Raw genomic sequence first — 72,089 nt, forward strand, 5'->3', positions numbered from 1 at the left:
CAATCCAATCTACCCCCTGGTCAGACCATTCCCCATACCTGGTCACATGCTCAACACTCCACCCGCGGCCCCGCTCGTTCAACTGGACCCTAAATGACTCACTGCTCTCCTATCCTGACATCGCCCTAAAACTGAAAAACCACATTGGCGAATATTTCTCTCTGAACAAGCAATCAGCTTCTTCACCAGTTTCCCTATGGGAGGCACACAAAGCAGTACTCAGAGGCTTCTGTATCCAAGAGGCCTCTCGTAAGAAAAAAGATAGAAACGCGAAGATAGCGGATTTGGAGAGCAGGGTGTCAACCTTGGAGTCCCAGATGAAAACTGCACCCCTACCTGCTACATATCGGGATCTTCTCCATGCACGGACGGAACTAGATCTACACCTCTCCGAGAAGGCTGACCGAGCTATACGCTGGTCACAACAACACTTCTATGCCCTTAACAATAAAAACAATTCTAACCTCGCTCGTCGTTTGAAATGCCAACCCTTACCTAGACCCCCCATACGCCTCCGCACCTCCACAGGTGTCACAACCAACCCACAGCAAATTGTCTGTTTATTTCAACAGAAACTTAGACAGCTATATAGTGCCCCAGCTGCCACAGACACAGACACCCTGAAGAACTTTTTAGACTCGGTTCCCCTTCCAGCCCTTAGCCCCGACATGATCCAACTCCTTGATCAAGCTATAACTCCTAGCGAAATTGAGATAGCCATTAAAAATTTGAAAACTAACAAAAAACCAGGCCCCGACGGGTTCACGGCCCTTTATTATAAGAAATACGCCCCGCTACTGATCCCCCACCTCGTCAATTACTTTAATTCCCTAAGAGACGGAAACAAACCAGGTGCGGCCTCATTAATGGCTGCAATCTCTATGATACCTAAGCCCAACACAGATCACTTACTCTGGTCCAATTATAGGCCGATATCTCTAGTTAATATTGATCTTAAAATATTGGCTAAAATCCTGTCCCAAAGATTGAACTCAGGCTTAGGAGCGTTAATCCATAAAGACCAAGTAGGCTTTGTTCCGCGTCGACAGGCCTCTGACAACATACGGAGGATTTCCCACCTACTACATCTCTGCAAGCACCGTAATATATCAAGTATGCTACTGTCATTAGACATTAAAAAAGCCTTCGACTCTGTATCGTGGCCCTATCTGTTTGCGGTGCTGCAGAGATGGAAGTTTCCCGACAATTTCCTCTCCTGGATTCACGCACTCTATAGTTCCCCTTCCGCCTATGTGCGCTATAGTGGCTTTTCCTCTACGCTTTTTCCAATTAGCAGAGGCACCCGACAGGGTTGCCCACTCTCACCCCTGCTGTTTCTCCTGGCGCTCGAACCACTAGCCATCCAATTACGCCTCAACTCCAACATACAAGGGGTGGAGGTGGCGGCGGTCCCACACAAGCTACTCATGTTTGCAGACGACATCCTGCTCCTTTTATCGTCCCCCCAGAAGTCTTTATCGGCCCTTCTCCAAACCTTACAAAACTTCGGAGCATTATCCGGCCTACAAATAAACACCACCAAATCCTACGCCATGAATATATCCCTCCCACAATCAACTATAACAAATCTCCAAAACGACTTTCCTTTCCAGTGGGTTACTAAACACTTGGACTATTTGGGAGTGAAACTGACGGCTAACCTAGACTCTCTCTACACCGCCAACTATCCCCCCATGTTTCGAAAACTTCGCCTTTTGCTTCAGTCTTGGGAAAAATTGCATCTTTCATGGTTAGGCCGTGTGAGAGCCCTAAAAATGTCTATCATTCCCAAGCTACTTTACTTATTTCGAGTCTTACCAATCCCTATCCCATCGCACTTCCTTAAAATGGCCCAAAGAGCAATAGATGCTTTTGTTTGGAGAGGAGGCCTCCCCAGGGTTAACAAAGCTACTCTCTACCGACATCGCCTAAAAGGAGGTTTGGGAGTTCCCAACCTCTCCAAATACTACCGCGCAGCTCAATTAGGCCAACTGACCCTGTATCATGCCTACACCGAACCCCCATTATGGCTTTCTCTAGAAGCCGCAGAACTACAACCCGACACTCTAGACACAATACTATGGATTCTCCCAACCCAACGTAAACATATTTCAAACCCCATAATAAAGCATTCCCTTGCAATCTGGGACTCCCACAAGTACTCCTCACAACTAATCTCACCCTTTTTGCCTCTCGCCCCAATTTGGGGTAATGTTCTATTTCCCCCAGGTATGGGTCCCCTAAGATACTTCTGTAAGTGGGTTGAAGCGGGGATAACTAAAGTCCACCACCTCTTTAATGTAGACGGGATTATCCCATTCCCAACCCTTAGAGAAAAATATGGTTTCCCCCCCGGAGAGGTATTTCGTTATTTACAACTTAAGAACTTTATCAGCTCTTTACTGAAGAATTCTGATCCCCCATACTCTTTCACTCCATTTGAACAAAGATGCCGTCAAAACCCCCACGCCCCAGGTACTATATCTCTCCTCTATTCGCAAATCAACTCCCCCTCACATAGAAATTGTCTAAAATATACATCTCGATGGGAGTCCGATATTGGATCTACCCTGACTGATTCCGAATGGTCCCAAATTTGGTCCTCCTCAACTGGAGGAATCCTAAATACCCTTATGTTAGAAACTAATTATAAAGTATTAACCCGTTGGTACCTGACCCCAGCAAGAGTAGCTAAGGCAGTGGCCAACTACCCCTCAAACTGCTTCAGAGGATGCAACTCTACTGGAGATATGTTCCATACCTGGTGGCTATGCCCGATGGTTAGGAGACTGTGGATCAGAGTCTACCATTTAGTTTTCTCGGTCACAAATATAAACCTCAGAAAGAACCCCTGGGAGGCTCTGCTCAATAAACGCATCCCCAACATTCCCAAACACACCCAGGCTCTTATATCATTTATATTTCTAGCAACCAAGCAAACAATAGCTTTGGCCTGGAAAAAAACAACTATAGATTTTTCCGCAGCTAAGTCTCGCCTCTCTTGGTATATGATTAATGAGAAACTGTCGGCCATTCTCATGGACAAAGTCGGTAAATTTGAAAGAATATGGCTTCCCTGGGCGGAATATACCAACCACACTCCCCTTGCGGTACCTGTACTTTATCTAACCAACCCTGAACTGTCTGATTCAGAATAACCCTTCATAATTACTGTACACAACGCAATCTCACCCTCGGGCTTCCCCCCCCCCCCCTCTCCCTTTTTTTTTCTTTTCCCCCATTCGTGCCTTACTCCATCTCCCCCCTACCCCTTGTAGTTGTTTGATTAAGAACTACGTGTTATTTGCTTACACGCTTTTTATGCACACGTTGATTTACAGTTTGTAATGATACCTGAGTTATTGCATCATTTGTAAACTTGAAAATGTTTCAATAAAAACTTATTGTTGAAAAAAAAAAGGGTGAGTATAACCAATTTTTATTATTATTAACATTACTATTGATGCTGCATATTGCTGCATATGCAGCATCAATAGTATAGGAGTAATCCCGCAGCGGAAATCGCAAAACAAACCGCGATAAATCTGCAGGGATAACCGCAGCGGGTTTGCCCTGCAGATTTATCAAATCCGCTGCGGGAGAACCCGAAGAGGTCACCCGCAAAGTGTGAACATGGCCTCATAGCTCTCAAAATGTGGAGACGCAAAAACTATTTTTTGCAATAAAAAGCGTCCTTTAGTGTGTGACGGCTGCCAATCATAACAATCCGCTAAAAAACCCGCTATAAAAGTAAATCAAACCCCCTTTCATCACCCCCTTAGGGAAAAATAATAAAATAAAAAAAATGTATTTATTTCCATTTTCCCATTAGGGTTGGGGCTAAAGTTAGGGTTGGGGCTAAAGTTAGGGTTAGGGCCACAGTTAGGTTTGGGGCTAAAGTTAGGGTTAGGGCTAAAGTTAGGGTTGGGGCTAAAGTTAGGGTTGGGGCTAAAGTTAGGGTTAGGGCTACACTTAGCGTTGGGGCTACACTTAGGGTTAGGGTTTGGATTACATTTACCATTGGGATTAGAGTTAGGGGTGTGTCAGGGTTAGGGGTGTGGCTAGGTTTATGGTTGGGATTAGGGGTGTGGGGTTAGGAATGTGGTTGGGATTAGGGGTGGGGTTAGGGTTGGGATTAGGGTTAGGTGTGTGTTTGGATTAGGGTTTCAGTTTTAATTGGGAGTTTCCACTGTTTAGGCACATCAGGGGCTCTCCATACGCGACATGGCGTCCGATCTCAATTCCAGCCAATTCTGCGTTGAAAAAGTAAAACAGTGCTCCTTCCCTTCCGAGCTCTCCCGTGAGCCCAAACAGGGGTTTACCCCAACATATGAGGTATCAGCATAATCAGGACAAATTGGACAACAACTTTTGGGGTCTAATTTCCCTGGTTACCCTTGGGAAAATAAATATTTGGGGGGCTAAAAAATCATTTTTGTGGGGAAAAAAATCATTTTTTATTTTCACGGCTCTGTGTTATAAACTGTAGTGAAACACTAGGGGGTTCAAAGTTCTCACAATACACCTAGATAAGTTCATTGGGGGGGGGTCTAATTTCCAATATGCGGTCACTTGTGGGGGTTTCTACTGTTTAGGTACATCAGGGGCTCTGCAAATGCAACGTGATGCCTGCAGGCCAATCCATCTAAGTCTGCATTCCAAACGGCGCTCCTTCCCTTCCGAGCTCTGCCATGCACCCAAACGGTGGTTCCCCCCACATATGGGGTATCAGCGTACTCAGGACAAATTGGACAACAACTTTTGGGGTCCAATGTCTCCAGTTCCCTTGGGAAAATACAAAAGTGGGGACTAAAAAATATTTTTTGTGGAAAAAAATGATTTTTTATTTTCACGGCTCTGCGTTATAAACTGTAGTGAAACACTTGGGGGTTGAAAGTTCTCACAATACATATAGCTAAGTTCATTGGGGGGGTCTAGTTTCCAATATGGGGTCACTTGTGGGGGGTTTCTACTGTTTAGATACATCAGGGGATCTGCAAACGCAATGTGACTCCTGCAGACCATTCTTATTTAACCCCTTACCGACATTGGACGTACTATACCATCCGATGTCGGATCCCCTGCTTTGATGCAGGGCTCCGCGGTGAGCCCGCATCAAAGCCGGGACATGTCAGCTGTTTTGAACAGCTGACATGTGCCCGCAATAGCGGCGGGTGAAATCGCGATTCACCCGCCGCTATTAACTACTTAAATGCCGCTGTCAAACACAGACAGCGGCATTTAACTACTGCATCCGTCCGGAAATGACGTCATCGCCGACCTCCGTCACATGATCGGGGGTCGGCGATGTGTCAGGAAGGTAACCATAGAGGTCCTTGAGACCTCTATGGTTACTGATCCTCGGTAGCTGTGAGCGCCACCCTGTGGTCGGCGCTCACAGCACACCTGTATTTCTGCTACATAGCAGCGATCTGATGATCGCTGTTATGTAGCAGAGCCGATCGCGTTGTGCCTGCTTCTAGCCTCCCATGGAGGCTATTGAAGCATGGCAAAAGTTAAAAAAAAAATATAAAAGTTTAAATCACCCCCCTTTCGCCCCAATCAAAATAAATCAATTAAAAAAAAAATCAAACCTACACATATTTGGTATCGCCGTGTTCAGAATCGCCTGATCTATCAATAAAAAAAAGCATTAACCTGATCGCTAAATGGCGTAATGAGACAAAATCGAAATGCCAGAAATACGTTTTTTTGGTCGCCGCGATATTGCATTAAAATGCAATAACGGGCGATCAAAAGAACGTATCTGCACCAAAATGCTATCATTAAAAACGCCAGCTCGGCACGCAAAAAATAAGCCCTCACCTGACCCCAGATCACGAAAAATGGAGACGCTACGAGTATCGGAAAATGGCGCAATTTTTTTTTTTTTGCAAAGTTTGGAAATTTTTTTCACCACTTAGGTGAAAAATAACCTAGTCATGTTAGGTGTCTATGAACTCGTACTGACCTGGAGAATCATAATGGGAGGTCAGTTTTAGGATTTAGTGAACCTAGCAAAAAAGCCAAACAAAAAACAAGTGTGGGATTGCACCTTTTTTGCAATTTCACTGCACTTGGAATTTTTTTCCCGTTTTCTAGTACACGACATGGTAAAACCAATGATGTCGTTCAAAAGTACAACTCGTCCCGCAAAAAATAAGCCCTCACATGGCCAAATTGACGGAAAAATAAAAAAGTTATGGCTCTGGGAAGGAGGGGGAGCGAAAAACGAACACGGAAAAACGAAAAATCCCACGGTCATGAAGGGGTTAAGTCTGCATTCCAAACGGCGCTCCTTCCCTTCTGAGTTCCGCCATGTGCCCAAACGGTGGTTCCCCCCCACATATGGGGTATCAGCGTACTCAGGACAAATTGGACAACTTTTGGGGTCCAATTTCACCTGTTACCCTTGGGAAAATACAAAACTGGGGGCTAAAAAATAATTTTTGTGGAAACAAATCATTTTTTGTTTTCACGGGTCTGCGTTAGAAACTGTAGTAACAGAAGAAATTGGACCCCAAAAGAGAACTTTGAACCCCTGAGTGTTTCACTACAGTTTATAACGCAGAGCCGTGAAAATAAAAAGCTCTGCCATGCGCCCAAACAGTGGTTTACCCCCACATATGGGGTATCAGTGTACTCAGGACAAATTGCACAACAACTTTTGGTGTTCAATTTCTTCTGTTACCCTTGGGAAAATAAAAACTTGAGGGCGAAAAGATCATTTTTGTGAAAAAATATGATTTTTTAATTTTACAGCTCTACATTATAAACTTCTGTGAAGCACTTGGTGGGTCAAAGTGCTCACCACACATCTAGATAAGTTCCTTAGAGGTTATACTTTCCAAAATGGTGTCACTTGTGGGGAGTTTCAATGTTTAGGCAGGGGCTCTCCAAACGCGACATGGCGTCCTATCTCAATTCCAGTCAATTTTGCATTGAAAAGTCAAATGGCGCTCCTTCCCTTCGGAGCTCTACCATGCGCCCAAACAGTGGTTTACCCCCACATATAGGGTATCACCATACTCAGATCAAATTGTACAACAACTTTTGTGGTCCAATTTCTCCTGTTACGCTTGATAAAGTAAAACAAATTGGAGCTGAAGTACATTTTTTGTGAAAAAAGTTAAATGTTCATTTTTTTTTAAACATTCCAAAAATTCCTGTGAAATACCTGAAGGGTTAATAAACTTCTTGAATGTGGTTTTGAGCACCTAGAGGGGTGCAGTTTTTAGAATGGTGTCACACTTGGGTATTTTCCATCATATAGACCCCTCAAAGTGACTTCAAATGTGATGTCCCTATAAAAAAAATGGTGTTGTAAAAATGAGAAATTGCTGGTCAAATTTAACCGTTATAACTCCCTAACAAAAAAACTATTGGGGTTCCAAAATTGTGCTGATGTAAAGTAGACATGTGGGAAATGTTACTTATTAAGTATTTTGTGTGACATATCTCTGTGATTTAAGGGCAAAAAAATTAAAAGTTGGAAAATTGTGAAATTTTCACCAAATTTCCTTTTTTTCACAAATAAGCGCAGATAATATAAAAAAAATTAACACTATCATGAAGTACAATATGTCACGAGAAAATAATCTCTGAATCATCAGGATCCGTTGAAGCGTTCCAGAGTTATAACCTCATAAAGGGACAGTGGTCAGAATTGTAAAAATTGGCCTGGTCATTAACGTGCAATCCACCTTTGGGGGTAAAGGGGTTAAACGCATTTGCTGTCATTGTTACAGTAGCTATGTCACTTACAAAATATCTTGTAACTGATGTTGGAAACGCTATTTCCTCCTTTGCCTGGCGGGAAGTGCTGGTCTCTGGTTTCTTGGTTCTGCCGTGATCTTTTTCTATCACAGCTTTGTAAAATTCTGGGTAGCAGCGTTGTAAATCTCTTTAGATTGGAAGTTCTAGAAGGAGCATTTTTATCACTTCCTGAGTATGCTCTGATTTTGGCATCACGGCATTTGTTTTCTTCTGGGTCACTTATACACTGTCACACAAAATGTTTTATCTTGAGTCACTGTGAAATGCTCAAATATAGCTGACTTCATAAGATGCTTCTTAGACATTTTGTAAATTCGCTCAAAATAATTTTGTCCTGTAAAAAAATAAGGTATATTGTAATTCTTTCAAGAATATGGAATCGTGCACTGTATAATTTAGGATAGCAATAAAACAACCTTTGCATAAATAATAGGACAGATGATAAGTATAAAGTTTGTAAAATATGTTGTTAGATAGCTTTACTCTGAACTTTCAATGTCAGGCTTGTCTCTTTACAGCTCATTAAATGCTTCATATCATATTTCTTCACAGTCTATGAAGAGGGGAGGAAGGAGGGAGCATGTTTGAGCTGAATCATATTCCAGAACACACACAAATATATGTATATGTCCTCATCGATCCTGTTACTGTATTTCAGAATTTGTGATGCTAGAAAACAGTTTTTCCCCTTATATTTTACATATATACATGTATATATATATATATATATATATATATATAATATATATATAGTGTATATAAGTCATCAGAGCAGCTAATTGCTCCAAATGTCATCTGAGTGGAAAAACAAACTAAAACATCAAGCATACAGAGACAACATATACTGGACTATTGAATTATGCACAGTTTATAGAAAGTTTAGATGCGCTTTAGGAAGTACTTACTCTATTTAATCCTGCTTTCCTGTTCACTCCAGAGGTTTTGAGATGAATGCATGCATTCCTTCCCTGTGTTTGTTATTTTTTCCCCTTATCTGTAGAGGAGGAGCTTCACTGCTTATCATGAATATAAACTGCAGCATAGATTTATCTCAGCTAAAAGTCTGGACCTTAGATCAGGAATAGGACAGACATTTATAGGATGTTTCATAACTTTCCCAAATTTTTATTTTTTTGTTTTTATGAAGTAAAACTTTAGTTAAAGGGAACCTGTCACCACGTTTTTGGAAGATGGGATAAAAATAGCGTTAAATAGGGGCAGAGGTGGGCGTTACATTAGTGTGTGTGTTATGCGTTTATTACCCACCTAAGTTGCCGAAATAACTTTGCAAAGTCTCCGTTTTCGCCTGTCAATCAGGCTGGTCAGGTCACATGGGCGTGGTGTCTTCCCCCAGATTTGGCGTAGTTTTCCGTTGGTGGCGTAGTGGTGTGCGCATGCCCAAAGTCCGGAATCCTCTTCCAGGGGATTTAAAATAGCGCGGTGTTCGTTATTGCATTGGTGATCGGTGGGCGCGGCCATCTTCCTTTGGCCGCGCGTGCGCAGAAGCGGCGCTCTGCTGGCAGCGGCTTCAGGAAAATGGCCGCGGGATGCCGCGCGTGCGCAGATGGATATCGCGGCGGCCATTTTCCTGAAGCCGCGGCCAGCAGAGCGCCGCTTCTGCGCACGCGCGGCCAAAGGAAGATGGCCGCGCCCACCGATCACCAATGCAATAACGAACACCGCGCTATTTTAAATCCCCTGGAAGAGGATTCCGGACTTTGGGCATGCGCACACCACTACGCCACCAACGGAAAACTACGCCAAATCTGGGGGAAGACAACGCCCATGCGACCTGACCAGCCTGATTGACAGGCGAAAACGGAGACTTTGCAAAGTTATTTCGGCAACTTAGGTGGGTAATAAACGCATAACACACACACTAATGTAACGCCCACCTCTGCCCCTATTTAACGCTATTTTTATCCCATCTTCCAAAAACGTGGTGACAGGTTCCCTTTAATTACAAATTAAAAGTTTAGAATTTTTTTCTTCATCAGTTAATTTTTTACAGATTTTTAAAGTTTTGAAAAAGTGTGGATTTTGGCCTAGTATGGATTTACGTTTTTTATCATATCCCGGGCTAGAATTAAGATATAGAGGTGGGAGAGGCATCATTTTTCTCAGAACGGAACCGGCTTTCATTTGATATGTCACAAGACTTTGTTTCTTTATATTTTGTTTTGGAGAAATCAAATTAAAAATTTTGATGCGCAATTCTGAAAAAAACGTATGTTTTAAAATTGGGAAAACATGCATGTGTGTTACTTGTGTCCTTGCTTATCTTTGTTCAGGGATTCAACTTGGGATCTATCACATTTGTATTTTTTTTTAAGCCTTGAATCCCTGTGATGGGTTCTGCTTCCTGTAACCGATGTTCTCACAAACTCTCCTCTTCGTAGTCCTGGTTTGTACAATACATGAACTGGATGTTAAGAATATTTTGCTCCCTCCATTAGAGGAGTTGCCTGGGTGATAAGATTTGGTGTGAATACGGCCTCTGGAGACCCGAGCTGCCGGCCTGTCATCTGCTCTGCAGTCACTGTCTACCCCTGGTCATTCTCAGCCCTAACAAAGCTTCTCCTCTGTCCTCTCCTGCTTGTATGTGGTAACATAATAAAATAATACAGGAACAATCATGGATTATTTGGTAAATATAGACCCCACACTTCTACACCACAGGCTGAACAGACCTGAAATCAAGATTTTTGAACTGACACTGTAATAGTTTTATTTTTTAAAATATGATCCCATCACGATCCCAGCTTGTATTTTGGTACAGATGTGGATAGGAGCATAACAGGCACATGTGCAGTTTTTGAAATTTTTAAATTAAACGTTTTTTTTCGGAAATGCATTTTATAGTTTTGCGCTTGCGTTCGCATAGGTAAAATATTATCAAAGATACTCTTGTGACATATCTGGTGAAAGCCTGTACAGTTTTGAATAGAATGGTGTTTATTTTGTTTCTCTATCTCTTTTCTAGCCTGAGTTATGGGGAGAAATGTAAAGGCAGGCAACACCGAAATTCGCACTTTTTCCGAACTTTGAAAATCAATAAAAAAATTTAAAAAAAATATTTAGAATTTTTTCTTCTTCACATTTTGCAATCTCTGACACCCTATTACCAAATAACAAAATCTCAAAAGAATTAAAAATATAGTGGTAAAAATCATTGGTTCACTTGATATGGAATGACCCATGAAAAAAATATTCCCCACAAACTGCATTGAAATAGTGTACCCAATTTATTATATATTTTAGGAGTCGGAGTCGGTCCATTTTATTCCGACTCCAACTCCACCAAATGGATACCGACTCCACGACTCTGACTCCACAGTCCTGCTAGAGCCACTATATATACACAGACACCTAGATATATACACTGTATATACAGGGACACCTAGATATATACACTGTTTATACCCAGACACACAGATATATCCACTGTATATCCTCAGACACTTAGATATATACACTATATATACTCAGACACTCATATATACACTGTATATACAGTACACAGACACACAGATATATACACTGTATATACGCAGACACCTATAGTTACATAGTTACATAGCTATTAAGGTTGAAGGAAGACTGTAAGTCCATCTAGTTCAACCCATAGCCTAACCTAACATGCCCTAACATGTTGATCCAGGGGAAGGCAAAAAAACCCCATGTGGCAAAGAGTAACTCCACCATGGGGAAAAAAATTCCTTCCCGACTCCACGTACGGCAATCAGACTAGTTCCCTGGGTCAACGCCTTATCAAGGAATCTAGTGTATATACCCTGTAACATTATACTTTTCCAGAAAGGTATCCAGTCCCCTCTTAAATTTAATTAATGAATCACTCATTACAACATCATACGGCAGAGAGTTCCATAGTCTCACTGCTCTTACAGTAAAGAATCCGCATCTGTTATAATGCTTAAACCTTCTTTCCTCCAGACGTAGAGGATGCCCCCTTGTCCCTGTCTCAGGTCTATGATTAAAAAGATCATCAGAAAGGTCTTTGTACTGTCCCCTCATATATTTATACATTAAAATAAGATCACCCCTTAGTCTTCGTTTTTCCAAACTAAATAGCCCCAAGTGTAATAACCTATCTTGGTATTGCAGACCCCCCAGTCCTCTAATAACCTTGGTCGCTCTTCTCTGCACCCGCTCCAGTTCAGCTATGTCTTTCTTATACACCGGAGACCAGAACTGTGCACAGTATTCTAAGTGTGGTCGAACTAGTGACTTGTATAGAGGTAAAATTATGTTCTCCTCATGAGCATCTATGCCTCTTTTAATACATCCCATTATTTTATTTGCCTTTGTAGCAGCTGCCTGACACTGGCCACTGAATATGAGTTTGTCATCCACCCATACACCCAGGTCTTTTTCATTGACGGTTTTGCCCAAAGTTTTAGAATTAAGCACATAGTTATACATCTTATTACTTCTACCCAAGTGCATGACCTTACATTTATCCCCATTAAAGCTCATTTGCCATTTATCAGCCCAAGCTTCTAGTTTACATAAATCATCCTGTAATATAAAATTGTCCTCCTCTGTATTGATTACCCTGCAGAGTTTAGTGTCATCTGCAAATATTGAAATTCTACTCTGAACACCCCCTACAAGGTCATTAATAAATATGTTAAAAAGAAGAGGGCCCAATACTGACCCCTGTGGTACCCCACTGCTAACCGTGACCCAGTCCGAGTGTGCTCCATTAATAACCACCCTTTGTTTCCTATCCCTGAGCCAGCTCTCAACCCACTTACACATATTTTCCCCTATCCCCATTACTCTCATTTTATGTAACAACCTTTTATGTGGCACCGTATCAAAAGCTTTGGAAAAGTCCATATATACTACATCCACTGGGTTCCCTTGGTCCAGTCCGGAACTTACCTCTTCATAGAAGCTGATCAAATTAGTCTGACATGAACGGTCCCTAGTAAACCCGTGCTGATACTGGGTCATGAGGTTATTCCTCTTCAGATACTCCAGTATAGCATCCCTTAGAATGCCCTCTAGGATTTTGCCCACAGTAGAGGTTAAGCTTACTGGCCTATAATTACCGAGTTCAGTTTTTGCCCCTTTTTTGAATATTGGCACCACATTTGCTATACGCCAGTCCTGTGGTACAGACCCTGATATTATGGACTCTTTAAAGATTAAAAATAATGGTCTATCAATGACTGTACTTAGTTCCTGCAGTACTCGGGGGTGTATCCCATCCGGGCCCAGAGATTTGTCAATTTTAGTTATTTTTAGACGCCGCTGTACTTCCTGCTGGGTTAAGCTGGTGACATTTAATGGGGAATTTTTATCACTAGTCATTTTGTCTGCCATGGGATTTTCTTTTGTAAATACTGATGAAAAAAAGTCATTTAGCATATTGGCTTTTTCCTCATCCTCATCCACCATTTCACCCAGACTATTTTTAAGGGGGCCAACACTGTCATTTTTTAGTTTCTTACTATTTATATAGTTAAAGAATATTTTGGGATTATTTTTACTCTCTCTGGCAATGAGTCTCTCTGTCTCAATCTTTGCTGCCTTGATTTGCTTTTTACAGAATTTATTTAATTTTCTGTATTTATTTAATGCCTCCTCACTACCTACTTCCTTTAATTCTCTAAATGCTTTCTTTTTGTCCCTTATTGCGCCCCTTACAGCTCTATTTAGCCATATTGGTTTCCTCCTATTTCTAGTATGTTTATTCCCATACGGTATATACTGTGCACAGGTCCTATCCAGGATGCTAATAAATGTCTCCCATTTTCTTTGTGTATTTTTGTGTCTCAGGATATCGTCCCAGTTAATTGCACCAAGATCCTCTCTCATCCGTTGGAAATTTGCCCTCCTGAAGTTTAGTGTCCTTGTCACCCCCCTACTACCCATCTTATTAAAGGTTACATGAAAACTTATTATTTTGTGATCACTATTCCCCAAGTGACCCCCAACCCTTATATTTGATATGCGGTCTGGCCTGTTGGTTAATATTAGGTCTAGCAGTGCCCCCCTCCTTGTTGGGTCCTGAACCAGTTGTGAAAGGTAATTGTCTCTCATAGTTGTCAAAAACCGATTACCTTTGCTGGAACTGCAGGTTTCTGTTCCCCAATCTATTTCAGGGTAGTTGAAGTCCCCCATAATAATGACTTCTCCTTGAGTCGCAGCTTCATCTATTTGCTTTACGAGGATATTCTCCATTGCTTCCATTAGTTTTGGAGATTTATAACAAACCCCTATCAGTAATTTATTATTTTTTCCCCCTCCCCTTATCTCCACCCACAGGGACTCTACATTTTCATTAAATTCACCTATATTATCACCTAGATACTGTATACACATTGTATATACTCAGACACTTAGATATATACACTGTACATATGCAGACACCTGGATATATACACTGTTTATACCCAGACACACAGATATATCCACTGTATATCCTCAGACACTTAGATATATACACTATATATACTCAGACACTCATATATACACTGTATATACTCAGACACTCATATATACACTGTATATACAGTACACAGACACAGATATATACACTGTATATACGCAGACACCTAGATACTGTATACACATTGTATATACTCAGACACTTAGATATATACACTGTACATATGCAGACACCTAGATATATACACTGTATATACTCAGACACTCAGATATATACACTAAACAAATGTCACAATTTAGCAGTCGCAATAATTTTCATTAGTCCGCTGTTGCACAGTGTCAGCAAGGTAATCTAAAAATAATTTTGTTTTATAAAAATATTTAATTTTTATAATAATAATACTTTTTTAGGTTTGGTTGGTAGGTCTTTTTTTTTTCTAAATCCGTAAAACCGACTCAATAGTCTGACAACATTATTTCCAGATACCATATGTGAATCAGAAATGCATCCAAGCATCTTCTCCTTGGTGTTCCTGTTTAGTTTTAGCTCTTTCCCATCCATTTCAGCTTTTTTCTCATGTGCCCAGACCTGTTTGTTGGGTCCAGCAGAAAATATTCGGCTTTCCCATTGACTTGCAATGGATTTGTTATTTGGTACGAATACACAGATATTAAAAAATACTCATGCTGATTTTCCCGAATACGAATATTTCACTATACGCTCATCACTATTTACTATATGACAAGTTTACAAAAACTACGAGTTTGCTACAAAAATCTCTCCAGAATTTATAGACAAATTGTACTCCACTATAACACACAATGTAAATAGGGATTTCATGTAACCTTACAACATGAGAAATAAACAACCTAGAGGATGTCTCTGCAATAGGTAATCCTGACAAAGGAACAAAATGAGCTTGTTTGCTGAATACTTCATCTACCACCCAGATAGCAGTTTTCCCACCGGACAGAGGCAAATCCGTAATTAAATCCATGGACAAATGAGTCCATGGTCTTTCTGGAATTGGCAATGGAGCCAGTTGCCTGACCGGCTATGACTGACTTCAATGCATGCGCAGACTTCACAAACAGATACAAAATCTTGAACATCATTATGCATGGATGGCGAACAAAAAAGTCTAGCAATGGCTTTCTCAACACACCCGCAACCTTAGGTATACAGGCACAAATAATTTGGACCCTGGAGTAGCGGAAGGAGCCAACCATTGGACTTTACGAATTTCGATTTTGAAGGTTTCCATAGAAACTACAATACTCTGAGAAATGATGGAGGTTCTGGAGGAGAAACTGAATTGAGACTAAGAGATAATGCATCAGCTTTCACATTCTAAGACTCTGGCCTGAATGTAATCGAAAAATTAAACCCAGAGAAAAACAAGGACCATCTGGCCTGTCTACGAGTTACCATTTTAGCTGATTCAATGTAAGATATATTCTTGTGATGAGTGATAGAACAGTAACAGAATGAAACACCCCCTCTAAAAAAATGCTTCCATTGCTCAAAAGCCAATTTGACAGCAAGTAACTCAAACTTCCCAACATCATAAATTCTTTTCGCCAGCAAAAAATGTTTAGGAAAAAAAACACATGGATGCAGGTTAGTCAGAGTTCTGAGCCTCTGCGATAAAACTGCCGTACCGCTGAAGCATCCACCTCCACAATTAACGGTTCTTGGAGATCAGGTTGGATCAGAATGGGAGCAGATATGAAACACTTTTAATTTTTCAAAAGCCCTGATAGCACCTGGCAACCAAACCTTTAAATTCCCCCCCTTACGTGTAAGGTCAGTGAGAGGTTTAGAGAATAACACTTGATAAATTTCCTATAATAGTTGTCAAGTCCCAGAAAACTCTGCAAAGCCTTAAGATCATGAGGTTCAACCCAAACAATTATGGCCTGCACCTTCCTAGGGTCCATCTTAAACCCTTGTGCTGACAAGATAAACCTCAAAAATGAAATTTCCTGAACAGAAAAAAAAACAGATTTCTCTTAATTTCGCAAACAAAGAGTTCTCTTTCAATCTCTCTATCACAGCACGGACATGTTCCTGGTGAGTCCAGGAAGGAGATAAGGTCAAAGCCAGGAGGGTACATCATAAACAGAAGAAAGAGACAAAGGCTTAGGGTACCGTCACACATTGAAATTTCCATCGCTACGACGTTACGATTCGTGACGTTCTAGCGATATCGTTACGATATCGCTGTGTCTGACACGCTACTGCGATCAGACACCCTGCTGAGAATCGTACGTCGTAGCACATCGTTTGGAACTTTCTTTCGTCGCTTGATCACCCGCTGACATCGCTGGATCGTTGTGTGTGACAGCGATCCAGCGATGTCTTCGCTTGTAACCAGGGTAAACATCGGGTAACTAAGCGCAGGGCCCCGCTTAGTAACCCGATGTTTACCCTGGTTACAAGCGTAAACGTAAAAAAACAAACCGTACATACTCACCCGTCGGTGTCCTTCAGGTCCCTTGCCGTCTGCTTCCTGCTCTGAGTGCCGGCCGGAAAGTGAGAGCAGAGCGCAGCGGTGCTGTGATCTGCTCTCACTGTACGGCTGCACTCAGAGCAGGAAGCAGACGGCAAGGGACCTGACGGACACCGACGGGTGAGTATGTACTGTTTGTTTTTTTACGTTTACGCTGGTAACCAGGGTAAACATCGGGTTACTAAGCGCGGCCCTGCGCTTAGTTACCCGATGTTTACCCTGGTTACCCGGGGACTTCGGCATCGCTCCAGCGCCGTGATTGCAATGTGTGACCGCAGTCTACGACGCTGGAGCGATGATTATACGACGCTGCGACGTCACGAATCGTGCCGTCGCAGCGATGAAAATTTCAATGTGTGACGGTACCCTTAGTTAGATAATGTTCCAAGGTCAGAATAACAGATAGCAGATCAGATCAAAAGGAGTTAAACAGACGGATGGTCAGAATGAGGTCCAAGGTCAGGTATCGAAAGATCTATGTATACTAATAGATCTGGGAATACTAATAAAGCACAGACTGTTCATGACTCAACAGTGTGATGCAGCAGCAAAAAAAGGCAAACACAGTTCTAGGATGTATTAAGAGAAGCATAGAGTCTAGATCACGTAAAGTAATTATCCTGTTGTGAATTCTGCTCTTGGGTTCCCTCCGGTGGTTGTTGGTGGTAATGCAGTTGTCCCTGGGTTGTAATGCTGCTCAGGTGTCCCTGCTTATTGCTTTCTCACTGGGTATTTAGGTGTGCAGGATCCTTTAGTCCTTGCCAGTTGTCCATTGTTTTTAGAGGTTTCACATCTCTGTCTGGTTCCTCCTGCCCTGCTGCCCAAATCAGCAAAGATAAGTTCCTGTTTTTGTTTCTGCAACCCACATGCTGTGGGCTTTACAGTTTAGTGCTATTCAATGTTTTTTCTTGTCCAGCTTAGACTGTGTAAGGATTTATTCAGTCAAGTTGGATTCTCAGGAGATGCAGATATACATTCCATGTCTTTAGTTAGATGTGGAATTTTTGTATTTTCTGCTGTGGATATTTTTTAGTGTTTTAATACTGACCGCTTAGTATTCTGTCCTATCCTTTTCTGTTTAGCTAGAGTGGCCTCCTTTGCTAAATCCTGTTTTCAGTCTGCGTGTGTTTTTCCTCTCCTCTCACAGTCAATATTTGTGGGGGGCTGCCTATCCTTTGGGGTTTTTCTCTGAGGCAAGATAGTATTCCCATTTCTATCTATAGGGGTATTTAGTCCTCCGGCTGTGTCGAGGTGTCTAGGATTGTTAGGTACATCCCACGGCTACTTCTAGTTGCGGTGATAAGTTCAGGGTTTGCGGTCAGTACAGATTCCACCTTCTCCAGAGAAAGTTTCATGCTGCTCCAAGGTCACAGGATCATAACAGTACAACTGGCCAATAATGAGTTAAATGCATCTCAGAAGAAGGGAAGGAAGGTGTTGAGCCATTTTTTTTCTGTAGTCTGCTTTGTCTTTCCTTCCCTCTTTACCTCTGGGTGGCTGAGGAGTTTTTTGCTAGCATGAATGTTCAGGGATTAGCTTCTCGTGTAGACCAGCTTGCTTCTAGGGTACAGGGTATTTCTGATTATATTGTTCAGACTCCGGTTTAAGAACCTAAAATTCCTACTCCTGATTTGTTTTTCAGTGACAGGTCCAAGTTTTTGAGTTTTAAAAACAACTGTAAACTGTTTTTTGCTCTAAAACCTCGATCCTCTGGTGATTCCATTCAGCAGGTTAAAATTGTCATCTCCCTGCTGCGTGGCGATCCTCAGGATTGGGCATTTTCCCTGGAATCGGGGAATCCGGCCTTGCTTAATATAGACGCCTTTTTCCAGGCTCTAGGATTATTATATTATGAACCAAATTCTGTGGATCAAGCGGAGAAGACCTTGTTGGCCCTGTCTCAGGGTCAAGAAGCGGCAGAATTGTACTGTCAGAAATTTAGAAAATGGTCTGTGTTGACTAAATGGAATGATGATGCTTTGGCGGCAATTTTCAGAAAGGGTCTTTCTGAATCCGTTAAAGATGTTATGGCGGGGTTTCCCACGCCTGTCGATCTGAGTGATTCTATGTCTCTGGCCATTCAGATTGATCGGCGCTTGCGGGAGCGCAGATCTGTGCGCGCTGTGGCGTTGTCCTCAGAGCAGATGCCTGAGCCAATGCAGTGTGATAGGATTCTGTCTAGAACGGAACAACAAGGATTCAGACGTCAGAATAGGTTGTGTTTTTATTGTGGCGATGCTTCTCATGTCATTTCGGTCTGCCCTAAACGTACAAAGAGGATCGCTAGTTCATTTACCATCAGTACTGTCCAACCTAAATTTCTGTTATCTGTGTCCTTGATCTGCTCATTGTCATCAGTTTCTGTCATGGCGTTTGTGGATTCAGGAGCCGCCTTGAACGTAATGGACTTTGAGTTTGCCAGGCGTTGTGGTTTTCCCTTGCAGTCTTTGCAGAACCCTATTCCTTTAAGGAGCATTGATGCTACACCCTTGGCTAAAAATAAGCCTCAGTTTTGGACACAGGTGACCATGTGCATGGCGCCAGCCCATCAGGAAGGTTGTCAATTTCTGGTGTTGCATAATTTGCATGATGCTATCGTGCTGGGTTTTCCATGGTTGCAGGTACATAATCCTGTGTTGGATTGGAAGTCTATGTCTGTGATTAGTTGGGGTTGTCAGGGGGTTCATAATGACGTCCCTTTGATGTCAATCTCCTCTTCTTCCTCTTCTGAAATTCCAGAGTTTTTGTCTGATTTTCAGGATGTATTCGATGAGCCCAAGTCCAGTGCCCTTCCACCGCATAGGGACTGTGATTGTGCGATTGACTTGATTCCAGGCTGTAAGTTTCCTAAGGGTCGACTTTTCAACCTATCTGTGCCTGAACATACCGCCATGTGGAGTTATGTTAAGGAGTCTTTGGAGAAAGGGCATATTCGGCCATCTTCTTCACCGTTGGGAGCGGGATTTTTTTTTGTTGCTAAGAAGGATGGTTCCTTGAGACCCTGTATTGATTATCGCCTCTTGAATAAGATCACGGTCAAGTTTCAATACCCTTTGCCTCTGCTTTCCAATTTGTTTGCTAGGATTAAGGGGGCTAGTTGGTTTACGAAGAATGACCTTCGGGGGGCATATAATCTTGTTCGTATTAAGCAGGGTGATGAATGGAAAACTGCGTTTAATACGCCCAAAGGTCATTTTGAATACCTTGTGATGCCATTCGGGCTCTCTAATGCTCCTTCTGTTTTTCAGTCCTTCATGCACGATATCTTCCGGACTTATCTTGATAAATTCATTATTGTATATTTGGATAACATTTAAATTTTTTCCGATGATTGGGAGTCTCGTGAAACAGGTCAGGATGGTATTTCAAATCCTTCGTGATAATGCTTTGTTTGTGAAGGGGTCTAAGTGTCTCTTTGGAGTTCAGAAGGTTTCTTTTTTTGGCTTCATTTTTTCTCCCTCATCTATAGAGATGGATCTGGTTAAGGTTCAGGCCATTCATGATTGGATTCAACCCACATCTGTGAAGAGCCTTCAGAAATTTTTGGGCTTTGCTAATTTTTATCGCCGTTTCATTGCTAACTTCTCCAGTGTGGTTAAACCCTTGACCGATTTGACGAAGAAAGGCGCTGATGTGACGAATTGGTCCTCTGCGGCTGTCTCTGCCTTTCAGGAGCTTAAGCGCCGATTTACTTCTGCCCCGGTGTTGCGTCAACCAGATGTTTCTCTTCCGTTTCAGGTTGAGGTTGATGCTTCTGAGATTGGGGCAGGGGCCGTTTTGTCTCAGAGGGATTCTGTTGGTTCCTTGTTGAAACCGTGTGCCTTCCTTTCCCGTAAGTTTTCGCCTGCTGAACGCAATTATGATGTCGGCAATCGGGAGTTGTTGGCTATGAAGTGGGCATTTGAGGAGTGGCAACATTGGCTTGAGGGAGCTAAGCACCGTATAGTGGTCTTGACCGATCATAAGAATCTGATTTACCTTGAGTCTGCCAGACGGCTGAATCCTAGGCAGGCTCGATGGTCCTTGTTTTTTTCCCGTTTCGATTTCGTGGTCTCGTATCTTCCGGGTTCTAAGAATATTAAGGCTGATGCCCTCTCTAGGAGTTTTTTGCCTGATTCTCCTGAGGTTCTTGAACTGGTCAGCATTTTGAAAGAAGGGGTGGTCCTTTCTGCCATTTCCCCTGATTTACGACGGGTTCTTCAGGAATTTCAGGCTGACAAACCTGACCGCTGTCCAGTGGGGAAACTGTTTGTTCCTGATAGATGGACTAGTAGAGTGATTTCTGAGGTTCATTGTTCTGTGTTGGCCGGCCATCCTGGTATTTTTGGTACCAGACATTTGGTTGGTAGCTCCTTTTGGTGGCCTTCTTTGTCACGTGATGTGCGTTCTTTTGTGCAGTCCTGTGGGACTTGTGCGCGGGCCAAGCCTTGTTGTTCCCGTGCTAGTGGGTTGCTTTTGCCATTGCCGGTCCCTGAGAGGCCCTGGACGCATATTTCTATGGATTTTATTTCTGATCTTCCGGTTTCCCAGAGGATGTCGGTTATCTGGGTTGTTCGTGACCGGTTCTCTAAGATGGTTCATTTGGTGCCTTTGCCTAAATTGGCTTCCTCTTCTGATTTGGTTCCGTTGTTTTTCCAGCATGTGTTTCGTTTGCATGGTATTCCAGAGAATATTGTGTCCGACAGAGGTTCCCAGTTTGTTTCTAGGTTTTGGCGAGCCTTTTGTGCTAGGCTGGGCATTGATTTGTCTTTTTCTTCTGCATTCCATCCTCAGACAAATGGCCAGACCGAGCGAACTAATCAGACTTTGGAAACTTATTTGAGATGCTTTGTGTCTGCTGATCAGGATGATTGGGTGGCTTTCTTGCCGTTGGCCGAGTTTGCCCTTAATAATCGGGCTAGTTCGGCTACCTTGGTTTCGCCCTTCTTTTGTAATTTTGGTTTTCATCCTCGTTTTTCTTCGGGGCAGGTTGAGCCTTCTGACTGTCCTGGTGTGGATTCTGTGGTTGACAGGTTGCAGCAGATTTGGGCTCATGTGGTGGACAATTTGGTGTTGTCTCAGGAGGAGGCGCAACGTTTTGCTAACCGTCGTCGGTGTGTTGGTCCCGGCTTCTGGTTGGGGATCTGGTCTGCTTGTCTTCCCGTCATGTTCCTATGAAGGTTTCTTCCCCTAAGTTTAAGCCTCGGTTTATTGGTCCTTATAGGATTTCTGAGATTATTAATCCGGTGTCTTTTCGATTGGCCCTTCCGGCCTCTTTTGCTATCCATAATGTCTTCCATAGATCCTTATTGCGGAAATGTGTGGTGCCCGTTGTTCCTTCTGTTGATCCTCCGGCCCCTGTGTTGGTTGGTGGGGAGTTGGAGTATGTGGTTGAGAAGATTTTGGATTCTCGCTTTTCGAGGCGGAAGCTTCAGTACCTTGTCAAATGGAAGGGTTATGGCCAGGAGGATAATTCTTGGGTTTTTGCTTCTGATGTCCATGCTGCTGATTTGGTCCGTGCCTTTCATCTGGCTCGTCCTAATCGGCCTGGGGGTTCTGGTGAGGGTTTGGTGACCCCTCCTTAAGGGGGGGTACTGTTGTGAATTCTGCTCTTGGGTTCCCTCCGGTGGTTGTTGGTGGTAATGCAGTTGTCCCTGGGTTGTAATGCTGCTCAGGTGTCCCTGCTTATTGCTTTCTCACTGGGTATTAAGGTGTGCAGGATCCTTTAGTCCTTGCCAGTTGTCCATTGTTTTTGGAGGTTTCACATCTCTGTCTGGTTCCTTCTGCCCTGCTGCCCAAATCAGCAAAGATAAGTTCTGTTTTTTGTTTCTGCAACCCACATGCTGTGGGCTTTACAGTTTAGTGCTATTCAATGTTTTTTCTTGTCCAGCTTAGACTGTGTAAGGATTTATTCAGTCAAGTTGGATTCTCAGGAGATGCAGATATACATTCCATGTCTTTAGTTAGATGTGGAATTTTTGTATTTTCTGCTGTGGATATTTTTTAGTGTTTTAATACTGACCGCTTAGTATTCTGTCCTATCCTTTTCTGTTTAGCTAGAGTGGCCTCCTTTGCTAAATCCTGTTTTCAGTCTGCGTGTGTTTTTCCTCTCCTCTCACAGTCAATATTTGTGAGGGGCTGCCTATCCTTTGGGGTTTTTCTCTGAGGCAAGATAGTATTCCCATTTCTATCTATAGGGGTATTTAGTCCTCCGGCTGTGTCGAGGTGTCTAGGATTGTTAGGTACATCCCATGGCTACTTCTAGTTGCGGTGATAAGTTCAGGGTTTGCGGTCAGTACAGGTTCCACCTTCTCCAGAGAAAGTTTCATGCTGCTCCAAGGTCACCGGATCATAACATTATCCCCCTCTACTCTTCCTTGGTCAGGCTTCATCTGGAATACTGTGCCCAGTTCTTGGCACCACATTTTTAAAAAAGACATTGAAAAACTGGAGCAAGGTCAGAGAAATATCTGTAAGGATGTCACACTGTTGAGGAATCATCCTTATTCTCATTTTCAAATGGAACCACTAGAAACAATGGAGTGAGACAAAGGGAGAAGATACAGATTACATATTACAAAAAACTTTTTTTTTTTCAAATGACAAACGAAACTTTAATTTTGTGCTCAATTTTTTTTGAGCAACCAGCTACTGGCTACAAACAATTGTGCAATTTTCCCAAACAGGGAAATTATAATAATAATAATTTTTATTTATATAGCGCCAACATATTCCGCAGCGCTTTACAACTTATAGAGGGGACTTTTACAGACAATAGACATTACAGCATAACAGAAATCACAGTTCAAAACAGATACCAGGAGGAATGAGGGCCCTGCTCGCAAGCTTACAAACTATGAGGAAAAGGGGAGACACGAGAGGTGGATGGTAACAATTGCTTTAGTTATTTGGACCAGCCATAGTGTAAGGCTCAGGTGTTCATGTAAAGCTGCATGAACCAGTTAACAGCCTAAGTATGTAGCAGTACAGACACAGAGGCTATTGACTGCATAAAGTGAATGAGAACACGATGCGAGGAACCTGATAATTTTTTTTTTTCGTTAATAGGCCACACAGGGATAGTTAGGTTAATGCGTTGAGGCGGTAGGCCAGTCTGAACAAATGCGTTTTTAGGGCACGCTTAAAACTGTGGGGATTGGGGATTAATCGTATTAACCTAGGTAGTGCATTCCAAAGAATCGGCGCAGCACGTGTAAAGTCTTGGAGACGGGAATGGGAGGTTCTGATTATTGAGAATGCTAACCTGAGGTCATTAGCGGAGCGGAGGGCACGGGTAGGGTGGTAGACTGAGACCAGAGAGGAGATGTAGGGTGGTGCTGAGCCATGGAGTGCTTTGTGGATGAGGGTAGTAGTTTTGTACTGGATTTTGGAGTGGATGGGTAGCCAGTGTAATGACTGGCACAAGGTAGAGGCATCGGTGTAACGGTTGGTGAGGAATATGATCCTGGTAGCAGCATTCAGGACAGATTGGAGCGGGGAGAGTTTGGTAAGAGGGAGGCCGATTAGTAGAGAGTTACAATAGTCCAGACGAGAATGAATAAGTGAGACAGTAAGAGTTTTTGCAGAGTCGAAAGTAAGAAAAGGGCGATTTCTAGAAATGTTTTTGAGATGCAGATAAGAGCGAGCCAGTAATCGGATGTGGGGGGTGAATGAAAGCTCGGAATCAAGGATGACTCCAAGGCAGCGGGCATGTTGCTTTGGAGTAATGGTGGAACCGCACACGGAGATGGCAATGTCAGGCAAAGGTAGGTTAGTAGAGGGAGAGAACACGAGGAGTTCAGTTTTTGATAGGTTCAGTTTCAGATAGAGGGAGGACATTATGTTAGAGACAGCGGTAAGACAATCACTGGTGTTTTCTAAGAAGGTCGGAGTGAAAGCAGGAGAAGAGATGTATAATTGGGTGTCGTCAGCATAGAGATGGTACTGGAAACCAAATCTACTGATTGTTTGTCCAATAGGGGCAGTATACAAAGAGAAGAGGAGGGGGCCTAGGACTGATCCTTGAGGAACCCCAACAGTAAGGGGAAGGTGAGAGGAGGAGGAACCAGCAAAACATACAGTGAAGGATCGGTCAGAGAGATAGGAGGAGAACCAAGAGAGAACGGTGTCCTTGATGCCGATGGAGCGGAACATAGTGAGGAGGAGCTGATGATCCACAGTGTCGAATGCTGCGGAGAGATCCAATAGAATTAGCATGGAGTAGTGACCATTAGATTTAGCTGTTAGTAGGTCATTAGAGACTTTCGTGAGGGCAATTTCAGTAGAGTGTAAAGAGCGGAAGCCAGATTGAAGAGGGTCGAGAAGAGAGTTATCTGAGAGATAGCAGGTAAGACGGGACTGGACCAGGCGTTCCAGGAGTTTAGAGATGAAGGGAAGATTAGAGACAAGTCTATAGTTAGCGGCACAGTTTTGGTCGAGGGAGGGTTTTTTAAGTAATGGATGTATGATGGCATGCTTAAATGAGGAGGGAAAAATACCGGAAGTGAGGGAAAGGTTGAATATTTTTGTTATGTGAGAGGTGACAGCCAGGGAAAGGAACTGGAGGAGATGTGACGGAATGGGGTCACGGGTGCAAGTGGTCGGGCGAGAAGATGCAAGGAGCCTGCTTACTTCTTCAGTAACTGGTTTAAAGTCAGAGAGTGAACTAGATGCAGTGGGGGAGGGAGGACAGTGCCTGGTATGAAGAGATTGGGAGATGATTTCCTGTCGAATGTGGTCAATTTTTTCTTTGAAGTAATTGGCCAGATCGTCAGCGCGGAGATCTGTGGTTGGGGCCTGCTCTCTTGGGTTGAGTAGGGACTGGAAAGTGTCGAAGAGACGTTTAGGGTTATTGGACAGTGAGGTGATGAGGGTGTTGAAATAGGTTTGTTTGGAGAGGTGAAGGTCAGAGTTGTATGTTTTTAGCATGAACTTATAATGGATGAAATCTTCGGGTAGATTAGATTTTCTCCACAGACGTTCGGCGCACCTGGAGCACCGCTGCAGGAAATGTGTTTGCAGTGTGTGCCACGGTTCTTGCCGTCTGTGCTGAGTTGTTCTATGTATAGGAGGTGCAGCTTCATCCAGGGCACTTTGCAGGGTTTCATTGTAATGCTTCAGAGCAGAATCAGGACATGAGATGGAGGAGATTGGGGCCAATGAGGACTGCAAGTTCTTCATAAGTTTCTGGGTGTTAATGGCCTGTATGTTTCTATAAGTGTGGAAAGTGGTGGTGACCTGAGCGGGATGGCAGTTCTTGATAGAGAATGAAAGAAGGTTGTGGTCAGAGAGCGGGAGAGGGGTGTTTGTGAAATCATCCACTGAGCAAAGTCGGGAGAAGACCAAGTCAAGGGAGTTTCCATCTTCATGCGTTGGAGAGTTAGTATGCTGCGAGAGGCCGAAAGAGGAGGTTAGATAAAAGGTGAGAAGCAGACGGGGAGGGGGGAGAAGCAATGGGGATGTTGAAATCACCCATGATAAGGGTGGGGGTGTCACAAGATAGAAAGTATGGAAGCCAGGTGGCAAAATGATCCAGGAACTGATGAGAGGGGCCAGGAGGACGATACACCACCGCCACTCGCATGGAGAAGGGGACGTAGAGTCTGACAGCATGGACCTCAAAGGAAGGGAATACAAGTGAGGGTACTTGGAGGATAACTTGGAAGGTACATTTGGGTGAAAGGAGCAGCCCAACGCCTCCACCTGCTCTGTTGTCTGATCTTAGGGTATGAGAAAAGTGTAGTCCACCATATGAAAAAGCAGCAGCGGTGGTGTCTGACTGCTGGATCCAGGTTTCAGTAAGAGCCAGGAGATTAAGAGCCTTAGAAAGGAAGTAATCATGGATGAAGGAGAGTTTATTACACACAGAGCGAGAATTCCAAAGAGCACAATTGAAAGAGACAGAAGGCATGCATGGAATATTAATAAGGTTGGAGGGGTTTCTGGGTGTAGCAGATGGGAGGTCTGACTGGCTATAACATGGGGGGCCGGGGTTTGGAGAGATGTCTCCAGCGACTAGGAGAAGGATAGAAAGAGTGAGCAGATGGTTAAGTGATTTGTGAGAGTGTCTTTTGTGTTGGATGGTGGGACTGAATGGATCTGCGCTGTTAAGCAATGTGAACAGAGCAGGAGTGCTATACATAGGAGAGGAGAGGACAGAGGGGCCGATATGGATGGAGTTTAAAGAGTTTATGCAAGGGCGGTGAGTGAATCCAGCAGCCAGGATATAGATTATACAGATATATATGGTGTGTATTTGTTCTGTTTCAAGTGAATAGGGAATAGGTTTAGATTGTCTTACCTGTCTCCTGCCCTGTCTTTCTGCCATGTTATAACTGCTGCATACTTAGAAAAAAAATACTTTGAATAAAAGTACACGAATAATAGTGCACGAATGCACCCCTGCATGAATGCATCCCCAAGCTATGTCTACATTTATAGAAGGCTAGCTCTTAGATCTCACCTTTTTTTTTTTTTTTTTTGGAAAAGGGTGTTTCTCCCCCTCTCGTTACCAATCAATCTAACTCAGTTGAGACAGCAGGACACAATAAATGTAGTGATCAGATAAACAAATGTCCAGGTCTGCATGGATCATAAACCCCTTTGAAAAAGTTATGTGATCTCTCTACATAGGGACAAGCAAAAGTGAGTTAAATATCTATAAACACAAACAAATGCATAATAAGATGACTAACATATATAGATATATGCAGGATTCAATGCCGAAGATAGAATGAATCAGATACCATCCAAGCCGGTTGCTGTCAGGGAATGGAGTAATAGACATACAGGATATTTCAGTTCAGGGAATGAATGATATGTTTACCATCCAAGCCGCTTGCTGTCAGGGAATGGAGCAATAGACATGCAGGATATTTCAGTTCAGGGAATGAATGATATGTTTACCTGTATTGAAGAGAAGAGAGATGCTTGTTATATTCTGCCATGTTATAACTGCGGCATACTTAGAAAAAAAAATACTTTGAATAAAAGTACACAAATAATAGTGCATGAATTATGTAAATAATAAGACTTTAGTCTGGTAACAGAAAGTCCCAAAATGTTTTTTTTTTCTTTTTACAAACATACAACATATTGTTCAATGAAAAAACAAATCGTAACGACTCTTCCATCGGCTTGGACATTTGTTCCCCTACTAGCCCCAAGATTCCTCTTCCTCGGCCGCAGGTTGTGAAAATCCAGAATTGTAACTGTCCTGCTGTTAGCCGTCTCTCTTCCAGCTATCTACTGAAGCAAAATTGCTTGAAGTCTGACTGTAGCTTGACATGCCGTGGCCACCGAACGCAAACTCCTCCAGCCACGTAGGGACCTCCTGTTGAGCAATGGTTAAGACTTTTACGAGTTCTCGACGAACGAGTTTTTCATTGATTCCTTTTGTATCGAAAAAGGAAGTTGCTTTTCCAGTGTTGCCACAAAGACCAGTGCGTCCAATCTGGTGAACATATTCGTCGGTGTCGCCTGGGATGTCAAAAGTTTATCACATGAAGAACATTCTCAATGTCTAATCCTTTGGCAGCAACAGAAGTGGCCACGATCACCGGGCACTGGCCAGTGCAGAAATCTTTCAGAGCTTTCTCCCTTTCTGGTTGTTCTCAGTCCCCATGAATGCTTGTTGTCTTTATTGATGAAATCAGCCTTCTTTTTGGTTTTCACAAAAACCATTGTGCGCTCGGAACCGATGCTTTGCAGGATCTCCAGCAGTTTTTTTTTTTTTTTTAACTCCCATTTATTTCTTTTCAAACATTTTTATTAACATTTCAAACAGTTATATAGAAGGATGGGAAGTGTGGGGAAAGGAGAGGAAAGACAAAGGCAGGGTATCATAAAAGAAAAAATAGAGAATTCAAACTATTTACATAGATATTTAGTCTAAGAATAACCATATATAAACATTAGTAATTATAACAAGCGTAATGTTACAAAATAAATAAATAAAGCTGAAAATTTATTACAAGTCTAAAAGACTTAACGAGTCCAGAGGTCAAATTATTTCTACAATGCAAGATATTTAGCGTTCCACAAATCCCATTTTATATGGTATTTATGGAGGAAATTGTTGTTCAAAGCGAACCTTTTTTCAATGGAGCTGTGGAGTTGAATTTTATTAATAATATCCGAAAATTTTGGTGTTTGGGATTTTTTCCACCACAATGCAATTGAGTTTTTAATTACCAGGAAGATATGAATAATTATATATTTAATTGAAGGGTCAACACTCTCGAGTCCTATCGAGAAGAGCGCCATTTGTGGCGTAACTATGAGTTTGATATGTGTAAGAGAATTAATGTGTAGTGTAGCGTCTTTCCAGAGTTTCTTTATTCTTGGGCATGTCCAGAAAATGTGATATAAGTTAGCAGGTGATCCACATCCTCTCCAACAAAGGGGGGAGTTATCTCCATTGATGTGTAAAAGTCGTACCGGTGTGAAATACCATTTTGTGATCAGTTTATAAAAGGACTCATGGAGGGGAATGGAAATATTTGATGCATAAGTGTGCTTGATAGCATTTTCCCATGTTTTCATTGAAAAAGCTCTATTTAAGTCAGATTCCCATCTTCGAAGATAAATATTTTTAGTCTCATTAGTATCTTTATTGAAGTGGCTGTAGATGTTTTTAAGACTCCATCTGTTTTTATGGTTAGTGTTTTTGAATAGGGAAGAAATTATATCAAAGTTTAGGGATCTACTTGATAATAATTTTTGGATATTTTCTTTTAAGATTAAATAAAATAAAAATTGGGAGGAAGGCAGGTTATAAATACGTTTGATTTCGCTGTATGAATAGAATGATTCACCGTTGTAAATGTTGCCTACTGTGTTTATTCCAGCTTCTGACCAAATAGATGGGATCGAAATTTTATAAATTATAGCTATTAAAGACATGGGACAGTTCTTAATTTGACTTAGCCTCGAACCTCCCCTCCCCGGCCTAGTCAGTGACTTCCATGCTGACAAAACCGCTTGAAAAACGGGTTGATGATGTTCCTTTTGAGCTGGTCCTAGTAAATATCTAAAGAAGGAGTCTTGTAAAGAAGTGTTATTGTTCTGAGTTATTTCTAGGTCCAGCCAGGCTACATGGGAATTGTCACAAAACCAGTTTTGGCTATGCCTAATCATAGAAGCCTGGTAATAGGCCAGGATATTTGGCAAGGCAATGCCTCCCCTGCTTTTCTTTTTGTAAAGAACGTTGTTAGCTACCCTTGCCTTTCTGTTATTCCAAATAAAGGATTTTATTAGGTTTTGTATCTTTATTAAGGAGGAGGAATGAATCATCAGAGGAAGAGTTCGAAATAAGTATAGAATTTTTGGCAAAATTATGGATTTCACCACCAGAATTTTACCTAATAGAGACAAGTTTAAGAATTTAAAGCGGGCAAAGTCTTTGGATATGATTTTAGTCAGGTTGTCTATATTCGTAGGGATTAACAAGTGGAATTTATTTGTTAGTGTGATTTCTAAATACGCAATCTCTTTGTCTTCCCATAGATAAATAGTATGCTGTTTAATCTCTTGGGTTAAGTTATGGTTGAGGCAAAAAGGTAGGATTTTAGACTTCTGAGGATTGATTTTAAAGTATGAAATTTTTGAAAAGGAGTCCAAATCTGATTTAAGGGCAGTAATTGATTTTAAAGGATCCTTAATTGTTAAAAAGATATAATCAGCGAATAAGGTAATTTTATGCTGGCGGTGTGGAGTATTAAATCCCGTAATTGAATTATTTAATCGAACCTTTTCAGCCAATGGCTCCATTGCCATGGCAAAGAGCAAAGGTGATAAGGGGCATCCCTGTCTTGTGCCATTTGTTATGGGGAACAATTTCGAAAGATGGTTATTGGTATAAACTTTGGCATTTGGGTCTGAGTATAGTGCAAAAATGGAAGATATAAATTTATCATTGAATCCGAATTTAAATAAAGTTGCTTTGAAGTAATCCCAATTAATTCTATCAAAGGCCTTTTCTGCGTCTAAGGTTACAAAAAGTGAGGGGGTATTCTGGGATTTAACTATGTTTAATATATTTAATATCCTTCTGGTGCCATCTGAAGCCTGCCTTCCTGTGATAAACCCTATTTGGTCATCTTTAATGAGTGAGGGAAGAAAATTTTTCATTCGATCGGCTAAAATTTTGGAATAGATTTTGATATCCCCATTGATTGAGGATATAGGCCTGTAGTTTTGGACCGTCTGAATCCTCCTTATCTTTGGGAATCATAATTATGTTGGCTTGTAGCATTTCTCTGGGGAAGGTTCCAGTTGTGGAAGCGTGATCAAATAAGTGTTTTAATTGAGGGGTGATTATGTGAGAGAAAGTCTTGAAATAGTCGTTTGTGAACCCATCCGGCCCAGGTGATTTTTGGGATTTAAGTTTATTGATAACATTTGTAATTTCTTCTATTTTGAAAGGCCGATTCAAGGATACCAAATCAGAGGGCTCTAACTGTGGGAGATTAAGGTCAGATAGGAAGGAGTTTATTGATTCCATATCTGGGTTAGGAGTTGATCTCCAGCAGTTTTAACCGCTTTCCAAACTCTTCTACTTCAATGATCTGCTGCTCGACGTCACTGCAGGCACCGCCAACTTGTCCGACCGCCACAAACACGTAATCTGGCTTTAAATTTTTTTCGGCAAGCTGCTGTATGTCATCGGGGAATATGCTGTCCTCATACACGTTAGCAGAGTGTGCAATGAGACATGTAGCTAAACCCCCTGTCTTCTTTAAGAAAAGAGGCTTTAAAATTGTAACCTTCTTTATTGATTGCAGATGTGACAGGAAAGGGTGAAACTATAGGATGCAATAACAGGAGCATTTCAGAATATATAACTGCACAGAGCATGAAACACAAATAGTTTGCAATACACAGGTAACATGAGGTATTATACAAACTGATGATTACCTACTTAGTACAACAAACATATTGATAAACACAGGATTATAACACATAGTGCTTACCAACTATGCTTAGAGCAGGCTGTTTAAGGAGCATGAAGAACACGAATGGTGTAGTTTCTCCTAAGATGCATGGAGGAATAATGGCTGCTGTTCCCTTCACAGTGTCATAATAAGACCACAATGCAACAGGAGCAATCCCACAATGCCCTAGGAACTTCCCACAAGACATTGCAAATTAAATTAGAATCTATGCATTAAACGGCCAGCAGGTGGTGCTTTTACCTTACAATATGAAATATAGGAAGGATTAATGCACACAAAAAATACAATGTCTGTAATAACGGTGACATTAAAAAAAATTACTAAACTTTCTAGACAGCAATTATATGGCTGGACAGAACAGGGAAGTGGCACTAAACATCAATTTTTTCCTTTCTTCTTTACTCGGCATTCCTGGACTTGCCAGCAACTTCTGCACATCGCCCAAGAAGCCCATGTCCAGCATCCGGTTGGCTTCATCCAGTACGAAGTACTTCATTTTGCTCAATCCGATCTTCTCCCTGTTGATCACGTCCATTAACCTTCCAGGCGTTGCACAGAGAACATTACATCCCTGAAAGACCTGCCGCAAGCAATAAGATGTCTGCGTTCCCCTGTAGATCATTACTGGGTGCACGATCATCCCGTATGAAAACTTTCGTGCATCTAGGTAAATCTGATTGATCAGCTCTCTGGTAGGTGCAACAATTATCGCTTCTGGTTCCTGAAGATTTTGAAATTGACTCGCTGCAACTCCGTTTTTCATCATATGAGCCAAAATGGGCAACAGAAAGGACGCAATTTTTTCAGATCCGGTCTGCGCACACGCCATTAAGTCACGTCTGGCCGTTATTATAGGAATACTATGCTTCTGTATGGGCGTCAGCTTTATGTAACCCGCCTTATAAACATTTCTGGTTAATAATCAACTCATAATAACTACACAAAGGAAGGACACAGGTAACAGAGCCACAAATCCACACTAATAAAGAAAATCCGACCCGAGGCATCAGGTTCTTAATGTATGTAAGCCGTATAGTAACAAGCAATGTATGTCCCAACAGACATCTAGTCACATTAATAAGTACAGGACTGATCCTCACCCATCATAACTGTAGTGTGGAAGTGGACTGCCAGCCCCTACGCGCGTTTCACATAGGCTTCTTCGGGGGGCCGTGTCAGAGTGTGTCACGAGTGATATTTTATGTGCCTACCCCACCTGGTGCCAATTTTGGGACAAATGAAGCGGCGCATGTGCACGCGACGCGAGCGCCGGAAATTGCATCGCCGTCAGGCCTCCCACGTGACGCGAGGTGTCATGGAGCCATTCCCAAGGGAACCGTGACCCGCAAGCGCCACGCACATGGCACCAGCAGCGATGCTCCGGACAAATCTGGCCTTTATGGAAGAGTGGCAAGATGAAAGCCATTTCTCAAAGATATCCTTAAAAAGTGTTATTTAAAGTTTGCAACAAGCCACCTGGGAGACACACCAAACATGTGGAAGAAGGTGCTCTGGTCAGATGAAACAAAAATCGAACTTTTTGGCAACAATGCCAAACGATATGTTTGGCGTAAAGGCAACACAGCTCATCACCCTGGACACACCATCTCCACTGTCAAACATGGTGGTGGCAGCATTATGGCTTGGGCCTGCCTTTCTTCAGCAGGGACAGGGAAGATGGTTAAAATTGATGGGAAGATTTGATGGAGCAAATTACAGGACCATTCTTGAAGAAAACCTGTTGGAGTCTGCAAAAGACCTGAGACTGGGTTGGAGATTTGTCTTCCAACCAGACAATGATCACAAACATAAAGCAAAATCTACAATGGAATGGTTCCCAAATAAACGTATCCAGGTGTTAGAATGGCCAAGTCAAAGTCCAGACCTCAATCCAATCGAGAATCTGTGGAAAGAGCTGAAAACTGCTGTTCACAAACGATCTCCATCAAACCTCACTGAGCTCGAGCTGTTTGCCAAGGAAGAATGGGCAAGAATTTCAGTCTCTCGATGTACAAAACTGATAGGGACATACCCCAAGCGACTTGCAGCTGTAATCGTAGCAAAAGGTGGTTCAACAAAGTTAAAAGGGCCAAATAATATTGCACGCCCCACTTTTCAGTTTTTGATTTTCCACAAAAATTTTAAATAACCAATAAATTTCGTTCAACTTCACAATTGTGTTCCACTTGTTGTTGATTCTTCACTAGTGTTGAGCGATACCTTCCAATACTTGAAAGTATCGGTATCGGATAGTATCGGCCGATATCCGAAAAATATCGGATATCGCCGATACCCGATACCAATACAAGTCAATGGGACACAAAGTATCGGAAGTGATCCTGGATGGTTCCCAGGGTCTGAAGGAGAGGAAACTCTCCTTCAGGCCCTGGGATCCATATTCATGTGTAAAATAAAGAATAAAAATAAAAAATAGGGATATACTCACCCCTCCGGAGGCCCCTGGACTTTAGCACTGTAACCGGCAGCCTCTGTTCCTAAGAATGAGCACGTGAAGGACCTTCGATGACGTCGCGGCTTGTGATTGGTCGCGTGAGCAGTCACATGAGCGGTCACGCGACCAATCACAAGCTGCGACGTCATCGAAGTTCTTTCACGCGCTCATTCTTAGGAACGGAGGCTGCCGGTTACAGCGCTAAGGTCCAGGGGCCTCCGGAGGGGTGAGTATATCAATGTTTTTTTATTTTTATTCTTTATTTTACACATGAATATAGATCCCGATACCGATTGCCAAAATCGCAAAAATATCGGAACTCAGTATCGGAATTCCGATACCGCAAATATCGGCCGATACCCAATACTTGCGGTATCGGAATGCTCAACACTATTCTTCACCAAAAATTTACATTTGGTATCTTTATGTTTGAAGCATGATATGTGGGAAAAGGTTGAAAAGTTCCAGGGAGCCGAATACTTTCGCAAGGCATTGTAGGAGGCTATGTGGGGCTCATACTGCATATAGAGGCTCATACTGTATTTAGGAAGCTATGTTGGAGCTCACAGTATACATATACTGTATATGGGGGCTATGTGGTTGCTCATATTGTATATAGAGGGGCTATGTGGGGGGCTCACACTGTTTGCAAGGGGCTATGTGGGGAATCATACTGTATGTAGAGGCTGTGTCTGAGCTCATACAGCAATATAGGTGGATGTCAGCATATTTAATTCTGCTTATTATTAAAGGGAACTTGTCAGCAAGATTGTCCTGAGTATCCTACATACAGTGTCCGGTTGGCGCCGTTATACTATACCTTGGTTGGTGAAATGCATCATGTGGTTGCTTAATCTTTATTTTCAGTTAATGAGATTCTTGTGCACCAAGCCGGGCCTGTGGGGGTGTTTATGTGGTGCTCTGCTTAGATGTTCATACTGATGGCTTATGACAGGTCACTGATCCTGCAGGGAAGATACCGTAAGTAGGATGTGTACTGGAAGTCGGTGGCTGCGGCTATAACTGCACGCTATAAGAGAAATGAATATTCAGCGTGCTTCAGAGGCTTCCCAGTGATATACTATACGAGACGTGTCTTGTGTATTATTTCTGGTGATTCCCCACTCCCAAAGGCTGCTCCGACTGAGTGTGGTCCCGACACACTGCCAGTGCAGTGAATATTCATTTCTCTTTAGCAGTGGGCACAGGCTTTAGCTGCAGCCGCCGGCTGCTGCCTCTGTGACCTGCTGCTCCGCCGCTCCCCCTCTCCCACCGTCATTCTGGGACAATGACTCGTGTATAAACCGAGGGGAGCATTTTCAACACAAAAAATGTGCTGAAAAAGTCAGCTTATACACGAGTATCTACGGTAATATGGTAATATTAATTTTGAGTATAATTAATTTCAGTCTATTGGTTCGTCAGTCCCCAACAGTCACAGTCTCTCATGTGGCACCTCAGGAAACTTAATTGCACACCCCTGCTTTAGAGACATGTCATAATGATGGTAATGTTGTGTGCACCCAACTCATTGTGCCCTAGTGGTTTCAGGAGTAATTACTGAGGGTAGCCAATGAAATTCTTCTAGCTGGACACTCTTGGTGACCTATGAAGAAAGAACCTAGGAAGGTTGATGCAACCAACGAATGACTCAGAAAAAAAACAGGTTACGTCATTGTTAGATACTGATTGATTAGCTCATCATGTAGAAGCTGGTGAGATATGCTTGGTAGATAATCTGTGAATCAATCTTCCATGTCATGTCATGTCAGCGAAAGGTGTTATGGATCAAATTAATCAAGATCATTGAAGCATCTGTAAGGGTGTGACAGAGACTGCCATGTGCTCTCCATTCATTAGTATTAAATATGTGCTGTTCCATAGAGTTTTATGAACATTATTGTATTCGCTTAATGTTATTATAATGTGTATGTGCTTTACATCTACTTTGTATAAGATTAGGGAAAGATATAGAAGATAGGATAGGACAATATTGAGAATAGATTACTGGGGCACAATAGAAGTAAAGAAATGAGTGTGCCAGAGTAAGCCTAGTTAGAATAAGGGGCTTTCCAGTTGGGAGAAGCTAGAGATGGGGGTAGCATAGAGCAGTGAGATATAGTTGAGAGACTTCCTGATTAGGATCAGAGGACTAGTGATCTAGTAACGAGAGAGGGAAGACAGATAGCCTTGGGGCTTGAGATTGGTGAGGCAATGAGGGACCCCATTTAGATCTCCATCTAAAGAAGTAACCATTCCAAAGAGGATCTGAGGCCTAAGGCAGGGACTAGGCAGAGCTGAGCGCGCCTTTTACCTTTTTCCAAGGAAAACCAGACAGGGGGAATGGGAGGAAGATGGTGGACCTAGGGGCACGGAAGCCACAGAAGTGAAAGGAACATCTGCGGGACAGAAGTTGTCAGAAGAGAAGCAGGGAGAGCTCATGAATGTAATTGGATGTAAACTGTGTTACTGCTATAGTTGTTTAGCAAGAACATGGAGTTGGGAATTGTTTGTGTGAACCTTGACTGTGGAGCTGAGATCATAGAATCGGAAGGAACCCCGGAGTCAAATGTGAGTTTCCTACTTCGCACATTTTACATGCAACAGATGGGACATTATGTTTCCTTTGTGGGGTGCCAGGGTTTGGGAACGCAGCAGCTCCTCGCCACGACTACCACCCTGGCCACCTCACACATCCTCTTCTGTGTATCGATAAATAGCGAGAAGCTGGAAGTAATTTCTGGAAGAACAGAGTATTACTGTGTACTTCTTCATTAGGAAAAAGGAGCTACATTGCATGTGAAGATAATTGCCCCTAGAGCAGACTCGACGTCTCTAGCTCATAACCAGGGACATTACCTTTCAATGTAAATACAATATTTCCGTGCCACATCAATAATAATCTAATATCCACTGACATATCTAATCACTGGGATTTGTTGAAGTATTCCAGAGTTATTACCACATAAATTGACATGGGTCAGATTTCTAAAATTTGGCTCCGTCACTAAGGGGTTAAATTGTTTTACTCAGTATGGAAATAGGCATATTTGCAGATGACTTGCTTCTATCTGCTTTCATTGCTTTCATTCTGCTGTGAGAGCTTTTATCTTACACAGTGTACAACTTGTTTCCATGGAGCTCAGTCACCAGGGCCAGTGTGCACAGTAGTTAGACTCCAGAAGAGGTGTTAACTTTTGATATCCCAGCCAGCTCTCTCCAGCCTATTAATTTCTATAAAGCAGTTCGCTGCCCATCTCCCCTCCCTTTCAGTCTTTGATCTGGAGCAGATGTTATTAGTCCTGTAAAATCACAAGCCCTTGACCCCCTACCTGACATTGCTTCCAGAGCAGTTCTCTTAATCACTGCTCTCACTTTCCCAGCCATGTGCTTGTTCAAAGGCGTTGTTTTCTTTATATGCAAATATAATAACAGTGTAGATTTCAGAACAAGTCAGCGAGGGACCTGAACGTGTCACACTAGCACGATAAGCTCAGCAGACGAATACTAACCAGAACTGTTATTCACGGAGCAGTGCCAAAATCCCCCAGCAACAAGGAAGTGAAGAGACTGGAGAGCTGTGTGCTGCTGAAGACACATGTTCAGAATAATATTTTACTATGGGTTCAGAAAGGACCTTAGGTTGGTGATAAGCTGTGAAGTGACTGTATACTGTATATCTTAGTTCCTTATTAGAATAAATGGTCAAAAATCTTGTTTAACAGGGATGTGTGGAGTTTTTATATCCACTGTTCTTGGCTGAAATCAGCCTGTGTCATGCTGCCCGTGGCTTGGATAGCATGAATCGGCTATAATGTTCCCATTATGTAAGCATAGTGTTTTGTAGCTACTGTTGTGTGTGTATGCTTATAAGGAATGGGTCCTTCAGTGTCCATATTATGGATGTTTGCCATGGTATCTGTCCACCATAGGGAACTATTAACAAAAAGCATGGTATTTGTATTTTTATGGTGGGATCAGTCTGGTAGAATTTGTCCATTCATGTAGCAGTGCTGTACTTCACGTGCTGACACTCCATCATCTTATAGAGTTAGTACAAGACCATTTTATGTCTTCTTTTTGGACCATCTGAAAGGGCGTTATTTGTGGCCCTGTAGTGCTCGATCACACAACATATTTCGCTGTTATTATTTCGCTTCTAGTTTTCCACGCTCTGACTGCAACGTTCTATTTTTACATAAACACATTGCAGCAAAATGTATATTCGCTTGATCTGGACAGTTGCTGTCTATTGCATCATGTCTTGTGTACCAAGGCTGGAAAGTTACTGCCCTTTGGCCAAATGTGATGTTTATAGCCAGCTGGAAAGGTCACTGTCACAGACATATTTCCTTACACAGAGAAATTCATAGCATTAATGGCATATTGTGACAGGCTGCCCAGCCATTCCATCCTTTAACGCTACAAGCAACGTTCTTCTTCTTGAAATTGCTTTATATGAAGTGACGAAGGGGCAGCAAGTCAGCTACCTTAGAGAGTCCTAACAAAACCAGTCCATGAGAAGCGGTGTCATCGGTGAGGATATTGCCCGAACATACGTCTCCTGTGCACACGTGTATAGAAGAAATAAAATATAGAAGGCTTATATCAATTCTTCATTTATTCTTTTGAGGAGATGTCACAATGTGATCTTCAGATTACTAAAACATTGCTTTGGTATACTGTATAGTACTTACTATACCAAGGTATGATTGCCTTTAGGCAGTGCCTTTTAACAGGCAATTAGCCAAGGCAGGCATAGAGGCACGCAACCACAGTACCATAGCTATCGGGACAGTTAGGTTAAGGAGGCCCCATCCACAAAAGGGCCCCACCCGGAGCTGCCGCTACCTTTAACTGTATCACATGCGCAGATGTAGTTAAGCTGTGTGGTAGAGCAAGGAGACGTGATCTCCCTGCACTACCGCTCTACTTTCTGTAGGTCTGTTTTATGCTAATAGAACATCAGGGTGGTGTAAAGACAGAAGAGCCGGCACACGCACGTCGGTGATCAATGAGTGGAACAGACTGCCACAAGAAGTGAGTTCTCCTTTAATGGAAGTCTTCAAACAGAGACTGAACAGACATCCGTCTGAGATGGTTTAGTGAATCCTGTATTGAGCAGGGGGTTGGACAAGATGACCCTGGGGATCCCTTCCAACTCTAACAATCTATGATTCTAAGAACTTGTGTGAGTATGGCATTAATGTCCCATGGGGAACAAATTGGCAAAGGAAAAAGTCAGTGTGATCTCACATGCCTAGCAGTAATTACAGCACGGACACACGTAGGAGACCCTCTAATCACTGGGTCTAACAGTGCTGAGTATTAAGCTATTGGTCTCTGTTTCTCTCCATGTTGTTGTGTCAGTACTGCCGTAGCATGTCCTCCCTGCTCTGTGCAAACCAAGAAAAAATGGCTGATCATAGTTTGGAATGCCTAAGGCTGGGGCTGAGACAATGAGCAGTTTGAGAGAATGGAAGGATTCAATTGCTTCTTGGGTGAGATTGTAGGGGTTTGATGACAAGCAGTCATAGAGTGTTGGCATCATTTGTGAAGCAGATCTTATCCAAAGCCTACAGTAGGTCACCAAGCCTAGGAAAGTGCGTAGATGCTGGTGTGACCTGGGCAAAGGGAGATTTTGAATTGCCTGTTTTCTCTCTTTAGTCAGGTGTCTTGTACTTTCAGCAATACAATGTCCTAAAAATGTCAGCTTTTGTTTGCAATACTGTAATTTGTCACGTGAGACCTTGCAACCCTTCTCTGTCAAAAAGCACAGCAAGGACATCTGGTCCGGGCAGCAGAGCAGGAGGTCATCCACGTACTGTAAAAGTACAATCTGTGGATGAGGTGGTTGCCACTGCTCAAGGATCCCTGCCATCGCTGTTGAATAGATGGTAGGGGAGTTCTTTCCCCTTCGTAAGAGGACCGTCCAACAATATTGTTTACCTTCGTGAGTAAAAGAAAAAAAGATACTGACAGTCAGAGTGCAGCGGTACAGAGAAGAAAGCATTTGCCAAATCAATGACTGTGAAACATTTTGACGTCGCTGGGATCTGTGACAGTAAGGTGTCTGGGTTAGGGACAATTGAGGTTACACTCTCTGTAACATCATTAATAGCCCTTAAGTTATTAACCATTCTGTAAGTGTTAGGGGAAGCCTTTGGTCCTTTTTTCTTAATGGGATACAAAGGGGTGTTGCGGGCGGAAGATCTTTGCACCAGAACCCCTGCCTTAACATAATCTTTAATATCCCTGCTCAGGGCCATTGATTTAGCTAGTCTCAAGGGGTATTGCTTTAAACAAGAAGGAGTGGTTCAATTTAACCCCTTAAGCCCCGAGGGTGGTTTGCACGTTAATGACCAGGCCAATTTTTACAATTCTGACCACTGTCCCTTTATGAGGTTATAACTCTGGAACGCTTCAACGGATCTTGGCGATTCTGACATTGTTTTCTCGTGACATATTGTACTTCATGTTAGTGGTAAAATTTCTTCGATATAACTTGCGTTTATTTGTGAAAAAAACGAATATTTGGCGAAAATTTGGAAAATTTCGCAATTTTCCAACTTTGAATTTTTATGCCCTTAAATCACAGACATATGTCACACAAAATACTTAATAAATAACATTTCCCACATGTCTACTTTACATCAGCACAATTTGGGAACCAAAATTTTTTTTTGTGACGGAGTTATAAGGGTTAAAAGTTGACCAGCAATTTCTCATTTTTACAACACCATTTTTTTTTAGGGACCACATCTCATTTGAAGTCATTTTGAGGGGTCTATATGATAGAAAATACCGAAGTGTGACACCATTCTAAAAACTGCACCCCTCAAGGTACTCAAAACCACTTTCAAGAAGTTTATTAACCCTTCAGGTGTTTCACAGGAATTTTTGGAATGTTTAAATAAAAATGAACATTTAACTTTTTTTCACACAAAATTTATTTCAGCTCCAATTTGTTTTATTTTACCAAGGGTAACAGGAGAAAATAGACCCCAAAAGTTGTTGTACAATTTGTCCTGAGTACGCTGATACCCCATATGTGGGGGTAAACCACAGTTTGGGCGCATGGCAGAGCTTGGAAGCAAAGGAGCGCCATTTGACTTTTCAATGCAAAATTGACTGGAATTGAGATGGGACGCCATGTTGCATTTGGAGAGCCCCTGATGTGCCTAAACATTGAAACCCCTAACAAGTGACACCATTTTGGAAAGTAGACCCCCTAAGGAACTTATCTAGATGTGTGGTGAGCACTTTGACCCAACAAGTGCTTTACAGAAGTTTATAATGCAGAGCCGTAAAAATAAAAAATCATATTTTTTCACAAAAATGATCTTTTCACCCCCAATTTTTTATTTTCCCAAGGGTGAGAGAAGAAATTGGACCCCAAAAATTGTTGTGCAATTTGTCCTGAGTACGCTGATACCCCATATGTGGGTGTAAACCATTGTTTGGGCGCAGGGCAGAGCTCGGAAGGGAAGGAGCGCCATTTGACTTTTCAATGCAAAATTGACTGGAATTGAGATGGGACGCCATGTTGCATTTAGAGAGCCCTTGATGTGCCTAAACATTGAAACCCCTAACAAGTGACACCATTTTGGAAAGTAGACCCCCTAAGGAACTTATCTAGATGTGTGGTGAGCACTTTGACCCAACAAGTGCTTTACAGAAGTTTATAATGCAGAGCCGTAAAAATAAAAAATCATATTTTTTCACAAAAATGATCTTTTCACCCCCAATTTTTTATTTTCCCAAGGGTAAGAGAAGAAATTGGACCCCAAAAATTGTTGTGCAATTTGTCCTGAGTACACTGATACCCCATATGTGGGTGTAAACCATTGTTTGGGCGCAGGGCAGATCTCAGAAGGGAAGGAGCGCCATTTGACTTTTCAATGCAAAATTGACTGGAATTGAGATGGGACGCCATGTTGCGTTTGGAGAGCCCCTAATGTGCCTAAACATTGAAACCCCCCACGAGTGACACCATTTTGGAAAGTAGACCCCTTAAGGAACTTATCTAGATGTGTGGTGAGCACTTTGACCCAACAAGTGCTTTACAGAAGTTTATAATGCAGAGCCGTAAAAATAAAAAATCATATTTTTTCACAAAAATGATCTTTTCACCCCCAATTTTTTATTTTCCCAAGGGTGAGAGAAGAAATTGGACCCCAAAAATTGTTGTGCAATGTGTCCTGAGTACGCTGATACCCCATATGTGGGTGTAAACCATTGTTTGGGCGCAGGGCAGAGCTCGGAAGGGAAGGAGCGCCATTTGACTTTTCAATGCAAAATTGACTGGAATTGAGATGGGACGCCATGTTGCATTTAGAGAGCCCTTGATGTGCCTAAACATTGAAACCCCTAACAAGTGACACCATTTTGGAAAGTAGACCCCCTAAGGAACTTATCTAGATGTGTGGTGAGCACTTTGACCCAACAAGTGCTTTACAGAAGTTTATAATGCAGAGCCGTAAAAATAAAAAATCATATTTTTTCACAAAAATGATCTTTTCACCCCCAATTTTTTATTTTCCCAAGGGTAAGAGAAGAAATTGGACCCCAAAAATTGTTGTGCAATTTGTCCTGAGTACACTGATACCCCATATGTGGGTGTAAACCATTGTTTGGGCGCAGGGCAGAGCTCAGAAGGGAAGGAGCACCATTTGACTTTTCAATGCAAAATTGACTGGAATTGAGATGGGACGCCATGTTGCGTTTGGAGAGCCCCTGATGTGCCTAAACATTGAAACCCCCCACGAGTGACACCATTTTGGAAAGTAGACCCCTTAAGGAACTTATCTAGATGTGTGTTGAGCACTTTGACCCAACAAGTGCTTCACAGAAGTTTATAATGCAGAGCCGTAAAAATAAAAAATCATATTTTTTCACAAAAATGATCTTTTCACCCCCATTTTTTTATTTCCCCAAGGGTAAGAGAAGAAATTAGACCACAAAAGTTGTTGTGCAATTTATAAGTACAGTTTATAACGCAGAGCCGTGAAAATAAAAATTATTTTTTTTTTCACAAAAATGATTTTTTAGCCCCCAGTTTTGTATTTTCACAAGGGTATCAGGATAAATTGGACCCCAAAAGTTGTTGTCCAATTTGTCTGGAGTACGCTGATACCCCATTTGTGGGGGGGGACCACTGTTTGGGCGCATGACAGAGCTCGGAAGGGAAGGAGCGCCATTTGGAATGCAGACTTAAATGGATTGGTCTGCAGGCGTCACGTTGCATTTGCAGAGCCCCTGATGTACCCAAACAGTACAAACCCCCCACAAGTGACCCCATATTGGAAACTAGACCCCCCAAGGAACTTATCTAGATGTGTTGTGAGAACTTTGAACCCCCAAGTGTTTCACTACAGTTTATAACGCAGAGCCGTGAAAATATATATATTTTTTTTCACAAAAATGAAATTTAGCCCCCAGTTTTGTATTTTCACAAGGGTATCAGGATAAATTGGACCCTAAAAGTTGTTGTCCAATTTGTCCTGAGTACGCTGATACCCCCTATGTGGGGGGGAACCACTGTTTGGTCGCATGACAGAGCTCGGAAGGGAAGGAGCGCCAGACTTAAATGGATTGGTCTGCAGGCGTCACGTTGCATTTGCAGAGCCCCTGATGTACCCAAACAGTACAAACCCCCCACAAGTGACCCCATATTGGAAACTAGACCTCCCAAGGAACTTATCTAGATGTGTTGTGAGAACTTTGAACCCCCAAGTGTTTCACTACAGTTTACAACGCAGAGCCGTGAAAATAAAACATATTTTTTTTCCCACAAAAATGATTTTTAGCCCCCCAAATTTTTATTTTCCCAAGGATAACAAGAGAACTTGGACCCCAGAAGTTGTTGTTCAATTTGTCCCTAGTACGCTGATACCCCATATGTTGGGGTAAACCCCTTTTTGGACGCACGGGAGAGCTCGGAAGGGAAGGAGCACTGTTTTACTTTTTCAACGCAGAATTGGCTGGAATTGAGATTGGACGCCATGTCGCGTTTGGAGAGCCCCTGATGTGCCTGAACAGTGGAAACTCCCCAATTCTACCTGAAACCCTACCCCTAACCTCACCCCTAACCGTTTACTGAACATTTTCTGACAGTCATAAGTGCCACGTATATAAGTGCCACGTATATAAGTGCCACGTATTTAAGAGCCACGTATTTAAGTGCCACGTATTTAAGTGCCACGTATTTCAGTGCCACGTATTTCAGTGCCACGATATTTCAGTGCCAAGATATTTCAGTGCCACGATATTTCAGTGCCACGTATTTCAGTGCCACGTATTTCAGGCACTGAAAAATACGTGGCACGTAAATACTTCAGTGCCACGATATTTCGGTGCCACGATATTTCAGTGCCACGTATTTCAGTGCCACGTATTTCAGGCACTGAAAAATACGTGGCACGTAAATACGTGGCACGTAAATACGTGGCACTGAAATACGTGGCACTTAAATACGTGGCACTTAAATACGTGGCACTTAAATGCGTGGCACTTAAATACGTGGCACTTAAATACGTGGCACTTAAATACGTGGCACTTATATACGTGGCCACTGAAATATCGTGGCACTTATATACGTATATACGTATATAAACGTATATTTCAGTGCCACGTATTTCAGGTTAGGGGTAGGGTTAGGGGTAGGGTTAGGGTTTTTTGTTTTTTTCTTGTTTTCTTGTGTTTTTCTATAAAAACGCATGCGTTTTACCGCGTTTACATGCATTTTTTCACACATGCGGTTTTTTAAAAAAACGCATGCAGATAAAAACGCAAGTGTGAAACCAGACTAAAAGATGCTTTTTATAGCAAAAAAGTTTTTGCGTCTCCAAATTTTGAGACCTATAATTTTTCCACATTTTGGTCCACAGAGTCATGTGAGGTCTTGTTTTTTGCGGGACGAGTTGACGTTTTTATTGGTAACATTTTCGGACACGTGACCATTTTTTATCACTTTTTATTCCGATTTTTGTGAGGCAGAATAACCAAAAACCAGCTATTCATGAATTTCTTTTGGGAGAGGCGTTTATACCCTTCCGCGTTTGGTAAAATTGATAAAGCAGTTTTATTCTTCGGGTCAGTACGATTACAGCGATACCTCATTTATATCATTTTTTTTATGTTTTGACGCTTTTATACGATAAAAACTATTTTATAGAAAAAATAATTATTTTGGCATCGCTTTATTCTGAGGACTATAACTTTTTTATTTTTTTGCTGATGATGCTGTATGGCGGCTCGTTTTTTGCGGGACAAGATGACGTTTTCAGCGGTAACATGGTTATTTATATCCGTCTTTTTGATCGCGTGTTATTCCACTTTTTGTTCGGCGGTATGGTAATAAAGCGTTGTTTTTTGCCTCGTTTTTTTTTTTTTTTCTTACGGTGTTTACTGAAGGGGTTAACTAGTGGGCCAGTTTTATAGGTTGGGTCGTTACGGACGCGGCAATACTAAATATGTGTACTTTTATTGTTTTTGTTTGTTTTTTTTAGATAAAGAAATGTATTTATGGGAATAATATTTTTTTTTATTATTATTTATTTAGGAATTTTTTTATTTTTTTTTACACATGTGGAAATTTTTTTTTTTACTTTTTTACTTTGTCCCAGGGGGGGACATCACAGATCTCAGATCTGATAGTGTGCACAGCACTCTATCAGATCCGCGATCATACTTTCATCGGAGCAGGCTGCAGCTTTCATCTGCAGCCTGCTCCGACCCGGAAGTGCTCCCTGCAGGACCCGGATACAGCCCCTCGGCCATTTTGGATCCGGGGCCTGCAGGGAGAAGACGTTCGGTACGAGGTGAGTACATCACCTTGTACCGATCGTCTCAGGGAAGCACGCAGGGAGCCCCCTCCCTGCGCAATGCTTCCCTATACCGCCGGTACACCGCGATCATGTTTGATCGCGGTGTGCCGGGGGTTAATGTGCCGGGGGCGGTCCGTGACCGCTCCTGACACATAGTGCCGGATGTCAGCTGCGATATGCAGCCGACACCCGGCCGCGATCGGCCGCGCTCCCCCCGTGAGCGCGGCCGATCGCGTATGACGTACTATCCCGTCACCGGGAATTAAGGCCCACCCCACCTCGACGGTATAGTACGTCATACGGGCTTAAGGGGTTAATCATGACAGGGGGAAATGGGCAGCCGACCCACATCAGTTTTTCCCCTTGCCCAAACTGTGTCAGGCACCTGACTCATTTCCCCATCCTCAGACATTTTGGTGTCAGGCGTTACTTTTACTTAAGTTGTAATCAGGATTTCCTAGTTAGGAGTCCACTCATATGTTTCGCCCCACTTGAGCTGAACCCCTCGCTATGCCTCCTGACAACCCAGTGGTGCCCTGCAATCATGATTCAGATAGCCCCTTCACTCTGTCTAATGACTTAAAAAATAATTATTTTATTTATGTAGTGGTAACATTCCCCGCAGCACTTTATAATTAAGTGGAGGCATGAACTTACAATAAAGACACCACAAAGTAACACATAGTTCCACAGTTACCGGAGGAGTGAGGGCCTTGTTCGAAAATGTGATGCTGAGTCACAAATGTGACGCTGAGTCACTACTCACGGACAAGCCATGAGACAGAGTAGTCAAGAGGTTCGGGGTCAGATTCCAAGAGAGCGCGTTATAAACAGAAGGGTAAGACAAAGGCGTAGGCAAGTCAGAATTCCAGGAGTGTAGCAAATCAAGACAAAGGGTCTCTCACTCACTCTGTTCAGAATACAGTGAGTGGTGGAATCGTGACAAGCTTATAATCTATAGCTCAAAGATCATTATTTGGACAGCTGACCATCTAAAGAGTTAAATAGGATCCAAGTTATCTATAATTCCAGCCATTTCAACTGGAGCACTGTTAGTTTGAACTTTTTTTTTAATATAAAGTCTTTCACTATCCCTCTGTCATCCACCAACTTTAGGCTCCCATGTTTAAAAAAATATACTCTATAGGCATTCCAAGAGAGACGGATATACAAGCTGTGTATCTACAGACCAAATAAAAACGTAAATTGTCAGCAAATCAGTAATCCAAGAACATTTAACCCCTTAACGACTGCCAATACGTCTTTTAACGGTGGCAGTTAAGGGTACTTATTCCTCAGCGCCATTAAAAAGCTGCGCTGAGGAACAAGTACCCTTAACTGCCACCGTAAGGGTATAGTGCCCCCTCAAGCATCGGAAAAATCTCCAGGGTCTCAGCTACCGGGGGTAGCTGAGACCCCGGAGAACATGATCGGGGTTGGTTTTTACCGGCCCCTATCATATATTCTCCATTATTTACCAAATGACGGCGAACACATGTGCATTGCGCCCGCCAAGATCTGCCTGCCTGCACCTGGCAAACGCTGAAAATTTTCTCATTGGCTGCTGGCTTTTGGTTACCGTGATAGACCCTACCACAGTGATCAAAAGCCCCAATATTAGTAAATATGGCAGCACTTGGGCTGTGCTTCTCTTTTCTCTCCTTGTAGTTGTTCTGGGAGAGAAGAAAGATACACTATGTCCGAGTGCTGTCCTGTCATAAAAGAAAAAGTGACAAAAAATAATTTCTACGTCCGCGTCTCCAAACCCCCTAAACCTCATTGATTACTCCCCCCCCCCATTCTGTGTCATCCCTGTTTTCAGATTAAAAATTTTTTTGATAATTTTTATTTTTCTAATTGTTTGCTCTTAGGGTTAGGGTTACGCTTATTAGGATTAGGGTTACGCTTATTAGCGTTAGAGTTACACTTATTAGGGCTAGGTAGTAAAAAAAATACTAGTGTTAGATTAGGGTTAGGTTTTTCAAAGGCAGGTGAATAAAGCAATGGCCTGCAGAACATTTAGCATGGAGCAAGCATCCAGCCTCCTTTGCTCTGGCAGTTCTGTCGGTGAAACAGAATCAACCCCTGAAGTAGAGCAATTTTCAGTGAATGACGATGACTCTTCCTTCACGGGAGCCCGATGGTAGCGGGGTTGGTCATCACTGCTGAATCTTCAGATGAAGGACCAAGTACCTTAGTCCCCCCACCTCTGTCGTGTCATGACAGTTCATTTTCCACTCAAATTCACCCTTTTTTAGCAGCCCCTAGAATAATATTAGATGTTAGCAATTTCCTCCCTTTGATTTTTTCAAAATTTTCGTTAGCCCAGAAGTCCTACAATTGATTGTCCATCAAACAAATTTATACCCAACAATATATCTCCCAAAGACCCACTGCCTTTCATTCCTATTCCTGGATCCCCACAAGTGTCCCCGAAATAAAACAATTTTTGGGCTTTACCCTGACCATGGGATTGGTAAAAAAAAACATGCTCCGCTCCTTCTGGGCAACAAATTCTGTCCACAGCACCCCTGTATTTGCAGCCATCATGTCCCAAACCCGTTATCAAGCATCAAGCATTCTGCCAATTCATCCCCTCCAAGCGAGCCAAATACGGCATCAACTGTATAAAATGTGTGAGAGCACATCAGGCTACATATCCACTTTCCTAATATTTGAAGGTAGGGACTGCAAAAATCAGCTCCCCAAACTGCCCTCAGACAATCGGCCTCCCAGGCAAAATTGCCCGGGAGCTAATGACACCCTTTCTCCATCAAGGGTACCATGCCTACACTGACAATTGTTACAAAAGCATCCCCCTATACAAATCCCTCCAAACTTGCAAATACAGGGGCCTGAGGGATGGTCATGAAAAACCGAGTGGGGTTTCCGTGACAGTTGGCGTTCAGATGTTTGGAGAAGGGGGCATCATTCTCACTCGCAAGTGACCAACGTCTTGCAGTGAAGTGGAATGACAGGAAGGACATCTACATGCTAACTACTCTGCATGCAGACCCCTCTGTGATGGTAATAGACAGGGGCGCCACCAGGGACAAGCAAAAAACAATCTGTGTCACAAATTACAATAAATTCATGGGTGGCGTTGACCTATCAGACCAGATGCTGCAACCATACCTGGTGAAGCAAAAGACCAGGGCCTGGAACAAAATGGTGGCAATTTACTTCATCCAGATTGCTTCCTACAATAGTTTTGTTTAATACAAAAAATTCCAAGGACCGCTCACTTTCCTCCAGTTCCAGGAGAAAATTGTTGATTATCTCATATTTGAGTCGATGGCACAGGGGGAAGCCTTCGAGTCTGAGGATGTTCGGAGACTTGCAGAGCGTCATTTTCCTTGCCCTATCCCTGCTACTCCCACCCAAAAGTATCCTCAAAAAGAACCGTGTTTGTAGAAAGCATGGTAGAAGGAATGATTTCTGGTACTATTGCCCCACGTGCCCATCCGAACCAGGTCTTTGTATCTCCCCCTGTTTTGAGGCCTACCACACATCTTACAATTATTAGTTGTTTATTTTCAAATAATTTATGTTTTCTGCTTAGTGGGCCCCAGTAGAGTAATGTTTATGGAACAAGTAATGAAGAGAATATTTTCATCAGTAAATCCCATTTTACCCCATTTCACGATTAATTCCAGGACTTGATCAATGGCATAAAAAAACGACTATTCAGACAAATTCTCGTCCACATAATCACGTCTGTACACTCACAAATGTTCTTGAAAAGTCAGGTTATCTGAAAATTAATTCTAGGACTTGATTACTCACAAACATTTTTGACCATTTATCTTAGTTTGATGGTTTTTACAACTATATCTTGATAGAGAAAACTATTGCTTCCATTTATATTACTTATATTTACAGTATGTTGGTTATATGGCCATGATTATTTTATTGGAGGAACTTTAATAATGAGGCTGTTTCCGGACTTATACACTATAGGCTTTACTGCATAGTTCTTGCTGAACCTCCTGTACCAGACAATACTTTTTGGATTCTGTAGGGAATTGTTTGTTTTGTGCATATAACAGTTCCTACCTTGACGGGGGGAGCTCGCTATGGTGTACCACGTCTATTGGCACAGTCGTCTCTCATATAGGGATTGATGGAGATAAACGGACTTTGTACGACCAGTCTCTCAAAGTCTCCGTCATTCTAGCCCTATTGATGTTGTTTCATTGTTGGAAAAAAACTCAGCTTTGCCACATAGTTGGCTGCATTTTCCTCCACATTTTGCCCTTCATTCCAGTACAGTTTATTCTTCCTGCAACAATATACGCAAATGCGGGACAACTGTTTTGCTAGCAAGACCAAGTTTTATAATCAGCCAATGTGTTTTTAGGAGCATGGCTCCTAAGTAATAATTCCTAGAAGGAGTTTCTTATTTGCTTAATGTATCTGTAAGCTTTGAATGGGTTCTGGAATTTCTACAATTTTACCCTAAAGACCAAATGGTGCGTCCAGAACTCACATTGGTGCCATATTGGATGTACTTTTGAACACAAAAAAAACTAGTGCAATAAAATTTGAGGTGTCTTCCTCAGAATGTGCAAAAGAAAATCATATAAGAGATAGTGAAAAAAATGCAAATTGTAAATGTTCAAACTTGTGTTGCATCAACTGCATAAAAAATAGTGGTATTAAACAACTCACTACCTCCCTAGGTAAATACACTAGAGGGTATAATTTACAAAAAAAGACATTTATGGGGGATTTCTGTTTCTCTTTAACCACACAGGCTCTGCAAATATGACAATCTATTTCAAATAAAGCCAAATTTGTGTTCCAAAATTCACATGCCGTTTGTCCAAACAGAACTTTTTGACTACATATGGGGTATCACTGCTCTCATAAGAAAGTAGGTAACCAATTTTAGGGTCCACTTTTTGATATAATCTCTGGTAAAAGTGAGAAATCCGGGGCTAAAGCAAGACTTTTGTGAAAAAAATGTACTTTTTCAATAAGACGACCTATCAATTTCTGTGTTGTACCTGTGGGTTCAAAATGCTCACTATACCCCTTGATAAAATCCTTGAGGGGTGTGTTTTCCAAAATGGAGTCAGTTGTGGGGGTTTCGGCTGTTTAAGTACATTAGGGGCCCTGCAAATGCGACATGGAGCCCCCCATGTCTTTCAGAGAAATTAATCTTCCAAAATATTCCAAATATTGCTCCTTCTGTTCCGAGCGCTGCTGTTTATCCAAACAGAACTTTTTGACTACATGTGGGGTATCGCCACGCTCGTAAGAAAGAGGGTAAAAATTGTGGGGTCCACTATTTAGTGTAATCTCTGGCAAAAGTGAGAAATCCAGGGCTAAAACAAGATTTTTGTTAAAAAAAATTTACTTTTTCTATATGAAGACCTAATGTTTTCACATTATGTGTCATACCTGTGGGTTCAAAATGCTCAATATACCCCTGGATAAAATCCTCGAAGACTGTAGTTTCCAAAATGGGGTCAGTTGTGGGGCATTTCTGCTGTTTAGGAACATCAGGGGTTCTCCAAAACAGACATGGCATCCACTCTCTATTCTAGACAATTTTAGATCAAAAAGTCAAACTGCGCTCCTTCCTTCCGACCTCTGCCGTGTGCCCAAGCTGTGTTTTGTTCACACATTTTGGGTAACGGCATGCTCAGGAGAAATTGCACAATAAATTTTATAGTTAATTTTCTCTTTTTACCCTTCTGAAAATAAAAAATTGGCTGCTTAATTAAAATTTTGGTTAAAAAAAGTAAAATGTTGCTTCAGTTCCTGTGAAGCACATAAAGAGTTAATAAACTTCTTGAGTGTGGTTTTGAGCACCTTGACATGTGCAGTTTTTACAATGGTGTCACTTTGGGGTATTTTCTGTCATATAGACCCCTTAAAGTAACTTCAAATATGAGATGGTCCCTAAAAATAATGGTTTTGTAAATATGTTTCCAAAATTGTGCAGATGTAAAGTAGACATCTGATTTAAGCGGATAAGAATTCAAAGTTAGAAAATTGCTTACATTTTTTAATTTTCTTCAAATTTCCATTTTTGTTAGAAATAAACACAAGTCATAGCAAAGAAATTTTACCATGAAGTACAATATGTCATGAAAAAACAATCTCAGAATCAGTGGGATCCATTGAAGCGTTCCCGAGTTATTCCACATAAAGTGACAGTTTCAAATTGTAAAATTTTGCTTGGTCATTAAGGTAAATATTGGCTCTGTCACTAAGGGGTTAAGGTTATGTTAGAAAAGTAGTTACTGAGACTTCCATAATAATATTAGAGGCAGATATTCTCTTTCAGTTATAACTGGATAACACATACAGCGCCCTCTGGTGGTTCAAGAGATATTTATGTGTAACTGATCAATAATGTGACTGGTCTTGTTTGTTATGCCACGGACACTGGATCTAATTGATATTCATGAAGGTGTGATCTGTACATAGCCTACAGCCAAAAAGAAATACGAAGCAGATCAGCATTGGTATAAATTAGAACCATGCACACCGCATTAAAATCTTTCCTTCAGCAGCAAGTAACGTCAAAATATATTCCATTATCACATATAAGAATAAGAAACTCAGGTCTGTGCCAGCAAAGCCTGTACATTAGCCCATTAAGTCCTAATGGTTTTGCCTTTCAGTGATGTAAGGATTCTATGTCCCCTTCCACCATAATGGTCTTAGTACTGAACTTTGAACTTTCTCATGACTTCCATATGAAAAACTGGTGGCATGGTGCCCAGCTATTTCCTTGAGTCCCAAATTGATTGAATGAAGAGACAGTGCACATGCGCCACCACCATTTGATTCACAACAGACACAAGTCTTCCTTTGTAGCCATCCATGAGAGGTCACAACTGTTGGACCCTCACAGACCTTGACCAGTGTTAACTTGTTATAACCGAAATATGCCTTTAATGAACCACCACTCTCTCCCATGTTAACATGCTAATCCTGTCCGTCCGGTCCGATGGGCGTAGTTACTGCAGTCTCCATCCCTCCTCCCATCTTCTCTATCCCCACTATGCTCTACCCTATTGCAGTCAGAGCCTAAATCACAACAGCGCATGCGCACTTATGTTTTTGGCTTTGACCGCAATAGGGCAAAGCAATGTGCGCAGGCACGAGCCGCTGGTTTCTCTGTGTAGGTGCGATATTTCGCTGGGCTTTGTGGATGAAACAGAAGGCGTCATCTACGTCAGTTACAGCAGGAGGATGACTATCAGCAGCAGGGAAGAGGAATAGAGAAGCCAGGAGGAGGAATGGAAACCACATTGGACTGGACCCATTGGACTGGACAAACAGGGTTAACATACAGTACTGGAGAACTTCAAAAGGTTTTTTGGGGGCATACAGGAGGAGTCAGGGGGTTGTGTAACCATTGGTGGACTGCAGCACAGGTGCTGACTAAGGTCATAGTTTTAGTTGACACAGGACATAACTGGTGACAGGTTCCCTTTAATTGGTGTGAGAAAGTCACTGGTAAAGTGTTGGAGTGGAAATATGTTTTGCTCCACTTATTGGCTTCAGTGATGTATAACCCAGAGCTTTTCCTCCAGCGCATTAAGAGCTGCGAGGGGATAACATCTAATTTTTTTTATTGGCTGGGTTTTATGTGGACATCCATAGAGCGGGTGGGAGGTTGTCCACCTTGTCTCCACCCCAGAGTGTGGTCTAGGGCTAAAATAGCTGGCCTCCAGAGGCAGTAGATGTAGAATGTCTGTAGAGGAGCACTCCAGAGAAATGGTTGTGCTGGAACTAATCTGAACTGTGTGTTACGCTAACTGTGAGCGGAAGGAACCCCGCTATCCAAAGGACTGTGCTTTGTGCTATCATTTTGTTTTGTTTTCCTGTTTTGCCCAGAGGGCTGTGTTTGTTTGACTCTCATAGTTGTGGTCTATCTATGATGTCAATTAAAGGCCTCTCTCATCTTTTTAAGTGGGAGAACTTGCACAATTAGTGGCTGACTAAATACTTTTTTTCCCTACTGTAGTTCTGATTGCTGCTGTTAAAGGCAGCGTATATAGAGCAGCGTATATAAAAATATTAAAGCGTATATAAAAGCGTATATAAAAATATTAAAGGCAGCGTATATAGAGCAGCGTATATAGAGCGAGCTTAGCTACTGAGCTTCTCCTTACATGTGCACCTGACATCCACTATAGATGTAAGGGAAAAGCATTAACAAACTTCTGATTTAAATGGGTTTTCTAGTTCTTGGACAACCCCTTCTCAATCCGTATGTTTGTCACAGTAAAATAATAGCACTTATACTCACCTCCTTATTAGTGCAATTACAGCGGTGACGGCACTGGCTCTTTCATTTTATGTCACGGAATCCCTAAGGCCAGTCGGTGGCTACTTCACTCTCCCTACCTTAGGACAAATCAGTTAAATCCAGAGGAAGTGAAAGCTTCTGCTCTCCCACTTCCTCCGGATGTATGTGATAGTGTAAAAAGTGGCACATTTACAAACGACAGCCAATCATACTGGCACCTTTAAGTGGCAGAAATAAGGGGATTGACGGATACTTATTTTACTCATTTATATAGCGCTATTAATTCCACAGTGCTTTACAGACATTATTGGCACTTGTCCCCGATGGGGCTCACAATCTAAGTTCCATATCAGTATGTCTTTGGAGTGTGGGAGGAAACCGGAGAACCCAGAGGAAACCCACGCAAACATGGGGATTTGAACCCAGGACCCCAGCGCTGCACAGCTGCAGTGCTAACCACTGAGCCATCGTGACTCCCAGGCATTGTACCTTAATACTGCCATAGCTACAGAATAATCCTCAGAAAAAAAGGTGGCAAGTACATATAAAAAAATTAAAAACAAAAATATCACATTGTTTGTGTGATTATATATAAAACTAGATGGTGTCCCGATTCTAACGCATCGGGTATTCTAGAATATGCTATTGCCCAGCCACGTAGTATATTGCCCAGCCACGTAGTATATTGCCCACCGACGTAGTATATTGCCCAGCCACATAGTATATTGCCCAGCCACATAGTATATTGCCCAGCCACATAGTATATTGCCCAGCCACGTAGTATATTGCCCAGCCACGTAGTATATTGCCCAGCCACATAGTATACAGCACAGAGCCACGTAGTATACAGCACAGACACGTAGTATACTGCCCAGTCACGTAGTATATTGGCCAGTCACATAGTATATTGCCCAGTCACATAGTATACAGCACAGAGCCACGTAGTATACAGCACAGACACGTAGTATACAGCACAGACACGTAGTATACTGCCCAGTCACGTAGTATATTGGCCAGTCACGTAGTATGCACCATATCCCTGTTAAAAAAAGAATTAAAATAAAAAATACTTACATACTTACCCTCCGCTGGCGCCCAGATCGAAGCGGCCGGTTACCGATGCTCCTCGCGCTCCGGTCTGAAGAGTGCATTGCAGTCTCACGAGATGATGACGTAGCGGTGAAGAATGCCCACAGAAAATTGCCCACAGGCTGAATTATAGGTTAAATGCTTTGTAGGACAGGGGGATAGTATATGCATGTATACATGAGATGCTCTGCAGGGCAGAAGAATAATATATAATTATAGGTGAGATGCTCTGCAGGACAGAGAATAGCAAAGACCTATAGGTTAAATGCTCTGCAGGACGGGATAGTATGCAGGTATACGTGAGATGCTCTGCAGGGAAGAAGAATAATATAGAATTATAGGTGAGAAGCTCAGCAGGACAGAGAATAGCAAAGAGATATAGGTTAAATGCTCTGCAGGACAGGGGGATATTATGCAGGTATACGTGAGATGCTCTGCAGGGCAGAAGAATAATATAGAATTATAGGTGAGACCCTTATTCCACTCTCATTGTGGTGTCTCTGGGCCTAGAGACCCCTATTCCACTCTCAGTGTGGTGTGTCTGGGCCTAGAGACCCTTATTCCACTCTCATTGTGGTGTTTGTGGGCCTAGAGACCCTTATTCCACCTCAGTGTGGTGTGTCTGGGCCTAGAGACCCTTATTCCACTCTCATTGTGGTGTGTCTGGGCCTAGAGACCCTTATTCCACTCTCATTGTGGTGTGTCTGGGCCTAGAGACCCTTATTCCACTCTCATTGTGGTGTGTGTGGGCCTGGAGACCCTTATTCCACTCTCAGTGTGGTGTGTCTGGGCCTAGAGACCCTTATTCCACTCTCATTGTGGTGTGTCTGGGCCTAGAGACCCTTATTCCACTCTCATTGTGGTGCGAGTGGACCTAGATACCCTTATTCCACTCTCAATGTGGTGTGTCTGGGCCTAGAGACCCTTATTCCACTCTCAAGGTGCTGCTATGGCACCTCCGCTCCTCTGACAGATTCTGACAGAATCTCACCTTTCTGCGGTGCCTTCTGGGCTTCCAGGACCATCTATCTCAGCCAGCAGCACTCTGCTTTTGGTGGGCTCCCACTGAGATGATAATGTATTAGATCTGACCTGCAGTCCCATGTAACTCCACAGATAATAGAGTGATTCTTATGTGGGTACTGATAGCAGTGATGGCTCATCTGGATCACATTGCTGCTGGTTCTGCATGTGCTGCTGTTCTGGGCTGGTGGGAGAAGGCAGAATCAGTGAGAGATGAGAGCAGACTAGATCTATCTATTGCTGAGAATGACAGACTGCTACAAACCACAGATCTTCAGCATGTTTGCAGTTTTGCACTAGGTCAGCTGTAAATCACAAGTTGATCACACATCATGTGAACATCCTCACCTTTCACCTCAAGTATCATAGGTATAAAACTTTGTGATGCTGCAATTGGCAATTTTCCATGTGGGCAATTTTCCATGTGGGCAATTTTCCGTGTAGGCAAATTTCTGTGTGGGCAATTTTCCTGTGGGCATTTTTCCTGTGGACATTTTTCCTGTGGGCATTTTTCATGTGGGCAATTTTCAGGGAACCTGATCCAAAACACAAGGCCAAGTCGACCTGTCATTGGCTACAGCTGAGCAAAGTGAAGGTACTGGAGTGGCCATCTCAGTCTCCTGACCTCATTGAGCCACTCTGGGGAGATCCCAAGCGAGCAGTTCATGCTAGACAGCTCAGGAATTACAGGAAATGGAGGCTTTTTGCCAAGAGGAGTGGGCAGCTTTACCATCTGAGAAAATAAAGAACCTCATCCACAACTACCACAAAAGACTTCAAGCTGTCATTGATGTTAGAGGGGGCAATACACGGTATTAAGAAATGGGGTATGTGGACTTTTGATCAGGGTCATTTGGATGTTTTGGTTGTCATTATGATTTAACCCCTTCAAGTCGCGGCCCTTTTTCGTTTTTGCGTTTTCGTTTTTCACTCCCCTCCTTCCCAGAGCCATAACTTTTTTATTTTTCCGTCAATATGGCCATGTGAGGGCTTATTTTTTGCGGGACGAGTTGTACTTTTGAATGACACCATTGGTTTTACCATGTCTTTTACTAGAAAACGGGAAAAAAATTCCAAGTGCGGTGAAATTGCAAAAAAAGTGCAATCCCACACTTGTTTTTTGCTTGGCTTTTTTGCTAGGTTCACTAAATGCTAAAACTGACCTGCCATTGTGATTCTCTAGGTCATTACGAGTTCATAGACACCAAACATGTATAGGTTACTTTTTATCCAAGTGGTGAAAAAAAATTCAAAACTTTGCTTAAAAAAAAAAAAAGTGTCATTTTCCGATACTCGAAGCGTCTCCATTTTTCGTGATCTGGGGTCGGGTGAGGGCTTATTTTTTGCGTGCCGAGCCGACGTTTTTAATAATATCACGTTTGTGCAGATATGTTCTTTTGATCGCCTGTTATTGCATTTTAATGCAATGTTGCGGTGACCAAAAAAACGTAATTCTAGCATTTTTAATTTTTTTCTCGCTACGCTGTTTAGCGATCAGGTTAATGCTTTTTTTTATTGATAGATCAGGCGATTCTGAACGCGGCGATACCAAATACGTGTAGGTTTGATTTTTTTTTATCGTTTTATTTAGGATGGGGCGAAAGGGGGGTGATTTAAACTTTTATGTTTTTTACGTTTTTTTCATATTTTTAAAAACATTTTTTTTTTACCTGTGCCATGCTTCAATAGAAGCTGGCACAACTCGATTGGCTCAGCTACATAGCAGCGATCATGAGATGACCGCCCCCTGACGAAGCCGACGCGAAACGCGCGTTGGGGCAACGGTGTGATCCTCGTCTGACGCCAATATATGGGTAAGAACTTGGAGGGTAATTTGTGACGTTCATGACACTTTTTGAGCCTGTGTACAGGGCTCACCAACTGTCCCTATTTATTTACCATACCCCCGGTTTAATGCCCTCGTACATCTGCAATGTGCACTTTATGGCGGTATATTATGTCTTTCGAGATCCACACTAGTTCTTGGTCTGTGCTACCCGGTTTCTCTTTATCTGAATGAGTTGTAATTGTCTTTATTGACTTGTATATATTTGAATTTTGTGAGAGTATGATCTAATAAAATTGTATTTATTTATGGACATGTACTTCATTGTTCTTTCTTGTTATATATCCAGCTTGCTAGGAGTGTCCTAAGTATATTTTGTTGATATAGTTCTCCCCTGGTAGCTCTCCCCACGGTGGTGTAGAGCATGGTAGAGAAAAGTAGGAATTTACCCTCCATCTTGGGCTTATTTTTCTATGTAGCTGAAATGCAGGTGTGCTATGAGCGCAGACCACAGGGGGGCGCTCACAGCAGGCCGGCATCAGTAACCATAGAGGTCTCAAGGACCTCTATGGTTACTGTCCTGACACATCGCCGACCCCCGATCATGTGACAGGGTCGGCGATGATGTCATTTCCGGCCGCCCGGCCGGAAGCTTTAGTTAAATGCCGCTGTCTGCGTTTGACAGCGGCATTTAACAGGTTAATAGCGGCGGGTGAATAGCGATTTCACCCGCCGCTATTGCACGCACATGTCAGCTGTACAAAACAGCTGACATGTCGCGACTTTGATGTGGGCTCAGCGCCGGAGCCTGCATCAAAGGGGGATTCACGGCATGCGCCGTACATGTACGGCGCATGTCGTGAAAGGGTTAAAAAGAGAAAACACAGTAGTTTGACAATAAATGGCTTCACCCAACCACTAACCATGAGTGGAGAAAAAGTTAAGGCTTCCTTAAGAAATGTTCATTTGCCACTATTGTTTTTTCTTCTTGCAGATCTGGTAGAACAGACGTTTGCATGTATTGATCTTTACTGATGCTGCACAGTTGCTGATGTTTTGCTCTCGGTTCACATTTTTACTGTGTTGTTCCCTGAAGCAGTTTCGCTGTAAAACAATTTGAATTAGAACCATCTTTTTTTACTATTATGGATACATCACGCAGTAGATTATTCTGATTTTATTTATCTGTGACAATAGCCAGAGGGGGTGATGCTTCTGTTATGATAGCAGAAAGACCAGCATCGGGGGAATACTGTTTCACATCAGCTGAGCGGTGCAGTTTAGTACTGGGATGTCTTGAAAAATGTATAGTTTTTGTGAAAACTACACCTTATTATTTGTAGTGCTAGAAAGTCTTCAAAATTCATGAGTTGCAGGCTAAAGCCCCCCATACACATTAGACTGATGTGTCCCACACCACCTTATTAGTGATGAGCGAATGTGCCCGGATAAGGTGTTATCTGAGCATGGTCGTGTGCTGACCGAGTGTCTTCGGCGTGCTCGAATATTATGTTCGAGTCCCTGCTGCTGCGTGTCTCAACAGTCACAACCCATGCAGGGATTGCCTAACAAACAGGTGTGTGTTGCTGCTGTCGAGGGATGCAGCTGCGGGGACTACAACATACTATTTGAGTGATCAGTTGATGTCTCCAGACCCAGACCCCTCATATACGGATGCGCTGGATTTTACAAAGGAAATGTTCTTTCAACAAACGTTGCATAATTAACAGCAGAAGCAAATATAGCAAACTTTTTGATGTCTTATCAGAGAGTTCTTCTTTTTTCTCTAATTATGTCTAATTTTTTCCCCTACCCTCTACCTCCTGAATTCATCATTCACTGTTAAAAAATTACTGAAATGTAAATTACTCAAAACAAGACAAAGTGAGGTATCAGGTTACACAGCATATTGATGTATACGGGAAAGGTAGGGAGGAGAGCAGTAGAGGCTGAGAAACAGAACATGCAGATTCTAACTAGCTTATCCCAGTGATTAATTTGCATGCTCGGTACTAGACATGAGCAACTAGCTTTGATCTAATCACACAAAAGAAATATATTGCACAAAAGAGCCAAATCCTATTTTTGCGAATCCAGCAAAATGGCTAGCTGCTAGTCCTCATTTTGTTTGGTTCAAAAGGGTTCTGGCATCTTTGGAGTTTCCTGATATGTGACACACATCGTCATAATGTTGAGGTCAAATCAGCACAAGAGACGCCAAGGATGCTACATCCAAGAAGAAACCAAAGACAACCCGGGAATACCGCCTAAATGTGTGTCACACATCAATATAATGTCAAGGTCTAGTCTGCGCAGAAGACGCCAAGGATGCTGCGCACCAGAAGACTCCAAAAATGTCCTTGTTAGTGAAAACTGCACTGTGACTAAACTGGACCTGGGCTGTGAAAAAGGATCAGGTGATGGCAGAGGAAGTACAATTTTCTGTTATTGTTTTTATATATACGGGTGCTGCTCACAAAATTAGAATATCATCAAAAGTTAATTTATTTAATTTCTTCAATATAAAAAGTGAAACTCATATATTATATAGTCATTACAAGCAGAGTGATCTATTTGAAGTGTTTATTTCTGTTAATGTTGATGATTATGGCTTACAGCCAACGGAATCCCAAAAGTCATTATCTCAGTAAATTAGAATAATTAACAAAGACACCTGCAAAGGCTTCCTAAGCATTTAAAAAGGTCCCTTAGTCTGTTTCAGTAGCTCCACAATTATGGGGAAGACTGCTGACTTGACAGATGTCCAGAAGGCGGTCACTGTCACACTCCACAAGGAGGGTAAGCCACAAAAAGTCATTGCTAAAGAAGCTGGCTGTTCACAGAGTGCTGTATCCAAGCATATTAATGGAAAGTTGAGTGGAAGGAAAAAGTGTAGTAGAAAAAGGTGCAAAAGCAACCGTGATAACTGCAGGCTTAAAAGGATTGTTAAGAAAAGGCCATTCAAAAATATTTGGGAGATTCACAAGGAGTGGACTGCTGCTGGAGACATTGCTTCAAAAGCGACCACACACAGACGTATCCAGGACATGGGCTACAAGTGTCGCATTCCTTGTGTCAAGCCACTCATGACCAATAGACAACGCCAGCAGCATCTTACCTGGGCCAAGGAGAAAAAGAACTGGACTGTTGCTCAGTGGTCGAAGCTGTTGTTTTCAGATGAAAGTAAATTTTGTATTTCATTTGGAAATCAAGGTCCCAGAGTCTGTAGGAAGAGTGGAGAGGCCACAATCCAAGCTGCTTGAGGTCTAGTGTAAAGTTTCCACAATTAGTGATGGTTTGGGGAGCCATGTCATCTGCTGGTGTAGGTCCACTGTGTTTTATCAAATCCAAAGTCAACGCAGCTATCTACCAGGAAATTTTAGAGCACTTCATGCTTCCCTCTGTCAACAAGCTTTTTGGAGATGGAAATGTCATTCTCCAGCAGGACTTGGCACCTGTCCACACTGCCAAAAGTACCAACACCTGGTTTAAAAACAACAGCATCACTGTGCTTGATTGGCCAGCAAACTTGCCTGACCTTAACCCCATAGAGACTCTATGTGGTATTGTTAAGCGGCAGATGAGAGACACCAGACCCAACAATGCAGAGGAGCTGAGGACTGCTATCAAAGCAACCTGGGCTTCCATAACAGCTCAGCACTGCCCCAGGCTGATCTCCTCCATATCATGCCGCATTGATTCAGTAATTGGTGCAAAAGGAGCCCCAACCAAGTATTGAGTGCATTTACTGAACATACATTTCCGTAGGCCAACATTTCGGATTTTAAAATCATTTTTCAAGCTGGTGTTATAAAGTATTCTAATTTACTGAGATAATGACTTTTGGGTTTTCATTGGCTGTAAGCCATAATCATCAACATTAACAGAAATAAACACTTGAAATAGATCACTCTGTTTGTAATGACTCTATATAATATATGAGTTTCACTTTTTGTAATGAATAATTAAAATAAATTAACTTTTTGATGATATTCTAATTTTGTGAGAAGCACCTGTATGTTTACTATTCTCTGGGGTCTGCAAAGACCACAGAAAATAATAATGTGCTGAACATTCACCTCACATCGAACAAATAGAATCGATCTTCCTGACCAAATTCGAGCAATCTGCCGAATTTAGATTTTGGAGGATTAACTTATCATCAGTACTTAGAACTGCTACATAATATCCTTCATGCCTCTGTCTGTGTGGAATCAAATGGTAAAAGAGGAAGAATTCTTCTATTTCTTTCTTTAGACCATATTCAAATATGGTTGAACAGTTGCTGTGACGTTAAAGGGACTCTGTCAGCACAGAATGACGGTTCAATCCAAGTACAGGCGCTCGATGCTTCACGACGGGGCCAATCATTTCTATACACCTTCACACCTGCTTGTTTTCCCTCAGTATCCACCCATCCCCTATATTTGATTGACAACTCTGACTTCATCGGACCAGAGAAAGGTGGAGATAGATGAAAAACAAGTAGGTGGGAATGCGTATATATAAATGATTGGCCCCGCTTTGAAGCACCGAGTGCCTGTACTTGGGTTGAACAGTCATTCTGTATCATTCAGACACTTTGCTACCTCCCACCATGATATTCGTTCTAAGGTTACTACTAATTTGCAGTTATAATCTTTAAGTCTCAATACTCCTTAATGGTAATTGGTTACCCTGCAAATGTGCATCTAAAAGGTCAAGTTCAAGTTCAAGTGGGCAACAAAGCCATATCCAATAACATTATGCTACTGTCCATTACGCATTTAGGACTTTGAAAAACATGGAATAATGGAAGATGTAAAAACTATAACAGTGGGAGGAAAAGGGCAAACATCCCCAAACTCACAGCAAAATAATAAATCTGTAAGATTCAAGAGCTGATAGAATGTATGTAGTAAGAATATATCTATTATAACTAGTGTTGAGAATTCCGATACTGCAATATTGGGTATCGGCCGATATTCGTGGTATCGGAGTTCCGATACTGAGTTCTGATACTTTTAGAATATCGAATACTGGAATCGGAAGTTCCCATAATGCAATGAGCCAGTTTGATTTTATTCAGCCAATGAGGAATCCTAAGAAGTGTGGGCACATCCTGTTATGCATGTTAGGCATGTTAACTAATGGCATGGCTGTGATTGGCTGCTGAAATGATGTCATGATGCACTATAAAAGCCGCCGCCGCCATTTTGGGTTCATTCTGCTGTGAATTTACTTAGGGACAGGACGCTGCTGTTCTGACTCTGAGGGACAGTTTGAGCTAGCGATTTGCTTTATTGTGCTTTACCCAGGTGTTATGATCCTTAGTGGTTGAGGATCACAAATTACTCCAGCTAAGTAACAAACATAGGACAAGCTCTAGGGAGGTGGCAAACTGGACTGACCGCAAATCTGAACCTATCCAAACACACTAGAAGTAGCCGGTGAACGTGCCTAAAAATCCTAGACGTCTCGAGCCAGCCTGAGGAACTAACTACCCCTAGAGAGAAAGAAAGACCTCTCTTGCCTCCAGAGAAATAATCCCCAAAGATATAGAAGCCCCCAACAAATAATAACGGTGAGGTAAGAGGAAGGCACATACACAGGGGTGAAAGCAGATTCAGCAAATGAGGCCCACTAATACTAGATAGCAGAAAATAGAAAAGGGAATCTATGCGGTCAGTAAAAAACCCTTACAAAATATCCACTCTGAGATTTCAAGAACCCCCACACCAACTAACGGTGAGGGGGGAGAAACTCAGTCCCCTAGAGCAACCAGCAAGCAAGGAAATCACATTTTAGCAAGCTGGACAAGAAACATAATGAATGCTGATAATCAAAAAATGAACAAACAAAAACTTAGCTTGTCTTGGAGAGACTGGGAGCAAGGTAGTCACAAGGAATCTGAAGAGCACTGAATACATTGATAGCAGGCAAGGAACTGAGTCTCCAGGTGAGCTAAATAGGAAACCAACCAAGGATAACGAACCAGCTGATGCTGCCAACCTGCAGAAAGACAACACTACACAGTACCGCTTGTGACCACTAGAGGGAGCCCAAAAATAGAGTTCACAACACCCAGGCTACTTTAGCAACTGCTGTGTGAGAAGCTTTCTTTTGCCTTGCAGCGCTGTTTACGGCTGTCTGCGAGGTCTCTGTGTGTGAGTGCAGCTCACGCTGTAGTGTGTTCTGCAGCCACCTCCGGTTGTAGTCCACTCAGCGTGCGTCACTGCCTCATACATTGTCCTTTTTTGCATTAGTGCTGCTCATTTTTCCTGATTTCTCCTATTAGTGTGTTTACATCCATATCCAGCTAGATTGCTTGAAAACACTATATAGGAGTAGATAGAGGAGCTTTTCTGCAGCTTTGCAGCGCTGTTCACGGCTGTCTGCGAGGTCTCTGTGTGTGAGTGCAGCTCACGCTGTAGTCTGTTCTGCAGCCACCTCCGGTTGTTGTCTGCTCAGTGTGCGTCACTGCCTCATACATTATCCTTTTTTTGCATTACTGCTGCTCATTTTTCCTAATTTCTCCAATTAGTGTTTCTTCATCGGTATCCAGCTAGATTGCTTGCAAACACTATATAGGAGTAGATAGAGGAGCCTTTCTGCTGGCTTGTGCCCTGCAGCCCAAGCCAGATAAGTATTAGCCTATTTTTTGGAGCCTCATCTATTGCATTGTAGGTTACCTTCCGGCATTGTAATAGCTTCAAAAAGTTTGTGATACTATCGGTTTTACATCTTTGGGCACATCCAGTGTCTTTTTGTAAAAAAAAAAAAAAAAGTTAATAAAGTTCACCAAACACTCCACTTTACAGTCGTGTAGGCCACATTAGCTCATATTAAAGTCTAGTCCACACTTTATAAAATTAGTGTTTCTTATACCTGTTAGCAGCTGTTCAGGAATAAGCACACTAAGCCCTTAGTACTTTTCTGCCTATCTTTATCAGTCTACCAAGATGAAGAAGGCAGGGAGTAAGGCACGTGGTCGTGGGCATGGAGTTTCTGCAGGGAGAGGACGTGGGGATTCTGTGCCTGCTGCGGGCACAAGTGACTCAGCATCCCCCAGTTTTACCAGGGAACAGTCCTCTATGCACAGCTTTGTAGGGATTCGCCGTACCCCACTGCTGCGGGACAACAAATTGAAGCCGTTGTCGGATGGATGGCAGCTAACGCATCGACTTCAATTAGTTCCAGATACTCTCAGGTCCAGAGAACTGAAGAGCACCCAACTGTGTCTTCACCACCTGCCAAATTGCCCAGGCAGTCAGAGAGCCCTGGACAGGAGCCACCTCTACTTCGGTTCTCTGAATCTGTTGGCTTGGAAAGAGGGGGCCTGCCAAGCAGCATTCGAGAATTTGAAGAAGAGGTGATATGCAGTGATGCGCAACAGCTTTGTCTCTCTGAATCTGAAGAGGCGGATGGGCCAGTGCCTATGGTCAGCACACCTCAGTACGCATCTGATGATGAGACTCAGGTGCCACTTTCTGGTGCGTACTGTGCTGTCGAGACTACCCAGGGGAAGCAATCGTTTGAAGAGGGTAGTGTAGATGATGAGGTCCTTGACCCATCATGGCGTGAGGTACAGGGAGGTGGTGGGAGCAGCTCTGAGGAAGAGATTCCCCAACGGCCAAAAAAGGAGGGAGGGGGAGGGGGCAGACTCAGTTGCCTGTAGCCTCCACTTCCGCACCCATTAGGAGCATGCCTCTTCCAAAACCCAAAACGGGCGCTCCCAAGACTTGCAGTGCCTGGTCCTTTTTTGACACAGTTGCAGATGACATTTGCTTTGTCAAATGCAAGCTGTGTAATCAGAAAGTGAAAAGAGGGAAAAGTGTCAGCAACCTCAATACCACAAATATGTGGAAACATGTGTGGACCAAGCACGTGGTGGAGTTACAAAGACACACTGAAGACCTAGGCCAACCTACAGCGCCACCTACCACCTCTTCTGCTCGTGTTGTAGCCTCTTCCTCCAGCTCACACACAGCTGGTTCGGCTTCCTCACAGGATCGCCATGGAAGAACCTCTGGCACTGTTGTACAGAGACACAGTGTCATTCCACCCACAGCACCACGTTCCCTGTCATCCTCACACTCCCAGGCCAGTCTACAGCCATCGGTAGCACAGGCATGGGAGAAAAGGCACCCATACTCGGCAAACCACCCCCGAGCACAGGCTCTGAATGCTGGCATTGCAAAACTACTGTCCCTTGAAATGCTCTCATTAAGGCTGGTGGAGACTGACACCTTCCGTAACTTCATGGCATTGGCAGTCCCACAATACAATGCCACTTTTATTTCAGCAGGCAAGCCGTCCCTGCCCTGCAAAAGCATGTGGAGGGAAAAATTAAACATGAGCTACTAAACGCCGTCAGTAGCAAGGTCCACCTGACCACCGATGCATGGACCAGTAGCCATGGAAAGGGACAATATCTTTCCCTCACTGTCCATTGGGTAAATGTTGTGGAGCCGGGTACAGATCTTGAGAGTGGCGCTGTACGTGTTCTGCCAACTCCAAGGATTGCAGGAATCCAGTCTGTACACATTGACTCCTCCTCATACTCCAGTTCCTCTGAATCAGCGCTGCAGGAGCTGTCACAGTCTACCTCCACATGGACCCGTGAATGCTTACCTGTTACGACCGATATGAGCACAGCCATGGCCAAACGTCAACAGGCCGTATTGAAATTAATTTCTTTGGGGAATCGAAGCCACACAGCGCAGGAGCTCTGGAATGCCATCAAGCCGGAGAGCGACGTGTGGTTTGTGCCAGCGAATCTCCAGCCAGGCATGGTAGTGTGTGACAATGGTCGATATCTGGTGGCAGCTCTGGGCCTAGGCAACCTCACTCACATCCCATGTCTGGCACATGTGCTCAACTTGGTCGTGCAGAGTTTTTTGAGGGACTATCCGGATCTTGATGCACTGCTGCACAAGGTCCGAATAGAGTGCGCTCGCTTGCGGCGTTCCAGCATGGCAAGATCGCGCATTGAAGCTCTGCAGCGCTGATTCCGCCTTCCAGAACATCGCATCATAGGTGACCTACCCACCAGGTGGAATTCAGCATTACATATGTTGGAGAGGTTTTGTGAGCAGCAGGCAGCAGTAATGGAGTACCAGCTGCATCAGGCGCAAACAAGTCGCACTGCGCGCCGTTCACACTTCACCACCACTGAGTGAGCCTCTATGAAGGACATTTGCCCTACTCAACCCAAGAGTGCAGGCCCCAACCATGGATCTCCGCGCTGACGATCTGGCCAATTACTTCAAAAAAAAATTTGACCACATTCGACAGAAAATTATTTCCCAATCCCTTCATACCATGGTCTGTCCTCCCTCCCCCACTGCATCTAGTTCACTCTCTGACTTTGAACCAGTTACAGAAGAAGATGTAATCAGGCTCCTTGCATCTTCTCGCCCAACCACTTGCCCCAGTGACCCCATTCCGTCACATCTCCTCCAGTCCCTTTCCCCAGCTGTCACCTCTCACCTAACAAAAATATTCAACCTTTCTCTCACTTCCGGTATTTTTCCCTCCTCATTTAAGCATGCCATCATACATCCATTACTTAAAAACCATCCTTCGATCAAAACTGTGCCGCTAATTATAGACCTGTCTCTAATCTCCCTTCATCTCTAAACTCCTCGAACGCCTGGCCAACTCCCGTCTCACCCGCTATCTCAGATAACTCTCTTCTCTACCCTCTTCAATCTGGTTTCCACTCTTTACACTCTACTGAAACTCCCCTCACTAAAGTCTCTAATGACCTACTAACAGCTAAATCTAATGGTCACTACTCCATGCTAATTCTCTTGGATCTCTCCGCAGCATTCGACAATGTGGATCATCAGCTCCTCCTCACTATGCTCTGCTCCATCGGCCTCAAGGACACCGTTCTCTCCTGGTTCTCCTCCTATCTCTCTAACCGATCCTTCACTGTATCTTTTCCTGGTTCCTCCTCCTCTCACCTTCCCCTTACTGTTGGGGTTCCTGAAGGATCAGTCCTAGGCCCCCTCCTCTTCTCCTTGTATATTGCCCCTATTGAACAAACAATCAATAGATTTGGTTTTCAGTACCATCTCTATGCTGACTACACCCAATTATACACTCCTCCTGATATCACGCCAACCTTTTTAGAACACACCAGTGATTGTCTTACCGCTGTCTCTAACATCATGTCCTCCCTCTATCTGAAACTGAACCTGTCAAAAACTGAACTCCCCGTGTATTCTCCCTCTACTAACCTACCTTTGCCTGACATTGCCATCTCCGTGCGCGGTTCCACCATTACTCCAAAGCAACATGCCCGCTGCCTTGGGGTCATACTTGATTCCGAGCTTTATTTCACCCCCCACATCCGATCACTGGCTCACTCTTCTTATCTGCATCTCAAAAACATTTCTAGAATTCGCCCTTTTCTTACTTTCGACTCTGCAACAACTCTTACTGTTTCACTTATTCATACTCGTCTGGACTATTGTAACTCTCTACTAATCGGCCTCCCTCTTACCAAACTCTCCCCTCTCCAATCTGTCCTGAATGCTGCTGCCAGGATCATATTCCTCACCAACCGTTACACTGATGCCTCTACCTTGTGCCAGTCATTACACTGGCTACCCATCCACTCCAGAATCCAGTACAAAACTACTACCCTCATCCACAAAGCACTCCATGTCTTAGCACCACCCTACATCTCCTCTCTGGTCTCAGTCTACCACCCTATGCGTGCACTTCGCTCCGCTAATGACCTCAGGTTAGCATCCTCAATAATCAGAACCTCCCACTCCCGTCTCCAAGACTTTACACGTGCTGCGACGATTCTTTGGAATGCACTACCCAGGTTAATACGATTAATCCCCAATCCCCACAGTTTTAAGCGTGCCCTAAAAACTCATTTGTTCAGATTGGCCTACAGCCTCAACGCATTAACCTAACTATCCCTGTGTGGCCCATTAAAAAAAAAAAAAAAACTTAAACCATATTCAAGTTCCTCACATCATGTTCTCATACACTTTATACAGTTAATAGCCCTCTGTGTCTGTACTGCTACATACTTAGGCAGTTAACTGGTTCAATCAGCTTTACATGAACACCCGATCCTTACACTATGGCTGGTTCGAATAACTAAAGCAATTGTTACCATCCACCTCTCGTGTCTCCCCTTTTCCTCATAGTTTGTAAGCTTGCGAGCAGTGCCCTCATTCCTCTTGGTATCTATTTTGAACCATGATTTCTGTTATGCTGTAATGTCTATTGTCTGTACAAGTCCCCTCTATAATTTGTAAAGCGCTGCGGAATATGTTGGCGCTATATAAATAAAATTATTATTGTTATTATTATCTGCCACGTTTTGCGTGCCTTCGATGATTCCACGCGGATGGCGAGTGCAGATAATGCACTAGTCAGCATGACACTCCCCCTTATCTGCCTTGAAAAAACACTGCAAGCGCTAAGGGAGGAGGTTGTGGAAGAGGTGGAGGATGAGGAGTCACAAATGCCATCTGCTTCTGGACAGTCTGCGCAACGTGGTTCCTCACAAAGGCCTAGGCAGGGGACACTTTGTGAGGAGGATGAGGAGGAGTCAAAGGAGGAGGAAGACATCTGTCCAGAGGAGGGAGGTACACAATGCTCTAGTAGTCAGTATGTAGAGCGAGGGTGGGGTGATGCAGAGCAGACAGAGATGACGCCTCAAGCAGGGGACAGCGTTTCTTGGCCAGTTGGCAGTCTGCAGCACATGGTTGATTTCATGCTGCAGTGCCTGAGAAACGACCGCCGCATCGCCCACATTCTCAACACGGCTGATTATTGGGTGTACACCCTCCTAGATCCTCGCTACCGGGACAACTTACAAAGCCTCATAACACCGTTGAACCGGGAGCGTAAAATGCGGGAGCACCAATACACACTGGTGCATTCCATCATGTTCTCCATTCCAACAGAGAGCAGTGCTGCTAGTGCTTTACAAAGCAGCTCAGTGTGTCGAGGCAGTGGAGGAAGCTCTGCACAAAGAGGGAGCAGAAGCAGCGCCTCAGCACAAGGCAAGACCAGTATGGCCCAAATGTGGCAAAGTTTTGTGTCCCCGCCACAAATGTCTACACCAACACAGACGGCTCCAGTCAGCAGGAGGCAACGTTTCCGTCAGATGGTGACAAACTACATGTCTTGCCCTCTCAGTGTTCTCCCACACGGCTCTTCCCCCTTCAAGTTTTGGGTCTCTAAGCTGGATACATGGCTGTTGTGAATTTGGATTCTGGGCTCCCCCGGTGGCCGCTTGTGGAATTGGACTTGTCATCCTCTTTCCTGTTTCACCTGGTTCCATCAGTAGTGGGTGTCGCTATTTAAGCTCATTTCTCTGGTGGTTTCTTGCCGGTCAACAATGTTATCTGATGCCTCTCAGTGCTTGTTCCTGCTTCTAGACAACTACTAGTTAAGTTGGACTTTTGTCCATGTTTTGTTTTGCCTATTTGTTCCAGTTCACAGCTGAAGTTTTGTTACTGTGTCTGGAAAGCTCTCGTTGATCAGGGATTGCTACTCTGGCGTTATGAGTTAATGCCAGAGTTTAAGGTAATCTCTGGATGGTGTTTTGTTAGTGTTTTTTCTGCTGACCATGAAAGTATACTATCTGTCTTCTGCTATCTAGTAAGCGGACCTCAAATTTGCTAAGACTATTTTCCTGCTGCGTTTGTTGTTTCATCTGAACTCACCGTCATTATATGTGGGGGGCTACTGTCTTCTTTGGAATATTTCTCTAGAGGTGAGCCAGGTCTTATATTTCCCTCTGCTAGCTATTTAGGTCTTAGGCCAGAGCTGGGCATCTAGCGATAAATAGGAAATGCTACCTGGCTATTTCTAGTTGCGCGGCAGGCTTAGTTCATGGTCAGTATAGTTCCATCTTCCGAGAGCTTGTCCCTCTATAGGCTTGCTATGATCTCTGCCTGCAGAGATCATGACAGTTTGACCGGCCAATAAAGTGTTAAAGACCCAGGTTGAGAAAGGAGAGTTATAAGAAGTCTGCTGGAATTTTTTTTTTTTTTTCTCTTCCTCCAGTCTGCCTTGCTGCAGTCTTTTTTCTCTCTCTCCTCCTAATCTCTGTATGCTCTGTGTGCACCTGACAATAATGGATCTCCAGAGTGTAACTGCGGGTTTGAATAATCTCATCACGAAAGTACAAAATTTACAAGATTTTGTGGTACATGCTCCGGTATCTGAGCCGAGAATTCCTTTGCCGGAGTTCTTCACAGGGAATAGAGCTAGCTTCCAGAATTTCCGAAATAATTGTAAGCTTTATTTGTCCCTGAAGTCTCGTTCAGCTGGAGACCCTGCTCAGCAGGTTAGGATTGTGATTTCCTTGCTCAGGGGTGACCCTCAAGATTGGGCCTTCTCATTGCCAGCAGGGGATCCTGCGTTACGCGATGTGGATGCGTTTTTTCTGGCCTTGGGCTTGCTTTATGAGGAACCTCATTTGGAACTTCAGGCAGAAAAAACTTTGATGGCACTATCTCAGGGGCAAGACGAAGCTGAAGTTTTCTGCCAAAAATTCCGTAAATGGTCTGTGCTTACTCAGTGGAATGAGTGCGCCTTGGCGGCAACTTTCAGAGAAGGTCTCTCTGATGCCGTTAAGGATGTTATGGTGGGGTTCCCTTTGCCTGCAGGTCTGAATGAGTCCATGACAATGGCTATTCAGATTGATAGGCGTCTGCGGGAGCGCAAACCGGTGCACCATCTGGCGGTGTCTATGGAAAAGACGCCAGAAAGTATGCAGTGTGATAGAATTCTGTCCAGGAGCGAGCGACAGAATTTTAGACGGAAGAATGGATTGTGTTTCTATTGTGGGGATTCTACTCATGTTATATCAGCATGCTCTAGGCGTACAAAGAAGCTTGATAAGTCTGTTTCCATTGGCACCATTCAGTCTAAGTTTATTTTGTCTGTAACCCTGATTTGCTCTTTGTCATCCATTGCCACGGACGCCTATGTTGACTCTGGCGCCGCTCTGAGTCTTATGGATTGGT

General features: G+C 42.9%; 1 pseudogene; it reads right to left on the bottom strand.

Annotated features, from left to right (window-relative positions):
* Positions 1 to 27,909: 27,909 nt before the first annotated feature.
* On the bottom strand, positions 27,910 to 49,273 carry LOC143817611 (putative ATP-dependent RNA helicase DDX4; annotated as a pseudogene).
* Between the last annotated feature and the right edge of the window lie 22,816 nt (positions 49,274 to 72,089).

This window comes from Ranitomeya variabilis, chromosome 3, assembly GCF_051348905.1.
Source record: "Ranitomeya variabilis isolate aRanVar5 chromosome 3, aRanVar5.hap1, whole genome shotgun sequence".
NCBI classification, from domain to species: Eukaryota; Metazoa; Chordata; class Amphibia; order Anura; family Dendrobatidae; genus Ranitomeya; species Ranitomeya variabilis.